The sequence below is a fragment of the Alosa alosa genome, chromosome 7 (genome assembly GCF_017589495.1).
Source record: "Alosa alosa isolate M-15738 ecotype Scorff River chromosome 7, AALO_Geno_1.1, whole genome shotgun sequence".
In the NCBI taxonomy this organism is placed as follows: Eukaryota; Metazoa; Chordata; class Actinopteri; order Clupeiformes; family Clupeidae; genus Alosa; species Alosa alosa.
The window spans coordinates 31,228,393-31,300,481 of record NC_063195.1 but is presented as its reverse complement, the minus strand read 5'-3'; the positions used below and the strand labels follow the sequence as shown (position 1 = coordinate 31,300,481).

Below are 72,089 nucleotides of genomic sequence, written 5' to 3'. Positions count from 1 at the left end.
TATGCTCTCTGTCCATGTCGGCTGACTAGATTGGGCTCTAGCCAACTGAAACAGAATTTCCAACAGACAGGTGACGCCATTTTTTTTTCATTCCTCATCTTTTTACCTTTACTGTATAGTATGTGAGCTTTGAAAATGCTCTGCCTGAAGGCTCAGAAGTGTGCTGTGGTTAGTTGTTTGTGACGCCTTTATAGAATAAGTGGCCTAGATATAGCCATAGCCAGCACTCAAAATGAGCCATAAATCTTTTTTCCATTGTGTGTGGCATCTGGTACATGTTTCATGTTTCAAGCAGGTAAATAGCAAGCTATACACACACATACACACAATTTTCTTTTGTCAAGTGTGTGTGGGTGTGTGTGTGTGTGTGTGCGTTTGTTATCACTATACAGTGTGTGTTATGTTATGCAGTGTGTGGATGTGTAAATATGTACACATACATTTATATAAATGCCCACACAGCACGTCTGTAGATTTGCTGTGCATGTGCGTGTGTGTGTGTGTGATAGTTCACCAGTCAGCCCCATCAAGCATGGAGCATGTGTGTGGAGCGTCTGCCTGGGTGTCGCTGCTCAGTGCAACTCTACTCCATCACGGGACATCTCCGTCACGCCAAGCTGTCGGCCCCCATTTCTCACTTAGAGTGTGATTACTCGTGACAGCCGCTGCTTCCTTTCCTAGCATCCCTTCCCTGCTACACACACACACACACACACACACACACACACACACACACACACACACACACACACACACACACACACACACACACACACACACACACCCTGCACCCCATAGGCTTCTACCCGCCTGAATTATCCAAAAACATATTTCTTCCACGGAGGCACACGCAGTACAGTTGTCTAAACATCTGTCTCTTTTTTTCTTCTCTTCTCCTCTTCTGTTTTTTTCTCTATCGTTTTCCGCTTTGATTTCTTCATTCGCTGCATGCCAAAGATAATATTTGGGAGCCCCATGCTGTGCTAGTTTATCAAAAAAAAGCGGCACAGCGGTATTCTGCTGGATGGGCGGCCGGTCCCTGCACCTCCGGCGGAAGAAATAAATGCCCCCCCCCCACACACACACACACACACACACACTCCCCCCTTTCCGCAGTATGTAGTATTCTCCAGGAGTCGAAGGAAGAAAACAACCGCTAAGTCCCCGTGATTGAAAGTGGCCATCAGGACGGGAATGGATCGACCAATTGCAGGGGCTCCAGGGTGAAGGTAAAGCTGCTGTTGGCCGTGATGGCTGAAAGGGATAAATGTTGCTCCGCCAGATTGCCCATTCACGCAAAGAACACTGCATTCTCATGGAAGCCCTGAAGTAACAATCCCAGAGCATCAATCTCAGAGCAGGGCCTGGTAAGCCGAGCTTATTTAACAAACGCTTTGGGCCGATCAATGAAAAGGATGATCAGATCGTGTTGGTCCGACAGCATTGTGTTTTGTTCATGTTGTGTTCTGGTAAAAAATGTCCAGATGTTGAAACTTCAGTTTCAGTACTGTAATACAAATATTTTCTTCCATCTTCAAAAAAACTCTATTACATAGTTTTAGGAGTTGCCATATTCTCTACAATGCAATCATGTTGGTAACTGAAATGGAGAGTGCTTTCTTCAAAAGTAACACACACATCAAAAGACACAAGGGTTACAATGTTCTAAATTACATGGCCATCACATGAACAAGTGTAGCCCTCTTGCAAATTAACACAACATGGTGGTTAAGTTAGTTGTGGATCCCTGACACTATTCAAAATGTTTCTCTTCACTGGCTACGGTGTAGTGAGAAACATTATTTTTTCTGACAAAATAAAAAGTTGACAGAGAGGGAGCCATGGAAAGTTTAATTTTCAAGTTATAGTATGTAGACTCTTCCCCAGTCTCTGATTGCACAATTAGTGGTAGTTCACCCCTGGACAGGATACATAGGCATATTATGCATATTCAGTTCCTGCAAATGCCAGTTCTGTTGTCTGTTGTCCCTTGTGAACCCTATGAAATCTGTTGTGTTGCAACTGTGATTAGTTGTCAGGTCATTTTCAATGTACTTGTACAGTATATACACACTTGATCCGAATTATGGGGAACAAGTAAATTTAACTGAAGAATGTCAGTCAGTATGTGTAAATGCCAGAGATATATGTGAGTCCATAGTGCACAGACATATGATTGAAACAGTTAAACTCATTGTCATATTAATAGGCTGGAATAACATAAACAAAGTGTTTAACGTTGCAAAGACCTGAGATTATTCATGCATGCATGAATGTATTTGTTGCAAGCGTCTGTTGGTAAGCAAGTGGCAACTCTGGCAAATGTGCAATCTGGAAGCGCATTGATTGTGCATTGTAGGTGGTCATGGGGCAGGGTGGTGATGGTGGAAGGGGGTTGTTGCCATGGAGAGACACTGGGGTGATTGCTTCACTGACTTTACTGTGTCCCCATCGGCCCACCCATCTCTCTGTCCATGGTTAAAGACCCATCAAACATTCAAGCTTAATGGCTGTGGTATTTCAGAGCATTTGAAGCCCTGCTGGAGAGAGGGGACAGGGCAGCGGAGCACAGCACTGAGCTAATTGAAGTCTGCTGACACCATTAGCCACCAACACTGCTCGGGCAGCTAGTCACTTAACAAGAGAGAGGAGAGAGAGAAAGAGAGAGGAAGAGAGAGAGAGAGAGAGAGTGAGATAGAGAGAGGAAGAGAAAGAGAGACAGAGGGAGAGAGAGAGGAAGAGAAAAAGAGAGAGACGGAGGGAGAGAGAGAGAGAGGAAGAGAAAGAGAGAGAGACTGAGGGAGAGAGAGAGAGAGAGAGAGAGAGAGAGAGATGGGGTAGAGGATGGCAAGTTTAGGGATTCCGGGGCCAGGAGAGTTGAAAATCACCCTCTTCTTGTCACTGCCACCATGTGGCATAAAAGACTAGTGGTGCAGAGACAAGCTGTATCTGATGATTGTGAGTTGTGGTCAAGGGACCTCATAGAAATAGATTTAAGAAAGAATAGCTCCAAAGATAAACACAACTGAACTTATTCCAGTGTATTACATGACAATGATACAACAAACAGTGTAACAGATGATGCGGACGATCTGGCAGTTAACAGTAACTTGTTGTTCAATGAAATAGATGGCTGTGGTAAGTTGCACATTTTCAGATGGTTAAATATCCCACAAAGCCGGAGGAGAACCCAGCAGTGTTGGAACATTTGCTCATTCCTTCCCAGGAGTTGGCCCAAGGGCTCGGGATGGGCCCTTCCCAAGAGCTCTCTGATGATGACGAGTGAGGTACATGTTGCGTCTGGACTAACGAGATGGGCAGATGACCCCCACAGTGAGGGGCATGACGCACAGCTCTGACCCCCGCAGTGAGGGGCTTGGCGAAACAAAGAATCTTCTTGTTTGTTCCTCTGTTAGCCCATTGGGATCAAACACAGAGAATAGTGTGCTCGGTCTTGGGGACTGTACCAAGCCATTTTTGGTAATGCTAGTTGTATCGCAGCCCTCTGGCTTTGCCCTTTCCCTCAAGCCCCGATATCTTTGTTTTTGCTATGTTCAAGCCCCGATATCTTTGTTTTTGCTATGTTTCCAGTTGTTGTCAGATGCAAGTCTGCCTATTGTACTGTAAATATAATGTAGGCTGAGTGTAAACACACCAGTGTGAGCTGTGACGAGCAGGAGAGTGAGACTGAAGTGAATCGGGCGCCTGTGTCCAGCAGTCAGGCCTCATCCTCACGCACCGGACTGTGCAGTGGCTGCAGATGAGATCACTACAGATAGAGATCAGGCCAGAGAAGATGTAATGGGTGTGGTGTCTGCCTATTCAGCGTAGGCCCTGCGACGGATCTCGAACACACACTAACATGCTACGGTGGAGTGTGAGGGAGAGAGAATTAGGAGCTCTCTCTCTGTCTGTTGGTAGCTGTACTGTACAAGTCTCTTCTGTGTTTGTTTTCCAAAGGCGGTTCCGACCCCCAGTTTAAGAACCACTGGGCTAAGCCATGGCAGAATGCGCGCAAGAGTTGTATACATAAGAAACACCCAGATTTTGGGGTTGCTCCTTCCAAAACGCGTAACTCCCTCAATCACGCGTAAATGACCGATTCAAGCGAAGCGAAATGTCCGTAGTTACACCCTTTTTGACTCATGGGAGAATTCCCCCCATGCGGCATTAATGTAAAATGCAAACTGCTACTGCTTCTTTCCATATTCCATTGCAGCCTCTGTAGTTCCTGGAAAAATACCATCAGGCATACAAAGTAGTTATAAATCAGGACCAAAGTGAGGCCATGCATAAAAAAAGGAAGTGAAAGATCTTGTGGCTTCTTTATGGCAAATTACATCATAACACCAATACTTTTTTATACAGTATTATAGGCCTATAACAGAGCTTTGTTAATTCAGCTCTGAAATAGTTGCAGTTTGCAGGATGATGATGTAATGGGTGTGGTGTCATCCCATTCAGCGTAGGCCCTGCGACACCAACATGATACGGTGGAGTGTGAGGGAGCGAGGATTAGGAGCTCTCTGTCTGTCTGTTGGTGGCTGTACAAGTCTCTTCTGTGTTTGTCCTCTAAAGGTGGCAATATTTGTTTCCCCATCAAACCTACGCCCTTGAGTGCACCGGTGCACAGGTCACCTGTTGGCTTTAAAGGTTGTATCAGCGATAGCAGGGATACATCACTTCTGTTGATTTTTTAACCCTTAGAACCCTAAGCTGTTTTAAGGGCATTTTCACTACCTTTATTCATAAGGATTTATTCTGGTCATTGTAAGTGCCACACACACATATTATATATTGTTTTTTTCAGCAGAGTCTAGGCTATCCAGATCTGCCATCATTTCATGTATTAATACTAGCATTGATTTTATTTTGATTTTTAAAGAATTAAAATATAAAAATCCTATTATAAAAATTATTATATTTTGACCTGTATCTCACCGCAGCAAGCTCATAGCTCTACATGCATTTCATGTGTGTGTAGGGCTGACTGTCCTGAAACGGGCAATATGATTGCCATGTTGGAGGGATACTCTGGGGCTGAGCAATTTACAGAAATATGTGGTGTGTGATTTACGGAAATAAATGCCATTTTTTATTTAGCGATGAAAAATGACCATTCTGCGCTCCATATCTGTGACACGAACTGATCTGACCTGACTTGACCCAAGTTTGCCTGTTAGCATGTGTTACTATGGTGTATGCACTCATGATGATTCTCAACTTTTTACTACATTGCCATGAACAAAGTAAAGGCAAAAAAGGTGTTTCTTTGTTGAACAAATTGGGATGCAATGTGAGACTTGAATTGGATGCCATGCAGGAATTTGCTAGGATCTCAAAACCGGATTATGAACATGTTTTGCCATAGAGAAACACACGATAGTGTTGGATTATAAACATGCTTTGCCACAAAAACAGACAAAAACGTGGGGTAAGTCCAGCTATATGAAGTTATTATTTTGCTGTCACTTCGTCTGTTTTATAACCCAGAAGGATGTATTTGGTATCACATGATAGCTCTGTAATTACGCGAGTAATTACTCCGAGAGTAATGGGTGTGCAGCCTTGGTTTGTGTACATGACGTTAATATTTTGCAGTCACTTCGTCTGTTTTTATAAGCCAGAAAGATCGATATCCATGGTACCAATGGATAGCCCTGTTTCCCCTCTTTCATCTGATATGCTTGCCATATATATGCGATCACGGGTTCGCGAGTAATTCAAACGAGAGTAATGTGTGCACAGGTGAACGCAGAGAAGTATAGACTGTAAATATGATGCAATTTGATTTAATTTCATGATTTTTTTTAATTTTCATACTTGCTCGTACAGACAAGTGCGTAGTATCTTTGGAAAGCCCCACTTATTCTCTGTCATGCAATAAATGTTTTATCTCGTTGCGATGAACAGTCGCGGAGCAATGTAACAGAGAAGAAAGGGTGTGTTTTTTGACGCACTTTGCGTCAATCGGGTTCTAAGGGTTAAACAAAACAGAGAGCTAGCTTGCTACTCCCTCCCCCTCCCTCCCGTGCAATTGAAACTCTCAACGCGCCTCTCGTCGGTTATTGGTTGAAACACTTTATTTTGCTTTTAAGTGATTGCCAACCCCTGTTGGTAGCTATTGTTTTTGTGTACAGATCTCGGAGCCTAGGCTGCCTACAGAGACGCGTTTTTTTGACAGCCTGCTTATGGGGCAGGCAGCTAGTGGATCGTTAGGAAAGATTAGATGGATGTGATCATTTATGTCTGCTGGCCTTTTAAAAGTTCAGCCGTGACATCAGCAGGGGCGCTCTTCCGACTTTCTTTGAGACGCCTGCCACGCCACTCCTCGCCACCTTCGGGCCCAGCCTCGGGCCAGAGTTGTTTTCAACTGCCGCTTCAGCCACTCTCGGTGAGAGAGGCCGGGAAGTGAACTGCGGCCTGTTCGGGCCTACTTTGTAGGCCTGGTGATTTTTCCGGCTTTTGCCGTATACTTTTTCGTTAACCTTAAAATGGAGCCTTAGTTTCCTAAGTTATTCTATTTTTGTTATTAATAAATAATTAATTTGATATCTTTTGTCTGCCCGTTATTGCTGTTTGTTATTCCCCTAAGCCCTAGACAAGGGACGTAACACTGTCATCAGGAAAATGAACTGTCATTAACACTTATACTGAAAATGAACTGTCATTAACACTTATACTGAAAATGAACTGTCAGTAACACTTATACTGAAAAGTTTTTATATCAAGATTGTTTTTTAGATGATAAAAATATTTTGGTTGAAATAAACATGTTGCAACATTTTTTGTTTGACATCCGCAGAACATCCGGACTTACACATAGGTCTGAAAGCAGCTTGTGTCTCTGCTTCCTTGTTCTTTTGCTCTGACAAAAAACAAAATCCAAGCCTTGGTCAGATGAAGGCAACATTTTACTGTAATGACATTGTGGTCAGCAGAATGGTTGGAGGCCACTCTGACCCCCAGTGCCACATGAATAGCAGCAGTGCCCCAGGCTCTCTGGGTGACCATGCAATATGGTGTGCCCCTCTCATTGTCAGGATGACACTGGTGCCCATTGTGATTATCTGTAACTTCTGAGAATTGTTACACTGCTGACACTAACCCTTGTTTTGAACTGGCCATGTGTTTAAGGCCATGTCCTAAGATGGGACAATGAAAAATGAGAGAATCTCACACACACATATGCGGCACGCTCGAACATCCATTTATGAACACACACAAAGAAATGAATGTGCTCTGACATACACACACACACACACACACACACACACACACACACACACACACATAAATTCATAGATGATAAGTCAGCCAATCTGATAATTATTTCTTGTTTCCGGTATGGTTCAGGATGGTACACAATTATTTGCGTTTCCATGGTTGGAACCAAAACTAATGACCCATACCATACCACTCTTTGGCACCCTCCCGTTGGGGTACCAATAATAGTGGTGCGGTACAGTATGGGTGGAGATACACCAGGCTGGATCCACTGCCGTCATGATTGGACAACAGAAAATCATAGGGGGCAGCCAAGGAAACAGTTTGTCCATAGAGAGATATCTGTGGACTGTACAGGGCTGCGGCCATTTAACTTGATGCAAATCCTATCCCCCTGGTAAAAGTTTTAATATCAAGATTTTTTTAGATGATTAAAATATTGTGGTTGAAAGAAACATGTTGCAAAATGTTTTTATCAAATGTCCCTTGCAGTGGATTTCAAGCCTTCATTTTTCACAGAATATTAATTTAATGAAATGATATTGCATTGAATTGCAATTGTCTAGGACTCATGTCCCCCACAGAGGAATGAATAGTGTTACGACCCGGCTCTAAGCCGCAACATAAAGAGGGAGTCGGGACAACAGAGATAACTTTAATCAATAAAGTATTTATTTAAAAGTAACCAAAAGCAATAAATAACCATTACCAAAAGATGTCTAGGGGAAAGTAAGAGCATGTATGCCAGTGTGTTCATGTGGATGCGTGTATGCCAAAGTCAGTATAATGTTCCAAGATAGAAAGAAAGTGCTAGTGGGAGAGAGATAACCCAGAGGTGCCTGCAACAGAATGTGCCTAACAGAAAAGTGCCCAAATCAAGAGAGAGAACAACCCCTTAAATACCCACACACCTTCACCAGGTGTGTATGATTAGCTAATTTGGGCAAGCTAGGGCTGCATTGCCCATGTCAGGCCTGAAGGGGCACAGGGGGTCGTAACAATAGTCAGGTCTTAGGGGAATATGATCACCCAACACACTACTAAAAGTTTACAGAATACTAGAAGGTTTGCCAGACATAGGTGATGGCTTTCTGTCTGCACTGTTTACTATTGCCAATTTAATGCTAACTCCTTATATGTTTATTTTTGCACTACGATTTAAATTGTTATTTTTAATATTTATATTAATTATTTCTATTTAACTTACTCTGTGAAATTGATTTGTCTCGGAGTCTAAGAATTTCCTTATTTGTATAGATTGACTGACATCTTAACTTGAATGTCAATAAACTTGACATTGAACAAAGGGTTCCTTGGGAAAAACAGTTGAGATCTCATTTCAAATTCTGCTTTTCCTATGGGTTATTTGCCCCCCAAATAAACCTCACAAATATATGCCCCCAAAAAAAAAAAAAAAAAATCACTTCACCACTATCCACTACCACTTCTACATAATTCTCTTTTCTAAAGAAGGGTGAAGATGGAGAATGCAAACTAAATTTAGGGTCACATGAAACAAATTGTGTAAGGTTTGTCAGACACTGCACTGCACTGCACTGCAAAAAAATAAAATCTAACCAACTGTTATTAATGTTATATTGAGATTAACAAATCTATTCGGTATTGTTTTTAGTATGAAGAGACCTACCCAGTGCTCTCTCGAAAGATCATTTTGACTTAATTTAAAGAGAGTTTGATTTAGATAAGCTACATTTTTGCATACGTTTTTGCAGTCTGAGGAAAACTTCCCCTGGCTCGTGTTACCCTACACCCTCATATAGGGAAATTGAAAGCAAAATATTGTCCCAGTAAGAAAACCACCTGACTTCCCGACAACCGGCCTGCAGCTGTCCTCTGTCTTCAACATGCCGCTGTCAGTGGACCCCATTCCAGGGTCACATGAAATATTTGTAGGGTAAGGAAGTGAAGTATTTGTAGAAGGTTTGCCAGACACAGGTGATGCAGTGCAAACACTGCTTATCTAATAACATCTAACCAAGTGTTATCAATCTTATATCAAGATAAAAAAAAATATTGTTAGTATTGTTTTCATTATGAAGAGACTTATCTAGCACATTCTTGTGAAATCATTTGACTTAATTTAATTGGACTTATTTTAAGAGATCTTATCATTAAAACAAGCATATTTGCCAGTGTGTTAAACTAATTTGTCTTAAGAACAAGCACATTTGGCTACCAGTGTGTTGAGAAAATTTGACTTCATAAGTCTCCTTATGTCTTCTAATAACTCTTTTTAAATCAAGTCAAAATTATCTTTCCAGAGAGTCTCTTTATCTTAAACTCAATACCAAATAGAGTTTTTGATCCTAATATAAGATTAATAACACTTAGATTTTATTTTTTGCAGTGAGGAAACTTATCCCCTGGCTTATCCTACCCTACACCCTGGTTAGGGCTATAGGAAAGGGAGAGCAAAACTGTCCCAATAGGAAAATTGCCCGATTTCCCAGCAGCTGACCTGCAGCTGTCCTCAACAACTTCAACTTGCCCCATCAACTTACTCCCAAATTTGTCTAAATCAATATATTATAAATGATAATTCAATTAATATTATTAATTGTGCTGATTTTATTGGTCTTTGTGAAGTATACATTATAACTCAACACTTCAAAGACCAAGGAGATGGTGGTGGATTTCCGCAGGTCTAAGCCCGCTCTGCTACCAGTCTCCATTGATGGGGTCAGTGTGGAGGTGGTAAGAACCTACAGTACAAGTATCTGGGTCTCCACCTGGACCATAAACTGGACTGGTCAGTCAACACTGACACACTCTACAAGAAATGGCAGAGCAGGCTGTACTTCCTGAGGAGGCTGTGGTCCTTTAATGTGTGCAGCAAGCTCCTCAGGATGTTCTACCAGGCTGTTGTTGCCAGTGTCCTCTTCTATGCAGTGGTATGCTGTGGAGGAAGCACAAAGAAGAAGGATGCTGGGCGACTTGACAGGCTGGTAAGGAAAGCTGGCTCTGTAGTGGGAGCTGAACTGGAGTGCATCACTACAATATCTGACAAAAGGACCCTGAACAAACTGATCAACATCTTGGACAATGAATGTCATCCACTCTACAGCACTATTAAAAAGCAAAAGAGCTTGATCAGCTGGAGACTTCGCTCACTGCCATGCACAACTGAAAGGCTGAAGAAGTCATTAGTCCCCAGGGCCATTGAACTGTTTAATGCTTCACTAAAGTGAAGAGGAGAGAAAGACTTCTCTGCTTAGTCTGTCTGCCTCTCCACCCTCTCCATGTTTGAGTACTGACTGCCTACTACTGCTTTACTACTGTTTTACTAATGTCCACAGCCTAATGTTTTTACTACTGTTTTACTGCTACACTGTTTTTCATGCTATATTAGCACACATATAACCCTATTACCTCAACCTGTTCTTGCACTGACATAGTTTTTTATATTACCTTGTCTACATTATACTTTACTCTCCTATTTGTCCATATTATTTATGCTGGTCTCTAGACCTTATGCTTGCACTGTTGCACTGTTGGACTACTGTTGGACTACTTTTTGCACCTTCACCATGACACTCTCTTGAGCACCTTACCATGCACACATAACTACAGGACTACTGTTGGACTACTTTTTGCACCTTCACCATGACACTCACTCTCTTGAGCACCTCACCACGCACACAGAACTACAGGCCAGTCCCGGCCCTGTCACTGCAAGCGTCTCATGCTTGAGCACCCTCAAGCACACTGTGGAAAAAAAAAAAAAAATTTAATTTATATAGTATATTTAGTATTTAGTCTTATCTTCTACTGTCTCTATTGTACAGTGGAGTTTGGTTATATGTTTATACTTATACTTATATTTACCATTTCTGCTGTAAGTGCATGTTGTGTGTGATGTGTGCTACTGAGACCTTTGAATTTCCCCTTGGGGATCAATAAAGTATCTATCTATCTATCTATCTATCTATCTATCTATCTATCTACATGTATCTATCTATCTATCTATCTATCTATCTATCTAACTGTCTATCTATCTAACTAATTTGTCTACAGTTCTAAAGTTCTTAAATGGAATGAAACTTGTATATGTAAGGAATAATGCCCGACGAGGTGTCCATTATCAGAAATAAATGGACGACGTGGAGGATTGAAACGTCCGACGCGAAGCGGAGCTTCCACGAAGTCCATTTATTTCTGATAATGGATGCATCGAAAGGCATTATCCCGTTTATACCATGGTCACTTACGAAATAAATAAATATAAAATCAATTATTAATACTAAATGAATTTTAGAGCTAAAATCGTTAGTTCTTTCAGCTGTTTACAGTTGATTCCATTGTTGCAAAGCCTGCCCCCAGGCTCAACCGTCGTCCTACTATCGTTGTTATAGTTACCATTCATAAGCATTGACATGGAACGGCGATTAAACTTTTTTTTACCAGATCTACTTCATAGGTGTAGTATATCACTTTTTAAACGACGCCTTTTCAACCTAGACCATGGTATATATATATATATATATATATAGATAGATATATATATAGATAGATATATATTAGGGCTGTCAAAATAACTGATTCATTTCGATTAATTAATTTGAGAAAAAATAACTGATTAAAAAAAATAGCGCAGATTAATCGATTCCGTATGATCATTTGACCCTGAGCCGTTGTAGTCAGTAACCATTAGACTGTAAAATGGAGAGAGAAGAAAATGTGCTGCCTAGATCATTGATTGGAACATTTACTTTTAAAAAAACGGCCTGATGGTGTTGATAAAAATAAAGTGTTGATTAAAATAAAGTCCTCTGCAATGTCTGCAGCAAGGAATTTGCATATTACCGGAGTTCGTCAACTCTGAAGTCGCACATCAATGCAAAGAAATTATGTTGACATTGAGGGGAGTGTTAATTTATTTTCATTGTGTCCACTAGGTTATATCTGTGGCCTGAAATGTCTTGTATGTGAAAAAAAACTTATTCACGAAGCACTTTTGAATTTATTTCCTCAGCATATTAAGTCATAGCATAGATTATTATGGCCATTATTTGAACAGTGAAAAAAAAAAAAAAAAAAAAATATATATATATATATATAAAAAACAAAAAGAACATCATCATGTTTAAACACCATACTTTGTGGACATTTTAAACACTAAGCTTTTCGGCAAAGATCTCATGCTAACCTTTTTAACATGTTCATCAGGTGCCCATGCCAATTTTAAGGCTAGCTATAGGCTAACTGGTCTAACCCACTTCTAGTGAATTATGCTAAGCTAGGCTAACAGTGTCAGACTGGGTGATGGCACGCAGAGAGGAGAAGGATATAACTGGTAGACAAGAAACTAATTTCCAAAAAACCTGCCATGTTCCTTTAACTTCAGCCCAGGCTTGGAATAGTGAAAGCAGGAGACCAATTTACAGTACACTGGGAGAATTCCCGGAAAGCAGTCCGCTACTGTTGCTGTTACTGTACTGTGACTACTGAGTCTGCTGGCCTCTGCTCTAGTGAATCAGTTACTATATTTAGACTGATGTGCCTGACTGTGTAATCCCCAAGAGAGGTATCCACTGTCATTGGATTTGGGGGCGCGGGAGGGGTTTGATGGTGCAGCATAGCTACCCCCTGAGACAGTTTGGAACTACTTCAAGAATCTTCAGAGTGCTACTTTACACTGGGTTTTTGAATAGTAGAATCATTCTATATTGTTTTTTTATTCTATGTTGTTTTATTTTCATTCTATGTTGTTTTAATTATTACTTTTTAAACACTATTCTGTGTTCTATGCTTTCTTCTTTTTTTTAATTATTATTATTCTTTACCTTTTAAACTATTCTTTGACTATTGCCCTTCTACGCTCTTATCAGCTATTCCTGTTTGCTTTTGTTTATGTAAAGCACATTGAATGACCTCTGTGTATGAAATGGTCTAAATAAAGGGGTAAATAAAGTTGACTTGACTTGAGATAAATCATAGCATAGCATTAGACTTTGTTTTTATTTTGAACTGATACTGCTGAGTACACCCTCGTTGAAGTCAAGCAACTCATAAATATGTCAGACCTGACTGTCATGACTCATGAGAAAGATGACGGGAATACCAAAAGGAGAAGGACCAGGACTACTTAAAGCTCAGCTTGCGCACTGCTCTAATCAAAGAGCATATCTCCCATCAGACAACATGGCTAAAGCAAAGGTTTGCAATCTCAATTTTTTTGTAACAGGAACTATTTTCGTAATTTTCGTAAGTGGTCCTATCATTCGTGAACTATTTTCGTAAGTGTTCCTGTCATTTGACTGCCTATATCCTGACAAAAAAAAATCATAATTTATGTTTTAGTGTACATTTAATTTTCATTTTCATTCAACATGTTAAAACGTAGCATCCCGTGTAAACAGCATGCTATTTTTGTCATTGAACTGTTGTATGTTGTAATTGTTGCTTTTGTGCTATTCATCTTTTCCTCTTCAGAATATGTAAAGTAGCAAAGGTCTATCTCTTCAGAATAGCGAAGATCTTCTTCCTTTTACAGTATGTCAGAATAGTTCTAAGACTATCTGCAGTGACTAATGATGATGTTTTTGAACTGTTTCTCTGAATCAATCTTTGCGTAAAACCCTGTTCAGGATTTTGCCTTGTATGGCTGAGCCCATTTACTGTAGTTCACTTCATCCACTTACTTACTTTTATTTAATTCTGTTGTGATCTTCAGATGGCACAGCAAGATACCAGCACTCTGGCCCAAGGCTGCTTTGGGAAGGTCTACAAGGTAAAGTATGGGGACCAATGGGCTTGCGTTAAGAGGGTTCCAGTGGACTGCATCAGCGAGACTGACCTAGTGAGAGAGTACAAAGTGTATCGGTGAGTTGCATGTGAGGGCAGGAGTTCATTGTGAGGTGGAGGTTGGTAGTCTGTATGTTGACAATGAGTGAATGAGTATTAATAGTGTCTATGTCTGTTCTGAGACATCTTCGCAGACCAATTGACAATACTTCCATCCATTTGAAATGGATACTGTGGTTTAGGATAATGTTTATAAATAGGCAATGACATAATTAGACTAGAAAGATCATTCGATTAGATAATTATACTTGTTTTGACATATACCACTGTAAAATTGCAGCAAAGCAAAGCATGCAAATGTGGTGAGGCTTCTGGGTGACCCCTGGGTAAAGGATTTGAAATGGAACATTCCTCTGGAGTTTATCTCAGGGGAAGAGCTGGAGACAACAATCTTCTACCCTCACAAGTCTAAAATAAAGGTTTGTATGAGTGATTGTGTGAGTGATGTTGATTTGCTATTGCCTACTGGATCTGGTAGTACATGTTCTTGTAAATTATGATCTTTTTCCATTCAAATGTGTCCTACAGTTGAACCGTTTTGTTCAAGCAAGCATTATCAGTGGCATGTGTGCAGGGCTGACTTATCTTCACAGTAAAGACATTGTGCACCAGGACATTAAACCTGACAACATTATGGTAAGAGCAATTCGGAAAAGAACGCTTGAATCAAACTCTCTTAATTGAGATGTTTGCTCCACATTATGAAGTCATGGAATCATGTTCAAAGCTTTCTTTTTGCATTGTGACCTGCTTAAATAGCTTCCTCATCTACCTAAAGTATGTTCTAGTCCCAGCTCGTAGCTGACCCTACCACTACACAAAGTGATTACAGAGTGCTGTTCTTATGCTTCTTCCTTCTGCTATTGTGTTACAGGTGGAACATGAAACACACCGCGCCATCATCATAGATCTAGGACTGGCTAAATTCTTCAGGGATGGAATATCATCTGCCCGTAACTTAGGCAATTTGGCTTACTCCGCTCCTGAAATCCTGCAGCAGCACGCTGTGCGGGACCAGCGTTCAGACGTCTGGGCGATGGGCAAGGTCATCGCTGAGCTGTGCATCGGGGAGAGACTACTAACTCACACCGTCACGCCCAGCAATATCCAAAGTATCCTATCTGGGAATCCTTACAGGAGAGCAGTGTCCAAAATGGTGGACAGCAATCCTGCTACTAGAGCCAGCATGATGACAGTGTCAGATAAAATCCTGCGAGCAATAGATGAAATCTTAAGGGAACTTCTAAAACTGATAGTTCCGGTCCTTGATTGTGATTGCCTGAATCATGTTCGATGCTGTTGTAAAATCCAGCACAAACATACACCTTGACCGCATTCAGTTCTATATTACTGCGCTACCATAACTTGATCAAAGAGTATACTCTTTGACTTGATACATTAGAGCAGCTGCGTCTCGACGTTGCTTGGCAACCATTCAGATAGAGGAAATATATTTCTTGGTGGAAGAATGACTATTTATAAATAAATCATTACATTTCTCGTTGCTTAGCCTTTACTTTATGAAACTTTGCCAGGTATTTATAGCAACAGTTTTAGAAAAGCAATAAGTCACTCGAGTCCGTAGGTTACACTGATTCTACAACAGCTAAGGGGGGTTTTAGGCACTCCACTAGCACGTCATGCCTAACAACGCCCCTTAGCTGTTGTAGAATCAGTGTAGCCTAACCTACGGCCTCTCGGGGCGTAGGCCCCTATTACTTAGATAGAGCAGGACGGCCATGACAGGCGCCGCTGATGGCAGGACGGCCAGTCCATATATGCCAAAGGTATTTTTGAAGAAAAGAAGTAGGCCTGACTGCCAATGGAAAGATAACAAAATATGAAGACTGGTTCACATGTAATAGTTGTTGCAAAGCGTGATACTGGTTTGGTAGTTTAGTTTTAAGGGTTGATTGATTAATAGTGTTGATTACTATTGATTAAATAGTAGCGTTTTTACTCTGCTCCACATTTTCATAGTCTAATTCTGTATAAAGTTAATTTAATGCTGGTCTTTGAAATGTTGCTGAATGTGGATCAAAGAGTGGCATTACAGTAGGCCTATGTTGGTAGTACCTCCCTCACATTTTATTGGCCTATTTTATAGTAATTTCAATGCTTGTCTTTGAAAACTGCAAAAACCTCTGAATTAAAACCTCATGATTAAATATTGCAGTTTTTACTGCCTCCTTCATTTTGTAGGCCTATCTGTCCTTACTAGTAATAACCAAAACCACGTGATTTACCTCTTACACACGAACAGAATAGATTTGAAATGTTGTTGCATTATATTAACAAAATATGACATGGACTTATGTATTGATTGTCATTAACCAGTTTACTTGTTACAAAATTGTTTAATTCCTCCGCTGCGTGTCGGGGTCCGGTCCGCCCTGTCGGGACCTATTTCCCGACAATGACCGGCGTTCTATACATTATCCCTTACTTATTATCCTCAGTTGGCCAGGCGAAGTAAATTGCTAGCAGCAAGCTAACAACAACAAAACCACTGAACTGCCCAAGGTAGCCTACCTACGCAACGTAACTCAACCTACACCCCGCGTACAAGTAAGCGTATTGTACCAAACTGAACCATACTGAAACGAGTCGTTAGACATAGCTCCTCTGAATTTCCATATGTTTTGAGGACACAAAAACAAAAATGGACACTGAGAGCACCAAATAATGAATGAGACAATCCACTAATTAATTCCTTATTTAGTGTAGTAGACTGATTTGAATCAATATAGTGTAAAAAAACATGCAGCCACATCTCACGCTAACAAGCCAGAGAGATCAACAGCACACAGTGGGAACGACAGAGAACTATTGAATCCTTCACCCGACAGGGAGAAACAAACGACTAATGTGCATGAAAAACACTCAAAACACTCGTTCATCTTTCTCTTTCACTTCCAAGTCAAGCTTTTTTGCTCTTTCTCTCTTTCAGGCTCACCCCTCTCTGGTTGATACTCTATCTGTCTCTCTCCACCTCCTTCTTTCTGTCTTTCTTTCTTTCTTTCTTTCTCCCTCTCTCTCTGTCTCTCCACTGAGGCAGACTGGGGCTCTGACCTGTGTCTGAGGCGGTTGGTAGTGGCGTGGGCACCAGACCTCTCCTGCTCCTAATGAGCGCCTGCGCCAGGTCCTATGTGTGGATCTGGGCAGCCTGTGTGTGAGCTAATGATGGGCTAATGGACTGGGCCACGGCACACTAATGCGCCTGCTACGAGGGCGCCCAGCACCTCTGGCTGCATGTAAATGTGGGTTTGTTTTGAGTGTGTGTGTGTGTGTGTGTGTGTGTGTGTGTGTTTTGAGTGTGTTTTGAGTGTGTGTGTGTGTGTGTGTGTGTGTGTGTGTGTGTGTGTGTGTGTGTGTGTGTGTGTGTGTGTGTGTGTGTGTGTGTGTGTGTGTGTGAAAGAGAGAAAGAGAGAACATTATCCATTACAATTCAAAAGAACACACAAATGTGTGTGTGTGTGTGTGTGTGTATGTATGTGAGTGAGAGTGTTTGTGTTCCATTAGTGAAATTGGCTGTGTGTGTGTTTGTGATGTCAGGTATAGAGTACTGTATGTTTTTCAGTACAGTGCGAGTCTTTTGTATCGACAGAAGCCTAAGACTGATGAGACCAAGCAGGCATTAAAGCTAGTGTGTGTTTGTGAGTGTGTGTGCACATGCACCGTTATGAGTGTTTCAGTATGCATGCGTGTGTGTGTGTGTGTGTGTGTATGTGTGTGTGCATGCATGCGTGTGTGTGTGTGTGTGTGTGTATGTGTGTGTGCGCGCGCGAGTGCGAGCACTTCCCTTAGCCTGTTTGCGCTGGCGTGGCGAGGGCCGAGGCTAATGAAAGCGGCAGGCAGGCATAATGAGAGATAGCCTGGGATAATGGAGAAGGTAATTACTGCGGCTCACAGCCTGCAGTGTTTAAGAATCACATCATCGATCGCCACGGCTAAGGGACGCAAGCATGCTGAGGAGCGAAGGAGCGGAGACAGAGAGAGAGAGGGAAAAAATGAATGAAATCAGCTTTGTGATAAGCACAGGACCTCATTTGAGGGAACACCTCATGGAGATGAGGTTGTGGGGGTTCAATAGCTACACATACACACACACACACACACACACACACACACACACACATACACACCTCTTCTAAAAACATTATCAGAACTTTCTAGACATATTTGTCTGGCAAGAGTTTTATCAACATCCTGTCCAACCTTTTTTAGCTCAACATGGTACAAGGACTCCACAAGGTCATGGTTTCCATTTTGGAAAAGAAAATTTTCATTTTAATCAAAGGTCTTGTAAATACTACAATCATAATAGAATACAATCAGTCTGCCCAGAGTTTTAACAAATCTGGCCAACGCTTGTCACTGTTATGGTGTGCAGCCCTGCAGAGGAAATTCCATTTCCCACCTCATGCTGTTCAATGGCCAAGACAATAGCCAAAGACAATCACTTTGCTTTAATAACAGGAAGCACACGTGTGAGGGAGTGCAGGAGACTCAGTGGGGAGCGTGTTTTCAGTTTTTCAGACTTTCACTGCCTGTGGGGGGTGAGGTGTGTGTGCGTGGAGAAGGTGTATGTGTGTGTGTGCGTGGGGAGGGGGGTGAGGTTTGTGTGCATGTTGGGGGAGGGGGGAGGTGTGTATGTGTGCACGGGGAGGGGGGTGAGGTGTATGTGTGGGGAGGAGGCTGAGGTGTGTGTGTGTGTGTGGGGAGGGGGGTTCTTCAACGCCTATGATTACATGCTTGTCTGTCCACACTGTACTGTGTTTTGACAGTGCTCATCAGGGAGGAATAGCACAACCCTCTACCCTCCTTGATACACACACACACACAACACACACGTACGCGTGCACACACACACACACACACATCATCATCTCTACAACCATTCATCATCATGATGAAGATTTACACACACACACACTCACACAAACACACACACACACACACACAGACCATCTGTACAACCATCTATCATCAGGATGAAGATTTACACACACACACTCACACACACACACACACACACAGACCATCTGTACAACCATCTATCATCATGATGAAGATTTACACACACACACACACACACACACACCCTTGATCCACCCATCTGCGGCTGTTCTCCTTGTCTTTTTCTCCTGCTGTCATGGTGGTCAGGCGGCTCCATCACCCACGGTGGCAGAGGGGGTCCGGTGAGGTGGAGTGGGGTGGGGAGACTGCTGCTGACACCAGGGGATCAATCTCCAGTCACACTGCTCCCCCTGCAGCTTTCTAACTGTCACCACCACCTCTCTCTCTCTCTCATCTTCTCTCTCTCTCATCTTCTCTCTCTCTCTCTGTCTCTCTCTCTCTGTCTCCAGGACAGGTCATTACTTATTACACATCAATGTAGTGTACATTATACATCCCAGCATGCTCTCTGGGCTTTAGCACTTGTTAGTGCTGTCTCTGTGTCCCTATCTCTCTCGTCTTCTCTCTCTCTCTCTCTCTCTCTCTCTCTCTCTCAATTCAATTCAAGAAAGCTTTATTGGCATTTGCTCTTGGCTTTTCAGAGCTAGATGGTGGAGTGAGTCGGGGTGGCTCATTTTAATGTGTTGCCAGAATTTAAGGGCTTTTTTTTTAATGTTGATTAATGGGGGGTATTGGCCTAATTCTGCCCTGCATGCGTTGTTCGGCGTCCTCCTCTGTAGTCGGAGGATACTTCTGCAGAACTCTGTACGCAGGGCTTCGGTTGGATGTTTATCCCAGCTTGAAAACTCATACCCCAACCCCCATACCTCACAGCCATATAGTGCTATTGGCTCAATTACAGTTTTAAATATTTGAATCCAGATTCTAATTGGTAGTTCCAATGTAATTGATCTTTTGATGGCATAAAATGCTTTTTTTACCTTTTCTTTTAGTTCCTTCACAGCCAAGCCAATGTCCTGTTGAAGTTAGGCTTATACCTAAATAGGTATAGTTGTTTGTACGATCAATTTTGATGTTACCTATTTTAAAGTTGTTTGCATTTCCCTGTAGCCTGGAACATTTTTGGAAGATAAGTACCTTGGTTTTTTGAGGGTTTATTTTCAGGGCCCATGTCTGGCAGAATTTTGCCAGTACATCCATGTGATGTTGGAGGCCTTCTTTCGTCGGTGACAGCAAAACCAAATCATCTGCAAAGAGCAAGCACTTGACTTCAGTGTCCTGCAGCATGAGTCCTGGACCTGCAGAGTTCTGCAATGTTTTTGCCAGCTCGTCTATATAGATGTTAAATAGTGTAGGGCTTAGGCTACAGCCCTGTCGTACTCCCCTCCTTTGATGGAAGAAATCAGTCCTGCTACATCCTATTTTAACAGCGCACTTGCTGCTTAAATACATAGATTTAATTATGTCATACAGTTTGCCTCCCACGCCTCTCTGGATGACTCTGAACAGGCTTTTCTGGGCTGTAGTTTTTGTAGCTTTTCATCAAGTTCTTTTGGAGTTATTGGGAAATCCAGTGGGTTTTGATTTTCTTTTATGACTGTCTCAAGGTTTTCTATCTGATATTTGTTGTTGGTCGGAATTTAGGGTGATATTGTTGAAAAGTTTTTTGAAGTGCTCTTTCCATATATCACCGTTCTGAATCGTTAAGTCATCATTGGGCCTTTTGTTCAGATGTTTCCATTGGTGCCAGAATTTGTTTGAATTGATTGATTCCTCTAGATCATTAAGCTGGTTTTGTGTAGAGCATGTTTCTTCAGCAATGTTCAGACTCGTGTAGTAGCATTTCAAACAGAAAAATAATTTATTTTTCCCAAACTTTCATTAGTTACAGTAACTTTCTTCCATAAACTATAACTAAATAGGAGTAGGGCTTTTATTTATTTACCTATAAACTACCACCACGACAGTCAGAAAAAGTGTTGCTCCTATCTCCATGCTCTCACCCCTCTTCTTCACATGTTCCAATTAAACCTACTCAGCCTCAGCCACACCTATTCTCCTTGCTACTGCCCCCTATAGGCCTGAGGTTATTAATACATTTTCCAAACATTAAAATGGCACTTACATTTTGTATATATTGTTTTTTTTCTTTTTTCTTACTGTATGTTTGTATATTTTAAGGCGTTCCATGTACTGGATACGTATCTCTTGGTTGTCTGGTTGGCGGTGTTTTTGATTTGATAATTTTCTCAGGTCTTTCCTTTGTTGTTTGCATTCAGAATCGATCCATTCGTCTGATTTTATTTTCTTTTGTTTGTTTTTATTTATGGGCAAATTTGAGATTTTGGCTACATGATTAAATATTTGGTTTAGGTGCTATACACCCAGATTAATGCCTTCTTTGCTGTGTGGGTAATGTGTCACTAGGAATGTGACTGAGTATCTGGGTGGGCTACTGCCCTTTGATAATTTTCAGAACTGTCTTTACCCCAATTATAGCTGGGTTTTATTTTTGACATTTTTCCAGGCTTTATAAAAGGAGACAAGGGTTTCTGTTCTATTGAAATACAGTACACAGTTATCTGACTGTGATCAGACAATGGGGTTTGTGGCTTGACTGTGAAGGCTCTCAGAAAAGTCCAATTTAAATCTGTTATGGCATAGTCCATAGTGCTACTGCCAAGAGCAGAGCTATACGTATACCGGCCAAGGGAGTCGCCCCGGAGCCTACCATTGACAATGTACAGACTCAGACTTCGACACAGTCGTAGTAGTTCCCTACCATGTGCATTTGTGTTTTTGTCATAGTTCTGTCTGGGAGAATAAACAGGGAAATGGATGTTGTCTCCTGTAATGAAACTATCACCTTGTGTGTTGATAAAGTCCCTCTCCAGTCCTAGAATTTAGGTCTCCACAGATCATAACATTCCCTAGGGATAGGATAGGGATCATAGAAAGTGTTTTCGTTGAAATAAGGAGTGTCTATTGGGGGGATGTAAATTGCGCAGACGAAGAGATTTTGAGGTGTCATTATTGTTTCTTTTTTAATTTTCAGCCACAGATTGTTTTCTCCTTTTTTGACCATTTCTATAGATTTTGGAAGTTCTGATTTATACCAGATGAGCATCCCTCCTGAGTTTCGTCCTTGTGTTACACCTTTTAGCTTACTAGATGGGACAACTAATTCTTTATAACCTGGGGGGCAGCCAGTGGGCTCATCTCCTTTACACCATGTCTCCTGTAAAATTAAGACATCAACATCTTTCATTGCTGAAATGAACTCGGGGTCTCTACTCTTTAGGCCAAAGACAGAGGATCTTAGACCCTGAATGTTCCAAAGTGAAACACAGAAAGATTTCATTTAGTTATTGTATGTGCTTCTGTTTTGTTGCATTTCAAGAAGAGAGAAGTATTTGGCTATAACAGCATTTAGCAATTTAAATTGTACTATACAGTAGAGAGAATACATTTATATGAACAAATATATAGATCTTTTTTTTCACATTTGTTGTTTTGTCCATTTCACATGTGGTTGGATATCTCTTACAACGATCCACTGCTCAACACGCATGCACAGATGAGGCCAAGCATTTGTTGTATATCTCTGAGTTCAGCTGGGCTCCCTGTTCCGCTGAGCACCTGTGCATAGGTGGGCATACCTGGCTGAAGCTGGGGTTGTTGTGGTGGCTGTGCAGGTGTAGGTCTAATTGTAGTGGGCAGTGCAGTTGGTTCAGACCTTTCCTGGCTTCTCTTTGGTCTGACTGGTTGTGGTTGGTAGTTTTGGTGTCCTCGGTTGTAGGATTGATGGTGAGGGTTCCGGTCAAATGCTGCGTCTTTCAGTGTCTTCGCAAACACAGGGACCACATGTTTATGCAAATGATCGTGAGGCCTTCTCTATTACTGCCCTCAGTGAGTCGGCCACACCATCTTGTCGAGCTCTTAGGTCATTTGTTCCAGTGTGGATCAGGATGTGACTTGGTGACCCCAGCTGACTTTCATTGAGAAGCTCTAGTGCTTTTTGGGTAGTGGGACACCAGAGCTTAGTTGCATTGTGATTTGGAAAGAGTTTTTTCATATTTATGAATTTACCAGTCGATAAGGAGAACAATGTTTGTTTGCTCTGGGATTCTTGTGTCCTGCCTCACGTCTTGTTCATTTGTAGTGGGCTCTGTGGACTGTCTGGGGTATCCTGTGTGTTGGTTGGGGCTGAGGCGTGCATCTAACTCTGCATGGTCTCTCTCTCTCTCTCATCTTCTCTCTCTCTCTCTCTCTCTGTTCCTTTAGGCCCAGTTCTGTGTGGAACCAAGCTTAGCTGAGCTCCAGAGCTGTCCTCAGTGGATGGGGGAGACAGGAGGAGCGTGTGGGGGGAGAGGAGCAACGCTGTCTCGGACGCCAGTGGATGGCGCTGGACCAGAGCCGCGGCTGGCGTAGACGAGCACCAGGTCCCCAGGGAGGCTGCGGCGCGTGGGCAGACGAGACGAGCAGATGGCTGAGGGGGGAAAAGGAGATGGTGACATAGGTGATGCTGTGCGGCTCTTCAAAGGACTCTGGCGTCCCCACCTGCCACTTGCAGCGGCTAGGTAACAGTCACTGATGGGCTGGGCTGTCTGTCAATCAGCATACACAGAGGAGACATCACTGAGCTCCTGAAGGCCAACTCTGTATCTCTCTACACCTGCCCCCCCGTCCATTCTCTGTTGCACCCCCCCCCTCTTTTTCTTCCCCTTGAAACCTCTGTTCCCCTATCTGTGTAGTCATTCATCTATGTCAAGCAACTTGAACCGGACTGGCAAGAAATAGCATTAAATAAATGGCCCTACTTCTCCACAGGAGAGGTCTGTATCATGTCCATGTGTAGAGCATCTCTAACACTCATTGTGTAAAATCTATTTGTGTTGCTATAGCAACTCCCAAGGGATCTGGGCAGTTCTGGAGGTCAAACAGGTAGGTGCTGAGTCACTTTGGATAGTGTCTGGTAGGCTACATACCAGTCAACTTTAAAACAGATTACGTGCCGGTTAAGTGACAGAATCCTTATGGAATGTTTGATCGTATATCATAGGGCATTAGAGCTGACACAAAACAGCCTGTGGTTTGTTATCAGGGCAACTGAGCAATAATCAGAGTACCGAGAGGCCTCCAACCTGACTAGACATGTTTTAACAGGGCCAAGCAAGAAGCCAAGGTGCCGGTAAAGCTGAACAATGGCAGTGGAGGTGAGCTACGGGGTTCCTTTCCCGTTATGGCGGGGGGCTTCCTTTCCCAGTATGGGAGTGTCATAGGCTGATGGGGAGGTACACTCGCTGTCCCTTCCTGACTATTTGTCTGATGTGTGTCTGCGATAAGCAGCGATACAGGAAGGAGGGCTGAGAAGGGGAAAGACAGGGCTGTGGAGAGGAGAGGAAAGGAGAGAAAAACAACTGCACTGAGAAAAAGGAGACGAGTGTGGGACCAGTTACAGGGAGGGTGAGTGTGTTTCATGAGTGTGTGGTTACTATGGTGAGACAATGAGACAATACCAACACCCTGCAACAATACACTAATCTGTTACATGTGACAGGGAGTGACAAACAATTATCGCATGATAACAATGTTAGGTAAACATTAAAGTTGTTATCATAACAATTTTGCTTTCTTGGCATTTCAAGGCGTGAATGTGATCACAGTTATCAGTAACACAGACTGATACTGAAATTTTGTTGCAATGGGTATCCTTGTAAGTGATTTAATTCTGATTCAGGACAGTGCTCAGCTGTAAAGTATGTTAGTCTGTTGTAGATTGGAACTCCACCTTTAGTTAACCCATGTCCAAAAAAGGCTGCACACAAATATGTTATTTTGTTTTGGACAAAAGGTATTTTGTGTGCTGACTGACCCAAATTCTGCTACTCACTATGCCAAACTCTGACTGTGGGAAAGTTTACAGCTTAGTGCTATTCCACAATTTGTATTCAGAAACATGCAGGCCTTCATATATAATTATCTACATGTAAAACACTGAATTCCACATTACACTGTTAGAAACATGCAGGCCTTCATATATAATTATCTACATGTAAAACACTGAATTCCACATTGTATAATTCTGGGGTATTCTTACTGTATTCTGATGTGTTCATATGTTACTTCTGTGTGTAGTATACAACGGGGAGAGGTCCATACCAGAGGTGGGACCAAGTCACTGTTTGGCAAGTCACAAGTAAGTCCCAAGTCTTAGCAGTCAAGTCCAAGTCAAGTCCCAAGTAAAGACAGAGAAGGGCAAGTCGAGTCCAAGTCCAAGTCACTTCAAAGCCAAGTCGAGTCCAAGTCCAAGTCCCAATCTTTTTCAAGTCCTGAACAAGTCATCAGGTACTCTTCACTTAATAATGCCATTATTAGACTATCGATCATAATTTTAACACATCAATCTAATCTACAGTATTTTTTTTTTATAAATACAGATTAAAATATGTTCAATGGTTTTGTCTTGAAATCTTTTACGATATATGCATGCGCATACCTGTGAAATATACGCATGAGCATACCTGAGTAATCTGAACGAAACGGATAGCTACAAGACACCCATAGCAGCAAAATTGTATTGTTTTTCCAAATTGCGGTGTCCACTGTAAGGATGAGTACTAATTTGACTGATGGCATTTCACTATGTTAGGCCACAGATTTGCCTGCAAACTATTTATTAGGCTGTCTGCCAGTGGCGACTCATAAGGGAAGCCAAGGTCATGGTTAATGATTACAATAAATGGTGGCCGAAGAATCGTCACATAGGCTACATTAGTAAATTGCTGCAGTTAAATATTTTACGTTTTTATTAGGGCTGTCAAACAATTAAAAAAAAAACTAATTTCTCATATTTTGAAATGAATTAAACTAGATTAATTGTGATTAAAGCTTCTTATGGCATATTAAATACAGCATAAAGCACAAAATTACTGAGTAACCACAAAGGTAAAAGTAAAACACTTCTATTTATTTAAAGGATAACTAGATGTACCGCATAGCGGTACAAAATATGACCGCCGCTCAGTCCTGTACATCCATTCCGCGAAAATAAATCACACTTCAATTTGTCTCCATATTTTACTCCATCCCCCACTCTTGAAACTTTTGTGTATGCTTGTTTGGCATGCCTGAGTGTGTGTGTGTGGCTGCACAAAAAGTAACCTACTGGTGCTGAAAAGGTGAATAGATTGTAGAATAGCCAAAGAAGATGTAGCATTGTTATAAAACCTTTAAAATCTCTAAACAATCACAAGTAGGGCAGTTCATCACAGTTCATCCATTGCAACTGGATTGATGAAAGGTCACTTACACCTGTAGGCTACATTGTATTTGGGAAAAGCAAAAAGGTATCAGCATAATGTTATTTATTTATTTTTATGTATTTATAAACAAAAACATCTCTGTCAGTTCCATGCCGTTTTCAACAGCTATCAAAAACAAAGGTCATTTTGGATGGATGGATTTTTGTGAATGTTTCTTCTTCTACATAAGATTTTAGTCATCTTTAGTTCATGTAATACTTTATTGTCAATGCACAAATTAAGTAACAGTAGTCTGAAACGTTATTGTTAATGCACAAATTAAGTAACAGTAGTCTGAAACGAAATGCTGTTTTACATCTAACCAGTGGTGCAAATAACTGACATGTCCAAATGGGCCTTGATGAAATGCGCCGCTAGACTGTTCATACACATTTTAACGGGCCAAAGTTGAAGAGCTTTTGTCCGTTATTGTTCGTTACCAAATATAGGCTGATTCATGTTCCCTTGCATTGTGTAACTGAGGTCCATGGCTAGTCTGGCTTTCATCAGACCAAGCTCAATCTTTTAAGAAAAAAAAAATAAATAGCGGGCAGATCAGGCTGGGTTCACCCAGCCTAGTCCATAGGCACCCGATATTGTTTAATTTTCAGATTGAGATATACACGCTCTGGCTATTCTAAATGCAAAATGCATTAGGGAGTTATGACAAAACTGTAACTAACAAACTAGATCCTAATAGAAAGCTGTTAGCTTCCCTAAGCTACAGGTAGGATTATAAGGTAGGCCTATTTACAACATAAATTGTCAATAGGCTATGCTGGCGACACAAATAAAATCTCCTTTGGAAACCAATGGCTTACGACTTACAGTATCAAGCAGACTTAAACTGCCATATCGTGGCGAAAAGTTGTAATAACATTCACGCAGCTCCATGAGTCAAGGAAAGCGCGAATGAAGTAGCCACTTCTAAACGGGACCCACTACACAGTAGCTTAAGGTGTGTTGCTAAAGCAGCCATAATGAAATGAAGATGTCATTGTTTGGATACTTCACACACACGTGCTTTTTAATTTCACAGACTACAACTACCAAGCTGGAATCAAAGCACATCGATTCCCCTCTCACACCCTGCACGCACTTAAAACAAAATAAACAGGCGTCTCAGTCTCACGCATGTATAGGCAAAACTGTATTAGACCGGTGTAACGTTGGTAAATCTTCCATTGCACAGAATGATTTTGTAGCACGTGCAATAAATGACAGTCGAAAGATACAAACAGTGCTGCTATCAATTTGCTTGGTATAACCGCATTTATACTTTTCTACAAATGCAATCAATCAAATGGGCCTCCATCACTCAACCAATGCTAACGGTAACATTACCTAGGTCCTTATTGATATTACAAGATTAATGTACCTGCAGTAAAAACCAAGCATGTCCGATAAACATCCTCAGATTTATTTCGGCTTCAAGAAGAAATGGGAATTACACTTCATGTGAACATCGTCCTGTCCTTATTAGATGTTCGCTGCGGTAAATTACAGTCCTTGTAGGAAGTGTCCATTGTTTTTCCAACCCACTTTTAACTTCCAACAAAATTACGTCTCACTGCAACGATGCGCCATCTAGTGGACAAACGACTACTTATCGCCAATACTGAAAATGAAGCCATGATGATGATGATGAATATTTATTTTGGCTTTCTTTTGATCCTACTGAATTTGTAATTATGTATCGGCCGTTCTAATACCGATAGTATGTGGGTGCCTGTGTGTGTGCATGTTTATATGTGTGCACCGCCATTTACAGGCCAATGAGTGTACAGTCACTAAATGTACACATAACCTAATTGTTTTAGACCCCCCCATGGATGAAATTCTACGACACTTGGCATACCCCCAGACCCCCAGAGAATGCCAGGTCAATCATACACATAAAATTTGGTGCAGTTCTGAACATCTTAACTGAAGATAGGGGCGATTAAAGCAGAATAATATTGCATTTTCATTTTTTTACCGGGGGGGTTGGGTGCAAATCACAAATGAGTGATTATGAGCCAGGTTGATGTGGGCCCTTGAGACCAACATACCATAAAAGATTCACAGAGAACTGTGTCTGCCCTACCCTCCTTTCGTGGGGTCCAGTCCAGCAGGGGGCTGCAGATCAAAACGAAAAATGACGGTTCCATGCTATCCATGTGGGGGTACATGCCCACCAAGTTTTGTGTACCCCGGTCTTTCAGTGTCCCGGGAATCCTTGTTGGTGTACGTCACTAAATGTACACATAAATTATTTTATTGTAAGGCCCCCCATGACCGAAAGTACACAAAACTTGGCATGCATTCGAAGGGTGTCATAATGATCCTACACTTTTAATTTCGTGCAGTTTTGACCTTGTCAGCCAGAGATATTGTGATGAAAACACCTAATTGTTTGCTTTTTAATTTTTAACTAGGTGGCGCTATACATGAAATAAGTGGTAATGGGATGGGTTGACATGCCCCCTTAAGACCAACATACAAAAAAAAGGTGGACCTCCTAGGCCCTACGGTTCTCGAGATATTCACAGAAAACTGTCTCCGGCCACCTACAGGCCAGTTGGTGTATAGTAACATAAATTAATTTATTGTGTGGCCCCCCATGAACGGAATTCCACAAAACTTAGCGTGCATACAGAGGGTGTCATAATGATCCTACACTTCCAATTTCGTGCAGTTTTGACTATGTTAGGTCACAGATACCTTCAATTACACCACCTTATTTTACTTTTTTGTGTTTAACTAGGTGGCGCTATACATGAAATGAGTAGTTATGGAATGGGTTGACATGGCCCCTTGAGATCAACATACAAAAAAAAAATGGTCCTCCTAAACCCTACGGTTTTCGAGATATTCACAGAAAACTGTGTCTGCCCTACCCTCCTTTCGCGGGGTCCAATTCAGCTGGGGGCTACAGATCAAAACGAAAAACGATGGTTCCATGCTATCCATGTGGGGTTACATGTCCACCAAGTTTCGTGTACCCCGGTCTTTCAGTGTCCCGGGAATCATTGACGGAAATTTGGGCATCTAAAAGAAAAAAAAAAAAAAAAAATCTGACTAAACCTATATGACCGCCGCTTCGCTGCGCGGCGGTCATAATAATGACAAAGTTTGTAAAAGGTGCACTGTCACTTTAAGCCCATTGTGTGCCACTGTCCACACGTTCTCCTAATGATGTTTTTTTACCAGCTCCATTCAAATATAGCTATGGCTAGCCTAGTCCACAAACTCTAACATTGTTTGTGCCACATGTATAGCACAATACTACAACGATACGCATGATATTAAGTTGGCACAAACAGCTTTCATTCTTTTGGAAATAAAAGCATGTAATGACATGATGCTTGCTAGACATTTTCTGTTTGCAATTAAAAGTGAATTATGAGCCTGGTATAGCCAGTAGCCACCTAGCTACGTGGAATGCGTTTCAATCGGCATAATATCATGTGCTTCATGTAAACGAATTATTGAAGACTTCAAGACTCACCAGTTCCATTACACAAAAGCAAAGACAACTCTTCATATTCTTGTCCATTTGCAGCCTATGTCAAAGTGCCCTGGCTCTCACAGTTTATAACAGTAGTGAGTACCGGATAAATCCGCAATTTCCTCTAATCTCTCTTTGTTTCCTTCATGATTTCCCTTCATAGGCCCACGTTTCTCTCCCTTTCGTGCGCGCTCAATTAAATGGAGTAGGCCGCTAGCATACGTTCAAGTTGGATCCTCCTTATGTAACATGCTGTTGATACATTTTGACATTGTAAACGTTCTCTAACAAAAATGCAAATCAGTTTGCAGTAAAGCTAATATTTATTTATTATTGGTCCTTCCTCTGTCTCTTGGTGCCCTACACACAGTGCGTGATGCGTGGTGGTAACAGCAGCACTGATCACTGTGCTCTGCCTGTTTGTGTCCACTATGTGTATTTTGTTTTTTTCGTTGCAAGGTGAAAGCATCTCTGGGGTGACTGGTCTACGATCAGGAAATTCATTTTTTGACTCGAGACCTGTCAAGTCATTACAAGTTAAAGAGGCAAAGTCCGAGTCAAGTCTCGAGTGAATAGTCTTCAAGTCCAAGTCGAGTTGCAAGTCATGCCGAATTTGATCAAGTCGAGTATGAAGTCATTAAAATCATGACTCGAGTCTGACTCGAGTCCAAGTCATGTGACTCGAGTCCACATGTCTGGTCCATACTATTGTACATAACATAACTGTGCCTTAGGCCTGTGCACCAGCAGGAAGGTCAGACAGGCCGATGTTTGGGAACATCCGAGGAACATCAGACATGGGCCATTCGGGCTGGTATCCATCCGGCCAGAGCCGGGTTTTGTACACTGGTTGGCACCTGCCACGTTGGCATGATTGTCGTTTGTATGTTTTAGTATAACAGGCTTTGTCTCTGACTCCGAGGCTTTGTTTTGACTCTGAGACGGATCGAGGAAGCGACCAAGGAGCATCTTCTGTCGGAAGGCTCAGCCGCCGCTTCTAACAACAACCACAACTGTTAGACTCTGCACAGTTTTACTGTTCGAGACTTAGCCTGTTTTCTGTTATTCATTATTGTACCATCTACAATAAATCATCATCTAATCGCCGATCCTGATCCCGCCATCAAGCTTTATTGACCATCTTCAATACAACCATTAGAACTAAAACACAACGCAACAACCAGAGAATCCTACAACATTAACACTGTCAGAAACATGCAGGCCTTCATATATAATTATCTACATGTAAAACACTGAATTCCACATTACACTGTTAGAAACATGCAGGCCTTCATATATAATTATCTACATGTAAAACACTGAATTCCACATTAACACTGTAAGAAACACTAATAACTATGATCATTTATATGTTAAGAATTATGTAAGATTTGAATATATGCTTTTTTCCTTCAGCTGTGGTCTACTTCACAAGTTGTCAGATGCAAGTCTGCCTAGTGTTCTGTAAACATAATGTAGGCTGAGTGTAAACACACCACATGAGCTGTGACGAGCAGGAGAGTGAAACTGAAGTGAATCGGGCGCCTGTGTCCAGCAGTCAGGCCTCCTCATCCTCACGCACCGGACTGTGCAGTGGCTGCAGATGAGATCACTACAGATAGCCTCAGGCCAGAGAAGATGAAGAACAGTGTTAGTTCTCCTTCCTTTGCACACCCGCTATCCTACTTACCCCCAACCCCTACCTCCACCACATACACACATCTACTCCTTCTACTACCCCTGGGGCAGAACAAATTGTGATCTCCCCTGCTGTGAAGTACACCTGTAGGCCATAGGGTAGATCTCCACTGTCGAGCAAAAAAGTTTTTTTATCAAATTTCTCAGACACAGCTGTTCCTCTGATATGAGTGCAGGGATGGCTTGTTCAGTGGATTTGTTATAAAGAAGAAACAAGGGTGCTGTAGGCTCTCAATGTGCTACAATCAGCACAAGTTAAGAAGCTACAGTATATATATACATATACATATACATATACATACAGTCATGTTATTTAATGATTATTTCAGATAATTTCAATACAATTGCAGTTGTGTTGTTTGATTGAGTAAAGATAAATCAAATAACAATAACCAATTACAGTTCCACTATTTGGAAAAAATGATTTGATAATGATTGATAAAATGGAGGATATAGTATTTTGTATACCAACAAAGGCAGGTGTGTAGCCTATGCTTGCACAAGATAAGCTAATGTGAATAACTCATTGCCGAAGTTATTACTCACTAACACATCTAACTTTAATTACCTCCCCCGCTCGGTGTCAAACAAACACACACACACACACACACACACACACACACACACACACACACACACTTAAGCAAGCAATCTTTTACATGCAAACTAAATGAAATGGCACCTGTGTGCACTAGCCCATCATAACTGATGAGGTTGCAGACACAGTGCATACATGCATCCCGTACATCCCTGGTATTTCCCTCCAGGCCAGTAAGATCAAACACCAAACCATTCCTTCCAGGACACTTGGACTCTTGACCGCTCTCTAATTGCAATGAGCTCAAAACCATATGTTGTCTTCCAGTAAATGTCATGGCTGCTGGTGGGGATTGCCCATACTTGTTGATCTCTTGGCCGTCTGTCAAAGGGCTTTGGGAAGGATAAGAGGACGCTTGTTCCCACAGACTGCCTCTCTTTCATTGGGAACGGGGTTCTATAAACTCAATTGTGCACTGGGCCCTTAGACCTCATGCCAGAGAGAGAGAGAGAAAGAGAGAGAAAGAGAGAAAAAGAGAGAGAGAGAGAGAGAGAGAACCCCTCATCTGAGCAACAACAGGAAGAGGGAAGCACATGTTTATACACGCCCCCAGTCATCCACTCATTAATGCACATTTGTTCGTCTCCTTCCCTCACTTCTCTCACTCTTCTCTCTCTCGCTCTCTCTGTCTGTCTGTCTGTCTGTCTATCTGTATGTCTGTCTGAACCAGTGGATATTCCTTTCCTTGTAGATGGCGCTCTCGTCTGGACCAGCAGTTCTCTCATCTGACAGAGATGGCGTGAGACGGAGGTAGCAGTTCCCAGGCTTTCAACACTCATCCTCCATTTCTACTGTGAGTACAAACGTCTCTGTCCATCTTTCTTCTCCTCCTCCTCCTCCTCCGCTGCCTTCACCTCTCAATCACTGAGCATCATTTCTTCTTGTTGCCTCATGCTTCTCTCGGTGGTTTATTGTTTGTTTGTCTGATAGTGCATGTGTCATGTGGAGTAAGTAGGAAGTTTGGGTTTGTGAGGAGGGGTGGAGGAGAGGAGAGCGGTTGCCAGAGGGTCCGACATCAGTGCCTGGATTCCCCACACTCCTCTCGTCCTTGCACACACATGCGGATACAGGCGCATGCACACACACACACAGACACACACACACACACACACACACACTCTAAAACTTTCTCTCAGTTTCTCTCTTACACAGACACATGCACGCATACACACACACACACACACAGAGAGAGAGAGAGAGAGAGAGAGACACACGCACACACACACACACACACACACACACACACACACACACAGGCAGACGGAGGCTGTATATGGCAGCCACCCTGGCAGAGCCACTGACAAGCCTGTGAGGTCTGTGCCTGTGTGCCTGTCAGTGGAGGCCTCTCTCTCTCTCCCACTATCTCTCTCTCCAAACTCTCTCGCTCTCTCTGTCCCCTCTCTCTCTCTTTTCCCAACTCTCTCTCTTTTTTCTCCCTCCCTCCCTCCTGGGCAAACATCACGCTGACAGGCATCCAGCGCCCACTGGCCACAATGGTGGCGGAGGTGCCAGCCGGGTAGAGACAAGAGAGACGCGTTGGCCCACACCGCGGCCCCATACATCCAGCCAGCTAAAAATATTGTAATTAATAATGTTATTTTTGAGCAGACGCCTTTCCTGCAGTGGAAGTTATATATAATATAATATAATATAATATAATATAATATAATATAATATAAAACATAATATAACATAACATAATATAATATAACATAACATAACATAACATAATATTATATTATATTATATTATATTATATTATATTATATTATATTATATTATATTATAATATAATATTATTATTATTATTATTATTATTATAATATGTTTGGCTGCATACTTTAAACTTTAAAAAGACTACCACTCTGATTCACAAGGAAGTTTGAGGTCTTGATTTTACATTTAGCTTTATCCTTGATATGAGGAAGTGGTTTCAACCATATTGAAACCGTGTTTATACAGCTGTGCTTAGTAGCGCTAGTGATTTCTCCTTGATCCATAAGACCTGTCAGCACTTGTACTAAAAAGCCACAGCAAACACCAGCTTCATGGCAGAGACCCTGGTGACATTTACAGTAAGGACATGCTGCTACTAACATAGTGACATTTTTATGTTTCCGCTGCCATCCAGCCAAATTGGTGGGGACAAACACTATCTTAACCATCATAGCCACAGTATGTGTGGACATACTGCATGTCCACACCTTCTGAGACAGGGCATTATTAGCCGTGTTCAGGGGCACTTGAAAGCTTTGACAAACTTTCTATTTTTGTCAGTCAGTGACGAGTGTTTCTTTCTCTGAAGGGTTTTGCAGCCTCTCGAAGTAGCTAATGACTGACACTTCTGTGCAATTTTCGCATTGAGAGACTTGAGAGAGAAAGAGAGAGAGGGAGAGAGAGAGAGAGAGAGAAAGAGAGGGGCAGCCCTGAACCGCAAAGGTGAGGAGAGAGAGCATTGATGGAGGAGGCCATTTTCTTATTGCCGTACCCGTAGAACGGGAGTCGCTGTAATGAGCTCTCCTAATGGACAGGGCCATCAATTTCGAGGGCTAATGCTTTTATTAGAGCCATCAGAAGAGGCTAATGATTCTGGCCAGAGCTTTTGTTGAGAGCAATCCAGAGGCTCGATGACATTTCCCTGTTAACGAGCTACACAGTGTTCTCACAGTTTGGAAAAGACTCAAAATAAAGCCCGAAAGCTGTGAGAGTCGTCTGCGGATATGTGCTAATCATCCACCCCTCCTTCCCAGGAGGTGTGAAAAATATGTTAACGGAGTAGTAAACCTTGTTGCAAGGACGGACTGTTTTGAACATCCTCCTGTTAAAACACATTAATGGGTTATTGTGAACCATGGCATTCAAAAGTCACACTCTTCATATTAACTCTCTCTTTATAAGTACTTACATAAGTAGTGAAAAATAGTATGTACTTTCTCTATATATAAATACTTACATAAGTAGTGAATAATAGTATGTACTTTCTTTGCAAGTATTATGTTGTGACATGTGACAAAAACTGACCTCAACTGTAATTACACAGTTTAACAACATAGACATACCATACCACATAGACATAAAAAAAGGACAATGTTAATAACTAAATAGTTAATTAAGTGTACATATAAACTATGATTAGCCAGTAGGTGAGTATGAAAATAAGAAATAGAGTCTGCTTGAAAGAGTCAGAGAAGGACAGTAAATGCAGCAGCTGTGTCAGTATAAGTGGACAATGCATGCTGAGGCTTTACTCGATGAAACCTCGATGGATTTACTCTTCAGATTTGCAAAGACTACAGTTCCTGCTAATCGAAAACATTGAGAAAACACAATGGGAACTATATGTGCTTGCTCTAAGGGATGTAGTCTTAAGCTTAGTAAAGAACCTTGAGACTACTGTATGTGAAATACAAATGTTGTTATGTGAATGCATAAGTGATGAATGAATTCCATAGCTCCTTCGAGAGACATGCCGGAGACGGTGTTGATAGAAGCCTTTAACTGTGGTGCACACCTAGTGGTAGTTATGTATGTGGTCTCACAGACACACACACACACACACACACACACACACACACACACACACACCACCATCTCCCCTTCTCAGGGATTAAGATGCAGACCCCTTTGGCTCAGATAAATAAAGGGATAAATCATGCAGGAGTGTCTTTTGATGCCTGAGTGGGTTTTCATGGTGCTGCGCTCCAACCAAAAAAAAAAAAAAATCAATGTTGATGAGTGGGAGGGGGGCATGCATTGTCCCCTAACTGCAACCATGGCTCAGAGGCCCATCCAAACGTTTCTTCTCCCTCTCTCTCTCTCTCTCTCTCTCTCTCTCTCAGAGTCTTGCTCTCTGTTTAAATCATTCATTCTCTCTTTCTCTGTCAGTCTCTCTTGTTCTCATTCTCTCTCTCTCTCTCCTTTGCATTCTCTCTCCCTCGCTCTCTTTCTCTGATGAGCTGAGAGGGATGACCCAGGGCACTGTTGCCATGGCGGCACAGTGGTATTTCCTGATGCCCCTGAGGGCAACGTTTGCGCTCTCTCATCGTCCACTTTCGCCAACATGTGCTGCGTGGCCAAGCTAGCGGATATCCTGCGCACACTTCAGTATGCTCAGATTTCTGTCAAATAAGTCCAGACAGAGGATCAACATGTGAAAAAGGCTTTTATAGAATTATTTGAATGGATGGATGCAGGAAGCTTTTCATGCTGAAATATGTCTTGTCTCTCTGCTGGTGTCTATTTATGACATCCGAGTTACCTTGTGAAATCAGCTGTCACTGTTTCTTTTCCACTGGGTTTCAATTAAGCCTATTTTGCCATGCAGCTCTGGGTGTCGTTTTTGACTTTTGACTCGTGCGTGGTGCGGAAGCTTTCCCATGCAGTTGTTTTTGACTCAATGAGTTTCTACCCCAGAGGCAGTCAGAGTGATCTATTTGCTTGTGTTCGACGCTATCCTCACATATCCCATTTCCCCCTCTGCTTAAACATTTGCAACAGGTGACAGACTACCTGCCAGGCCACTAACCACTTTGTTTAAATTCAGCTGCATGAGCAACAGTCATGTGGCCATATCTAGCAGTGCTTGTCTAGTCCAGCAGAACTCTCTTGAGTGATTCAGTGTGCACTTGAACTGTCAGAAGGGTAACAGCACCAGACTGCTTCCAAGGGGTTTAGTCTTCCTAAGCAAAGCAGAAGGCATCCCAAATTAATTCAGCTTGATTTTATTTGTTTTGCAACAACGCAACTACACTACGCTTCACAGCAGTGAAATCTTTCATGTGCTGACAGCTTTTAGCCCAATTGTGTGCACTGGTCTGCCCATTAGATGACGCTAACTAGATGTACCGCAGAGCGGTACAAAATATGACCGCCGCCCAGTCCAGCACATGTTTTCCACAAAAAGAAATCACGCTGAAAGGCCTATATGATTCTGTCTCACTAAATTGCATTATCCACACTCAATTCTCACTGGTATCTGCTAGACAACAAGTACCAAAACATGATTAGTTCATAGATTTCACATGTAAAATTCATTTTATACAACCCCACCTCCATCTTGCCTGTTCAGAATTCTGAGAAATTCTTGATTGTTTGTGTTATGTTTATGTTATGTGTGTGTGAGTGTGTGTGTGTGTGTGTGTGTGTGTGTGTGTGTGTGTGTGTGTGTGTGCGTGCTTGTGTGTGTACCTGCGTATGTGCCTGTGCATGCAAGCGTACATATGTATACTGTGTGAGGATGTGTCATACGTATGATTACTTTGAATGTATGTGTGTGTGTGTGTGTGTCTGTTTGTGCACATGTGTGCACATGAAATGGGTTAACATGACCCCTGGAGGCAAACATACGGAAAAAAATTGTCATCCTAGGCCCTACAGTTCTCAACATATTCACAGAGAACTGTGTCTGCCCTACCCTCCTTTCGGGGGGTCCAGTCCAGCGGGGGGGCTACAGATAAAAACGAAAAATGACGGTTCCATGCTATCCATGTGGGGGTACATGCCCACCAAGTTTGTGTACCCCCGGTCTTTCAGTGTCCGGGAATCCTTGTTGGTGTACGTCACTAAATGTACACATAAATTATTTTATTGTAAGGCCCCCCATGAACGAAAGTACACAAAACTTGGCATGCATTCGGAGGGTGTCATAATGATCCTACACTTTTAATTTCGTGCAGTTTTGACCTTGTCAGCCAGAGATATTGTGATGAAAACACCTAATTTTTTGCTTTTTAATTTTTTAACTAGGTGGCTATACATGAAATAAGTGGTAATGGGATGGGTTGACATGCCCCCTTAAGACCAACATACATAAAAAAGGTGGACCTCCTAGGCCCTACGGTTCTCGAGATATTCACAGAAAACTGTCTCCGGCCACCTACAGGCCAGTTGGTGTATAGTAACATTCCACAAAAGTTCCACAAAACTTGGCGTGCATACAGAGGGTGTCATAATGATCCTACACTTCCAATTTCGTGCAGTTTTGACTATGTTAGGTCACAGATACCTTCAATTACAACACCTCATTTTTACTTTTTTGTGTTTAACTAGGTGGTGCTATACATGAAATGAGTGGTTATGGAATGGGTTGACATGGCCCCTTGAGATCAACATACAAAAAAATGGGCCTCCTAAACCCTATGGTTTTCGAGATTTTCACAGAAAACTGTGTCTGCCCTACCCTCCTTTCGGGGGGTCCAGTCCAGCGGGGGGGCTACAGATCAAAACGAAAAACGATGGTTCCATGCTATCCATGTGGGGTTACATGCCCACCAAGTTTCGTGTACCCCGGTCTTTCAGTGTCCCCGGAATCATTGACGGAAATTTGGGCATGCGAAAAAAAAAAAAAATTTAAAAAAAAATCTCCGCTGTGCGGCGGTCATAATAAGTGCATCAAGATGACCCAATCCTGAAGCTATTGCAAGTTGAGTTCTGAATAGAGTAAGCTTCATTTTGGGTTTCTGAAGGTATTCAGGTTTGTAATTCAGCAGATGCCTTCGTCCAAAGACGGTGCTGTTTAGACCACAGCAACACTAGCGCCACTTTGCCACCAACACTATTGTTTGTGTCGTCTGCCAAAATACCATACTATCTTGTCTTTCATAACCACAGAGAGGTGACAACAATGTCAAATCGAACCACATACAGTTCAGTCAGCGGGGCAAGTAAAGGGTGACGCCAGTGAGAGGACTCTGACAAGAAAGTATGTAGAAAAAGGCAGAGAGAAGCATGTTGGCTGGGTCAGTGTTGTTTCACCTGTCAAGGTGGCTGACTGGTGCTTTTTCATAAACGCCATTTATTAATACTACGCCTCATTAAAGTGTCAGTTAGATGCCACAGGAGGAGTGATTGCACATCAAACGAGAAGAAAACAAATTTCCAAGAACATCCCCAACATGCAGAGGGACCTACTCATGAGTCTCACTCATAGCATAATTCAAAAAACAAGCAAAAAAATCCCGTCAGCGGCAAGGCGGTGTGTTCCATTTGCCTTACAAAGCCGACGTGTCCTCTACAATAAACACGTCCCCGCAGCACTGAAAAGGAGACAATAAAACCTTGGCGGATAATAAAGATGAGAAGGGACAGTGAAAATATCACCAGACGGCAGATATTCAGACACAGACACAGAGAAACGTTGGTGTCGGCAGCACGGCAAGTAAATCTCATTTCAGCACTCTAAACAGAAGCTAACAGCGCAGAGCTTCAGTTGGAGGTATCCTCTCTCCCTGATTTCGTTGCCATCCAAGTGCGGATGATTACACCCTGCATTGTGTGAACGAACAGGATCAATGCTTTTTGTGTGAACGCCTCCTGGAAAAAAAAAAGTGCTCAATCACAGAGCAGATGTAGAATAGCTAACTTAAGTGCGAGAACATGAACCCATTTTCAGTACCCATTGCATTTTGTCAGTCAAAAAAAAAAAAAAAAAGAAAAGCCTTTCAGCGTAATTATCTCTGCAGGTGTAACACCGCAGGAGGACTGAGAGCATGAGGAGATGGGACACGAGACAACCCAACCTGAGCGCTCGCTCACTACCAGGTTCATCTCTGGTTCAGCAAGGAATAAACAACACCCGTGGGCTAGCTAGCACCTGCACCTGCAGTGAATAGATGGCTCTTGAGCTCCAAATGACCCTCCACGGAGGATTTGCGTTTCATCCAGATGGCGATGTTTAGCGTGAGCGACATGGTCAATGGACTGGCGCGGAGTGTCCACAAACACAATCAGCTAATTCCTCCCTTGAGAACATCATCCATGCTAGATTTTGCCCGACTGTGCATACATTTAGCAGGTATATTTGTTCTGTGGGAGAGTGGGAGAGAAAGAGAGAGAGGGAAAGAGAGAGATTTACTCTTCAGATTTGCCAAGTGTGTCCTGATCTGCCTCGAGCTTATTATAACGACGGGGGCTAACCCCCCACGTTAAACAGTTAAGTTGCGCTCACATCAAAGCGGCGCGCGCCTCCCGCCCCTGGGATTAGGCCGCTTCCCGCCGGCGAAACATCAAATGCGTTTACAGGCGAGACAAAGGGAAACAAGGATCCGCCAGAGGTCCGTTTCCCCCGGTGATTAGCGAGGATTACAAGTGGGATGACCGGAATTATTGCACGCGGTGGTGACGGCGCTTTCAAATCCATAGCTCCCACAGCCTTACGTTTCAGCTGTCAGCGTGGCGCTGAGGACACTTAATCCACATGTGCTGCTCTTATTTAAATCCCCTCGATGTGACAACACCATGACTATCACACACAGAGACCAGTGTGGAGTTCAGATGTGGTGAGAGTGAATGTGCAGGCTGCAAGGCACCATCTTTCTATGAAGTTATTCGCCTTATTCACGCGGCGGCCATTGTGTAAACCAAAGAAAAACGAGGCTACAGGGTACATTGACTATATCATTAATGCATTTTCACCACCTACTTGTGAGTGCGTAGAACACAACAATCCTATGGTTTGTGTACCCTGTAGACTCATTTTGGTTTATAATGGCCGCCGCCTGAATAACGTGAATTGAGTCTTCAACCTGCATTGGACACAACATCTCCATTGTGCCCATGAGGTGGGGGTGCAAGTAGCATGGCTAAAACCCTTTGAGTGCTAGCACGTGTCAGGAAGCAAGCTTTTTCCTCATAGGGCATCAGGAAGAAAGCTTTTTCCTCATAGGAAGTTCTGTGCCCACTTGTCAACACAACACAAACATTCTAATGATCCCAGATATGCATCAACATAGAACTTACCTCTGTTTGCTTAGCACATACTAAGTGAGACATTTCCCCTTGTTACTTACCTACTTTTTTACTCAGGAAGTTCAAAGTTCTTTTCTATAAATATTCTTGCTACACTAGCTTTGTGCCCCAGATATGGTTGGCTTTGCACAGCTTTGAGAGATGAATGCTATTGTAGCTTCCTTGTCTCCTGCTCCTTTATTTGCATAGTGCTTGTTGTCTGACAAGTGGAAGATGCACAAGTGGAGATCAAAGGGTCTCACCTGAGGAAAGGAAGGGGGGGCAGTAGGAGTCGAGCGGGGAGACTGCTTTTGCCTTTGGCAACACTGAATCAGCAAACAGCCAGTGTGTGTGTGTGTGTGTGTGTGTGTGTGTGTAGTACGAGAGAGAGAGAGAGAGATGTGTGTGGTGTGTGTGCGCACATATGAAGGAACTTTGTTATGTAGTTGTCTGGATATAGATATGTAGTTCTTTATTTGCTATGACTTCCTGGATCTTTGGTGATACTGCCAGAATGCATATTATTTCCCTGGAGACCAAGGCTCTGATGTAAAGACATATGATATAATACAGAACCCAGATGTCTAAGTAATTCTTGTCACAAAAATGTGTTTGTTTGTGTGTGTGTGTGTGTGTGTGTGTGTGTGTCATGATTACTGCCAACTGTCATCCCAGGGGCAAACATAGAGAGAAAAAGCATTTGGCCTGATGCACAGTGTGGTGACACAGTCACTGGCCCTTCCTTTCATAATGGCCATCTGCCAAACCACTGGCCTGCAAACACAATGACAGGAAGCCGGAGTTTATACTGCACACTTGATATTCTACTCTTCTCTCATTTACCCAGACACACAGACACACACACACACACACACACACACACACACACACACACACACACACACACACACACACACACACACACACACACACACACACACGCACATTTCCCACATGCACAGCGGGTGCTGTGCAGCCTGACTGCTCCCATCAGTAGTCTTTGTGTGTGTTCCCCCTCGTAAAAACCGCCCACCTTTTCTATACAAAGCGAGCAGGTCGGCCTCAGAGCTTTTTAACGATGAGCGCCGCAAAGCAGAGGTGACCCAGAACTGGATGGCGGACACCGGGTCTCCCTGGATGGTCACCACTTGGCCAGCCTGCAGGGCTAGTCCCCCCAGACATGGCTGTGCGGGTACCAGTCATTTCACCAGCAATGTCTGAGTGCTAAGGGAGGAAGGCAGAGCTTGTACATTATGGACCCTTTCAAGAGAGTTCCATTATCAGCATCATAGTTGGCCCCACAAGACTTCCGTTTTAACATTCCATATGTTATCTTAATGCAGAGGAAGTAGATTGGGGCCCAAATAGAACGTTCAAAGCATTGTTTTTGTTTTTATTGTTGAAAGGGCCCATAGTGCTGCAGAGCTCTCACAATCAGGCCCGATGGAGCACAGGCAGCCCAGCGGAGGTGGTGCAGTCAGATTGGTGGTGCAATAATGACACTTAGTGGAAGATGTGGGTACAGAAAGCCTAGGATGTGTCTCCATATGTCTGCCTTTTCTATAGAGGCTATAGAAGCCTTCATTCTTTTTGTGCAGCTCTGATCATTCTGAACTGACCTAGGGAGGCCATAACTGATCAGAGTTTGTTTTCATTATGCTTTATGACATCTTTTTTCAGTGTATATTTTGTATTATATTATAAATTGCCCCTACTCCCTACAAATGCAAATGAGACATTTTAGTGTTTAACTTTGCTTTGCACTTGAATTTCTAGGGAAGCCCAGTGTGATCTGAAGGTGTTGTTTTTGAGATATTGTGGAAATATTTAGTTTTATTTTTTTCTCTTCTTGGGGTGTCAGGCCTCAGCAGGTAATTGTACAGTATCTCACACAGTTTCAATGCATGTGTTGAGTTCTTCAACCACAATGTTCTGTCACCATTAGACAGTGAAATGATTGTGTACTAGCGGGCCCGAGCTAACTAGCCCCATGCAGAGAGACAGATGCCCCTAGGGCAGAGAGACAGATGAAGTATCACCATGGTTCACTTGGTCTCTTTTGCCTAACATGCTCTGAGTTTCATATCTGACAGGAGAAGGTGCACAAGCGCAGATCAAAGTATCTCGTCTGCAAGAGGAAGTGCTGGACCTACTTCATTAACCTCACAGTAGGAGGGGCAGTTCCAGCTACACTGAATTAGCTAGAAACTAGGCAAGGTTTTAGCCTGTGTGTGTGTGTGTGTGTGTGTGTGTGTGTGTGTGTGTGAGAGAGAGAGGAGAGAGTACACGCTCTAAAAGTTGAATAATGGAAATGCATGCAATGCTCAGGTTGTCTAATTAATAAACTTTCACTTCAGGATCTAGATGATGTCAACACTGTTTCCTTGCCAACTAAAACAGCCATGGCTATGCAGGAAATCCTGTGCCTGATACAAGTCTCAAGAAGTCTTAAGGAAAGTCCCCCAAGGACTTCCTGATTAATCATTACAGTAACACTCCCCCAGATTACAGTAATACATTCCATGCAGGTCCACAAAGGTCCCAACAAAGTGCAAACACAAAGAGACAGACACAATAAAATAGGGAAAGGAAAACTGAATGTTAGAGCTTGTTTTAGTGTTGTTAGCTAGTTAGCACTTTAGAAATATATTGGTCTATATTACATTTATTGTAATGATGCATTTTGTGCAAAAACATTTTCACAGCTTGACACTCTGAACAGGAAGTCGTGCTTCTACACTCACTCCTACTCCATCTCCAGACATGTCTGGCGCCCTACAGGGAGCCGGGCAGTGCTAGTGGGGCTCAGGATGTGGGCTGATTGCCTGGTTGCCCTTTGCTTAATGGACAAAGCCTTCAGAGACTGTCACCCCCACCCTGCACTAACTGCCCTCAGTGTGGAAGCTGGAGTGGAGGATGGACCTGTCTCTTTACACTAGCCCGGGCAGCAGGCCTGTCGCGCAAGTGGAGACATAGAACAGCAAAGGTTGAGGAAAGCTGTTATCACATCAAGAGCTGAGCCGTGTCAAGGTGTGGGATGTGGGTCTTGGGTCTGCCGAAGGGGAAAAGAAAAGCCATTTGAATCACTGGTCTCACTAAAAAAAAAACCACGGCCATGGTGCCATGGTCAAAAGGAATGGTATTTTGGGGAAAGGGTTGTGTCCTGCTTGTCAGCTTTCTTCCCCCTTAACGCAGTCTATTTAAGGGCGTTTCTCCTTTTTTGATTGTTTGCCCTTATGATGGTCTGAATGGGACCAAAAAACATTTTGCACTTTGGTAGCACTCTGCACTTTTCATCACTGATTAGATTAAAATTTGCATCGGCAACATTGGTGTGCGAGTTCTTTCTTGACTGAAGGCACTTAACAAGCCCATCACAAATGAAGCTCAGCTTTATGTAATGTTTAGTCCACTGGTCAGTATAGACAAATGAATAACAGTAAGAAAAGGGCTCGGATGCACAGTGAAGTGCCGTGTCATTCAATACCCTTTTCATATCGGACATCTGAATATTGGGATGGCCAAATCAATTCAGTTTAACTCTTTGCAGCATTCTGATAGCTCAGTTTAGCTCAGTGACAGTGAAAGTCGACAGTCTCTCTGTTATTAAAGTTTTTAAAGTTGACAGTCCCTTCGATGAATATGACTGAACTGAGGACAAAGAGATAATGGTGTAATGGTTGACAGCTATGTGGATGTGAAACAGATAACTGACAAAACTGTAGCTGAGAAAAATGAGGTTTTACAGCCCTAATAAAACATTTTTGAGAGTATGGAGCATGGAGGTTTCCTGATAAAGAGTCATGATAAAGGGGCTCTATTCAAAACCTAGAGCCCAGTTGGCCTACTACAAACAGATATATATATATATATATATAGAGAGAGAGAGAGAGAGAGAGAGAGGGAGAAAGAGAGCGGTGGGTGAGTGGTAAGATGTAAGGGGAGGTGCTGAGCCATGGTGCAGTGCAGCCGACCCCTAGAGGGATGGATTATAACGAGGCAGAAACACGTTGGCAACTCCAGCAGACTAATCCCTCGTCTCCACAAGGCCTCAAGCTGCTTCTGTCAACAGTGGCACTGGCTCCAAACGTATGTGCTCTCTGACAGCGAACTTTCCCTAAATTCCCTGAACCACCCACACTAAGTCATCCGAGTCATGGGATTAGCTTCAGATTACTCCAAGAAAAAGTAAACGCACAACGCTTAAACTTGGACCATAAACCAGCACAGCTAAAAGTGGTTACTCAGCACTAACCAGGCTAATTTACACTAATTTGCACTAGCCTGTTTTGCCTTACCCAACACCGCCTGCAGACGAATTAGGACTGCACTACATTACCCAACACCGCCTGCAGACGAATTTAGACTGCACTACATTACCCAACACCAGTTAGCCTGCAAGCTAATTATGATTGCACTACATTACCCAACACCAGTTAGCCTGTAAGCTAACTATGACTGTACTTCATTACCCAACACCAGTTAGCCTGCAGACTGTATTACCTTACCCAACACTAGTTACCCTCTAACCTCATTTAGACGGCATTAGCTAGCATCATATATAAAATGTTGAAATAGAGGCCAAGTTATTGATAGGGACACTGTTTTTGAGCCCTCTGGAGGTGTTCTGGCCTAATTGATGAAACACAGAGGGAAGTGTCTCCTCAATAACCCAAGTGAAATGCTCAAAAACGCTGTTCTGTTAGTGAGGCTGCTTTTTGCTTTGTTGGTGTTTTTTTTTTTTTTTTTTGCATTGGTTCTTTGGTTGGGCATTCAGGTTACTGGCAGTGTATGTGCAATGCACAGTCAACTGTGTTTTGTGGTATCCAGTGCCATGTTGTGTAATGTAAAATAGAGGTGATTTGCCACTGTGAGAATCCCCTACCGACAGCAGACGGAATATATCGGACAAAAGAAAGACTTCATTCGTTCCTATGCCTGTGACTGGAATGGGGAAGTCTGTGATGGTTAATCTGTCACTCATTTTATTGAACTGTGGACTTTGCTCTTTGCTGTGCGGCTCTGTGACCCAATGTGCTATTGTTTATTGTCTATTGTCAAACAGTAATAGCTAGTAAAAGCTTAGAAGGACAATAATTAAAGAATAGTTTTAAAAGTAAATAATAAAAAAGAAAACATAAAACATACAAGATAATATATGATAAAAGCATAAAAGGGCAATAGTTTAAAAGTGTTTGAAAAGTAATAATTAAAAGACATAAAACAGCATAGAATATTTACTTAGTGATAGTGAGCAGGACACTTTCAGTGAGTATATGACTCACACACTTCCTTATAGCAGCCTGATAAAGCCACCTTAGAAAACAAACTATGAACGTGAGTTCTAGATAACTAAACTTAATTGTCTGATTAAATTGTCTGATTGTGAGTTTGTGTGTGTGTGTGTGTTATTCATCTGAACCTGTTCATATGGATTTTGCAGATGGAGACCATCCAAAAGTGTACCTCCCTGCTCTGGGTTTTTATGTTTGCTTTAGCAAGATCGGAGAATGGTAAGTCGCCTTTAACTGAATTCCTTTCCACGTTAAATTAATTTGTCAGAATAAGTAAGTATTTATACAAGCTATAAGAAAAACATATTTCTCTCCCAATAAATATATAATCTATAAATGAATAAACCAGAGCCTTTGACTCTAGTGAGTCTCTAAATGTCTAGAAAGTTATAAACAATAGAAGCCATGTGGTCCAGGACCATTTTGGAAACAGCCTGTAAAACATGTTTTTGTCTCACACTTGAGCTTACGCTCATTTAGGTGCATTTTACATGCTGAAGTCAACATACAATGATGGTTAATTTACTGACTTGCATGCAAGGCCGTAGCCATGATTTCAACATTGGGGGGGACCAAATCTGTGGTGCGGTGTGAATTTCAATAACAAAATTTCAATACATTTCCTGCCATGCAAAAATATTATTAAAATCACAAACAAGTCATTAGTTAAGTCAGTCAATTAGGATATACCAAACTTTTGACAGACATAGGCACGGATGGATTATGAACCCCTGGGCATACAGTACCCAGATAGCACATTCATTTTGGCCCAAATTTGGCCCAAAACTGGCTTGGCATTTTGGCAGAGTTTTGGAGGGATGTACGGCCCATATATGGCCCAAATTAGGCAAGCCAGAATCAAAACGAAAGGAGGCCAAAACTCACCCAAAACCAATTGTGGCATTCCAAAATATGGCCATAACCATCCCAAAGAGAGCCCAAAATCCCCAAAATCCAGCCAAAAAGTAGCCAAAACTGACCCAAAGTGAGGCCATAGTATGCCAAATGATTGCATCTACATTGAAACTCCACTTGAAAATCTTTAAATTGATTTAATTTTGCATTTTGCAATATGTCTACATTAGTTTTATACATTAATTGCTATGTTCAAGTGCACTAGGCTCATACTGTTAAATTAGCCTATATGTCAATAGATATTTTTACAACAAAAAAAAACACAAAGATGAAATGCATTTCATTGTGATTTGTATTTATTAAGTCATATCAGCATACTTATTACTGTAAACTGTTGGCTGTTTGGACCTATAGCCAAATCATATTTTGTATTTTGATTTTATTATTCTGGCGGCTAATCACACAATTTTAAGGTAGCCTAGTTTGAAAGGGATGGGATTCAAGATAGGCTACTAAGACAGGTCCCTCTTCTGTCTGACTCACCTCAAGTTACCCTATGCATTATAGGCTGGTTTCTGACCGAAATGTTTTGTGTTAACATGTAGAAACACAGCCTTTATTTGGTGAATGGAGGTGGAAATTCCTTTCTTTGGTTATTGTCCGCGATTCACATTAACTGTAGGCTATCACCGCCATTGTAAAAGTTTTTTTCAACTTTTGTGCCGTCGCCACAATTGAGTGGTACGTTTTGCTGCATGGATGCACGATTGAGTGCGCATCTAAATGTAAAATGCAAGATGCAACAACCATTTCTAAGAGGCTTATAAACCGGTTCATTTCTGACATTACTACTAGCATATGAATGCATTATTTATGTTGTAAGACATCTGAAAGAAATGAATGACAGACACACACAAATTCAAATAAAAGGACACTATGTTTCACTTTCGCTATCATTGCGAGAAAATAGGCTACAATATGGAAAATGCTTCAAAGTTCCCTTTGAGTCTGATCAGCTTCAAAAATGAATGGGGTGTCCTTAGATAGTGCTACACCTTTCCAACAAGTTTTGTGAGAATTGTACCGGTATCTTTTGCGATATTGTTGACAGGCCGCACCGCAGTAGGGTACGTGCAGGAAGCTTTTGATAGCGCACGCCTCAAACGATAAACGCAAAACCTCCAGGAAAAACCACTCACAGTGTAGGCTACTCTCTCTGAAACCATCAATAGGTCACTAATTTTTGCGTTATTTACGTTTGATTGCATTTCAGATGGTTTCCTGTAGTAGCCTATAGCGTTTTTTTCTTTATTTATGTCCGAATATTGGGGGGGACATTTTGGTCACATCTGAATATTGGGGGGGACACATCCCCCCCAAAGTCTACGGCCCTGCTTGCATGAGAGTATGTAACAGTGACGTTCAGTTAGATAGCTTTGTTGTACATTTACCTAGACTTCCCCTGTCCAGTGCCTGGACGTTAACTAACTGTAGCAACTGGTCTCTTGCTTTAACATATATTTTTTAAATAGTTGTTATTACAGAGATAATGACACTCAGAAGTACAGAGTCAGTGAGCCCCCACTGCGATCAGCACACCTCCTTGTCCTGCAACATCACCTCCCAGGATGAGCCCACCATCTTCCTGTTTGCCTGGTCTGCTCCCAATAAGACAGCTCTGTGTGAGCTAAAGGATGGGCACCTCAGCACCCATAACGGAGTGAACTGTGTCTTCAAAGGCCAACAACTGGTCCTGACCATTCGTCACACAAAACCAATCCACCAGGGGCAGTATGTCTGCAAGCTGCGCTCCAATTTAGGAATAAAGAGTGCATTCACACACTTGAAATTACAAGGTTGGTATAAAATGCATACATTAAATACATTGAGCATTACCAAGGTGTTTCTGTGAAATTAGTCATTAAAAAAAAAACATGGTGAATTTTGCATGTCAGATGTTAATCAATAGAAAGGGATACTGATGTTTAAACTAGTTTCTGTAGAGCACTTCAGACAAAGTCAATTGTTCTGGGGCTAAATTAAAAAGAAATTAATATGTAATTGTAATTGATTTTAATTCAATGAAACGCTTGTCCGCTCTTTGGTGAGTGTAACTCCTCTACTTCTGTACCTGTCAGAGTGCCACCACAGTCTCCATGTCCACAGCCGTGATGGAAACTTGACGTGCCGCGCCAGAGGCATCTACCCAGAGGCCCACATCCACTGGTTCCAGGGGTCCAAGAACCTGACCGACTCCTCAGTGGCCCACCCCAGCGTACGGCACGAGGACGGCACCTATGAGATCGCCAGCACGCTTCTCCACCGGCCCCACTCCACTCTGAACTGCTCCCTGTGGAGCCCGAGCTCTGGGAGATACCTCAGCAGCACAAGGGCCAGCGTGAAGAGATGGCCTCAGAGGGGAGTCAGAGGGCGCTCCAGCACTTATGGAGGAACCAGGACGACTGTGGCCCTTTTTGCAGCAGCACTAATTCTGTTGTGAAAACTGTATGCACTGTGCAAGTTCTGAATTGTCTGTGCAGTTGGCAAGATTTTTTTTGATCATATTCACAGAAACCAACACTATGTTCCGACAGAACAACATAAATCAGCCGGTTTTAGAAAACAACCTGCACTTCTACCTCCACCTAGAGCCTGTTATTTGTTTTGCAAAAATCCACAGCTCCCGGTTCTTCTGTTCCAATCAGAGCAGGGCTGTGTGAGATCTGACTGTCAATCACAGTCTGGGGCAGTCTGATGTGCACTGACGAGCACAAACTCGATGAGAGGGTGCTCGTTGGTAGTGGGGGAGGGGCATGAGAGTTGTAAATTTTGACTAAGTCCCCTCAATCTGTCAGACTTGCCAACTGCAGCTTTAAACTAGATGTACCGCATAGCGGTACAAAATATGACCGCCGCTCAGTCCTGTACATCCATTCCGCGAAAATAAATCACACTTCAATTTGTCTCCATCTTTTACTCCATCCCCCACTCTTGAAACTTTTGTGTATGCTTGTTTGGCATGCCTGAGTGTGTATGTGCGGCTGCACAGAAAGTAGCCTACTGGTGCTGAAAAGGTGAATAGATTGTAGAATAGCCAAAGAAGATGTAGCATTGTTATAAAACCTTTAAAATCTCTAAACAATCACAAGTAGGGCAGTTCATCACAGTTCATCCATTGCAACTGGATCGATGAAAGGTCACTTACACCTGTAGGCTACATTGTATTTGGGAAAAGCAAAAGGTATCAGCATAATGTTATTTATTTATTTACTTATTTTTTATGTATTTATAAACAAAAACATCTCTGTCAGTTCCATGCCGTTTTCAACAGCTATCAAAAACAAAGGTCATTTTTGGATGGATGGATTTTTTGTGAATGTTTCTTCTTCTACATAAGATTTTAGTCATCTTTAGTTCATGTAATACTTTATTGTCAATGCACAAATTAAGTAACAGTAGTCTGAAACGTTATTGTTAATGCACAAATTAAGTAACAGTAGTCTGAAACGAAATGCTGTTTTACATCTAACCAGTGGTGCAAATAACTGACATGTCCAAATGGGCCTTGATGAAATGCGTCGCTAGACTGTTCATACACATTTTAGCGGGCCAAAGTTGAAGAGCTTTTGTCCGTTATTGTTAGGTGCAAATATAGGCTGATTCATGTTCCCTTGCATTGTGTAACTGAGGTCCATGGCTAGTCTGGCTTTCATCAGACCAAGCTCAATATTTTAAGAAATCAAAAAATAAATAGCGGGCAGATCAGGCTGGGTTCACCCAGCCTAGTCCATAGGCACCCGATATTGTTTAATTTTCAGATTGAGATATACACGCTCTGGCTATTCTAAATGCAAAAATGCATTAGGGAGTTATGACAAAACTGTAACTAACAAACTAGACCCTAATAGAAAGCTGTTAGCTTCCCTAAGCTACAGGTAGGATTATAAGGTAGGCCTATTTACAACATAAATTGTCAATAGGCTATGCTGGCGACACAAATAAAATCTCCTTTGGAAACCAATGGCTTACGACTTACAGTATCAAGCGGACTTAAACTGCCATACCGTGGCGAAAAGTTGTAATAACATTCACGCAGCTCCATGAGTCAAGGAAAGCGCGAATGAAGTAGCCACTTCTAAACGGGACCCACTACACAGTAGCTTAAGGTGTGTTGCTAAAGCAGCCATAATGAAATGAAGGTGTCATTGTTTGGATACTTCACACACCGCGTGCTTTTAATTTGACAGACTACAACTACCAAGCTGGAATCAAAGCACATCGATTCCCCTCTCACACCCTGCGAACTTAAAACAAAATAAACAGGCGTCTCAGTCTCGCATGTATAGGCAAAACTGTATCAGACCCGGTTGTAGCGTTGGTAAATCTTCCATTGCACAGAATGATTTTTGTATACGTACAATAAATGATAGTCGAAAGATACAAACAGTGCTGCTATACATTTGCTTGGTATAACCGCATTTATAGTTTTCTACAAATGCAATCAATCAAGTGCCTCCATCACTCAACCAACGCTAACGGTAACATTACCTAGGTCCTTATTGATATTACAAGATTAACGTACCTGCAGTAAAACCAAGCATGTCCGATAAACATCCTCAGATTTATTTAGGCTTCAAGAAGAAATGGGAATTACACTTCATGTGAACATCGTCCTATCCTTATTAGATGTTGGCTGTGGTAAATTACAGTCCTTGTAGGAAGCGTCCATTGTTTTTCCAACCCACTTTTAACTTCCAACAAAATTACGTCTCACTGCAACGATCGCCATCTAGTGGACAAACGACTACTTCGCCAATACTGAAAATGCAGCCATGATGAGGGATGATAAATATTTATTTTGGCTTTCTTTTTTAATCCTACTGAATTTGTAATTATGTATCGGCCGTTCTAATACCGATAGTATGTGGGTGCCTGTGTGTGTGCATGTGTATATGTGTGCACCGCCATTTACAGGCCAATGAGTGTACAGTCACTAAATGTACACATAACCTGACCCCCCCCATGGATGAAATTCTACGAAACTTGGCATACCCCCAGAAAATGCCAGGTCAATCATATACACATCACATAAAATTTGGTGCAGTTCTGAACATCTTAACTGAAGATAGGGGCGATTAAAGCAGAATAATATTGCATTTTCATTTTTTACCGGGGGGTGGGGGTGCAAATCACAAATGAACGAAATGAAATTTTTCCGTAAAAGTCTAGTGGGGCTACATACCCACCAAATTTCATGTACCCCGGTGGTTCGGTGTCCCGGGTATCAATGACCAAAAATTCAGGGAGTAGATGATGGGAAAAATTCTTGAATTGTGTGCATGTGTGCGTGTACAAATTTATGTTTATGTGTGTGGGTGTGTGTGTGTGTGTGTGTATGTGCGTGCTTGTGTGTTTGCCTGCGTATGTGTGTTTGTGCATGTGCATGCATGCGTACATATGTCTACTGTGTGAGTATGTGTCATGCATTATGATTACTGTAAATGTATGTGTGTGCGTGTGTATCTGTTTATGCACATGTGTGCACATGGAATGGGTTAACATGACCCTGGAGGCAAACATACGGAAAAATTGGTCATCCTAGGCCCTACAGTTCTCAAGATATTCACAGAGAACTGTGTCGCCCTACCCTCCCTTCGGGGGTCCAGTCCAGCGAGGGGGCTACAGATCAAAACGAAGAATGACGGTTCCATGCTATCCATGTGGGTACATGCCCACCAAGTTTTGTGTACCCGGTCTTTCAGTGTCGGGAATCCTTGTTGGTGTCGTCACTAAATGTACACATAAATTATTTTATTGTAAGGCCCCCATGAACGAAAGTACACAAAACTTGGCATGCATTCGGAGGGTGTCATAATGATCCTACACTTTTAATTTCGTGCAGTTTGACCTTGTCAGCCAGAGATATTGTGATGAAAACACCTCATTTTTGCTTTTTAATTTTTAACTAGGTGGCGCTATACATGAAATAAGCGGTAATGGGATGGGTTGACATGCCCCTTAAGACCAACATACATAAAAGGTGGACCTCCTAGGCCCTACGGTTCTCGAGATATTCACAGAAAACTGTCTCCGGCCACCTACAGGCCAGTTGGTGTATAGTAACATAAATTAATTTATTGTGTGGCCCCCATGAACGGAATTCCACAAAACTTAGCGTGCATACAGAGGGTGTCATAATGATCCTACACTTCCAATTTCGTGCAGTTTTGACTATGTTAGGTCACAGATACCTTCAATTACAACACCTCATTTTTACTTTTTGTGTTTAACTAGGTGGCTATACATGAAATGAGTGGTTATGGAATGGGTTGACATGGCCCCTTGAGATCAACATACAAAAAAATGGTCCTCCTAAACCCTACGGTTTTTGAGATATTCACAGAAAACTGTGTCTGCCCTACCCTCCTTTTGGGGGTCCAGTCCAGCGGGGGCTACAGATCAAAACGAAAAGAATGATGGTTCCATGCTATCCATGTGGGGTTACATGCCCACCAAGTTTTGTGTACCCCGGTCTTTCAGTGTCAGGAATCATTGTTGGTGTCGTCACTAAATGTACACATAAATTATTTTATTGTAAGGCCCCCCATGAACGAAAGTACACAAAACTTGGCATGCATTCGGAGGGTGTCATAATGATCCTACACTTTTAATTTCGTGCAGTTTTGACCTTGTCAGCCAGAGATATTGTGATGAAAACACCTCATTTTTTGCTTTTTAATTTTTAACTAGGTGGCGCTATACATGAAATAAGCGGTAATGGGATGGGTTGACATGCCCCCTTAAGACCAACATACATAAAAAAGGTGGACCTCCTAGGCCCTACGGTTCTCGAGATATTCACAGAAAACTGTCTCCGGCCACCTACAGGCCAGTTGGTGTATAGTAACATAAATTAATTTATTGTGTGGCCCCCATGAACGGAATTCCACAAAACTTAGCGTGCATACAGAGGGTGTCATAATGATCCTACACTTCCAATTTCGTGCAGTTTTGACTATGTTAGGTCACAGATACCTTCAATTACAACACCTCATTTTTACTTTTTTGTGTTTAACTAGGTGGCGCTATACATGAAATGAGTGGTTATGGAATGGGTTGACATGGCCCCTTGAGATCAACATACAAAAAAAATGGTCCTCCTAAACCCTACGGTTTTGAGATATTCACAGAAAACTGTGTCTGCCCTACCCTCCTTCGGGGTCCAGTCCAGCTGGGGCTACAGATCAAAACGAAAAACGATGGTTCCATGCTATCCATGTGGGGTTACATGCCCACCAAGTTTCGCGGTACCCGGTCTTTCAGTGTCAGGAATCATTGACGGAAATTTGGGCATGCGAAAAAAAAAGAAAAAAAAAAAAAAAATCTGACTAAACCTATATGATCCGCTTACGCTGCAAGGGCGGTCATAATAACTAGGGTTCTGATGTGTAGACAAGTAAGTAGCGTGACATTATGAACTGCTACCAAGTCTGTTCTCATACTGTCTCAAGAGACCAAGAACCGCTCTCAGCTCTTATCTGTATGCTGTATGCAGTATCACAAGGGAAGTAAGAGATTACTGGAGTGGGTCCTGGAGATTTGAAGTTGAAGTTTTCTTTTTTACTGTACAACACTGACCCCTGCTGTTCATAAAGTGTACATGTATTTTGATGAAAAACATAATAATTTGTGATTTATATTGTATTTCTAATAAAAAAAGACAAAACCCTGTTCCCACCTGATTACATAAGTAGTCTACAGTAGAAATCACAATGATGCCTTTAGATTGTAAATTTAGTTATTGGTTAATAAGGCACCCAAAAAAGTTTTTTGACCTTAACATAACATTTCCAAAATAATTTTGATGCCAGATAACCTTCTGACATGACAGATGGCACTTCTGACATTGTCTGAGTGGCCATCTGTAGGCGATTATTGACCTACTTTATAGTTTCGGGTAGAAAACTGCAGAAGACATCCAGTCCTGAGTGACAACACATACCGAATTTAAATGAGTGCCTTTCCTAACTTTCACTTTTGGTCCATCAAAGAACACAGTGCTTAGCTCAGCAAAGTGGGCCCTCAGAACAGTCCCTCCAATGCTTCTGGTCCTAACACTCATAACAAAAAAACTGCCATGGCTCAGAAGCCAGAAGTACAAAAGAAATGAGATGGAGAGAGAGGGGGAAAAGGCAAACATAAAGTAACAAAGAGTTGGTAAAATCAGAGTGCTTCTTGATTTGGGTCAACTCAGGTTTAAGTAATATAGTGGACTTATTATGTCCAACCTCAGAAAGCCTGGACAGGCTTAAATCTATCCAAGCAGGTCAATGGTATTATAAGTAATACCTTTATAAATATGTTACTTACGGTATTAAAGTAATTCCTAGCAGAAACAGTTTGTTAGACCAAACGCCAGACAAATAATCTCATCCGTAATAAGCTATAAAACTCTCAGTGTACTCATCACACACAGTTAAACCCACATAAGCTGTTTTTTTCTTGTAAACAAAGATGTACATGTTATGGTAAATGATTAATTGTATTCCAGAGAAAATGCAATGAAATCTCCATCGTGGTAAATTATCCTACAGCACAATTTGTATGCGGTTTATGTGACTTGTCCTGATATTGATGTTTGAGTTTCTCGTCCCATTGGTGTGCTACTCTCCACAGCACGAGGGGTCGTACATGGGGGCCCATCAGGACTGCCTATGCAGGGGCCCAGAATCTTGTGCTACGCCCCTGATCATATGTATAATGTTCTTGCCGACGGTGCATTCATTTAAGTCATGCTAAATGAAAAGCAGGGATTTTTTGGAAGAAAAAAGTATGGTGTTCGGTGCCTGTTTAAACCTCTGTTCTCTGGAGATCTGACAAGCTGTCCAGGAGAACGTCCAGTCATTGTATTTGTTGTGTTGCCCAGGTGACAGTGGGCTAAGGCTGCCTGTCTCATACGCTCTGCTTCTGACGGGCTCAGAGCTGACCTGAAGAAGATCAGTGCACTGTCTTTAGCACAAGCTCACCTCACAACAGGGTTACCTACAACACACACACACATGAGATAGTAAGATACCTTTGTCAAAACAAAAACAATGAAGTGTGAACATGTGGTTGCGTCCCTATGTGTCTAGGTGTGCTTGTGAGTGTCTCTTGTATCCCACAACACAACATTGGCACCTTGTTCACAAACTACGCCATTTTGCTGTGCCCTCAGTTTCTGCCTAAAGGTGCAAATAAATCAGATAAACCATAAGATAACTAAATAACCGAGAACAAGTTAGATGCCAAATAAATCAGATGAACTATGAATGTATCAACGGTAAAGAAATCAAAACAAACCCAAGAAGGTTAGGTTAGATTAGGTTAGGTTCTTTAACACATCAGAGGCTTCAAGCAGCATAAGAGCTAAAACATGAGGAGAGGTCCTCTTACATATAAATAACAGATAACAATAACCCTCTCTCCACAAACCCACTCACCACAGAAAAACATCTAGACAGAAACAGCATGACAATCAGCAGACATACAGTACTTTCCACATACTGTATGACAAATAACAAAGACCCTGTTCCCACACCCCTCCCTACATAAACATGTAGACAGAGACAACATTACAGGGGTGAAAAAATGTTACATCAATGTTACAAAAAGAAAGTAGAGAGAGAGGACCAGGAGAAGAAACCCAGAAGAAAGAGCAAGAGAGAAGAGAGGTCAAAGGTGAACCTACATTTCTAAGGTTTTCCTTGTGTAGTCCTACATTGTGTAACAATTCAAGTCAAGACTCTTTTCTTCTGTGATTCCTTGTTGACTCCTCATCAGTGTTCTTCATTATAGCAATAGTTTTGGGACTCATCTATTTATCTTATAACTAACTAATGAATTCTCCTCACAGAGTCACGGTATATGTTGTATGTTTATGATGTATTGTTCAGGACCATGGACAGCGCTCCGTGTGAAGATTTTTTGTTCACAGTTAATTGCATGAGAACCAGACAAGCCAAGATAATTTCAAGGGAAATATAAGTTCAAAGCAAATCTTAGCTGGCAGTTGTCACAAATGTAGTCACCTAGCAGAACACTCACACTGGAATGAATATAGTCTGAAGAGTCTTTTGCTGCAGTTCAAGGTTCAGGTATCAAGAAGTAGAAATAAAAGTTCCTGTGATGGATGGTATTGGCTGACTGAAAGCGTGCAGCCAAGGATTCTATAAGTCAATCAATAAGAGAGAAATAATCAGTGACCACAGCCTACACATAGAAATAGGCAGACATAAACAAACATGGGTGCCTAGACATATGAGAAACTGCAGTTGCTGCATAAACAATGTAGAAAATGAGAAACATTTTCTGCTTAATTGTGTTAGATATGGTTATGTTTATGGTTATGAGATTTTGCAGATGCTTTTGTCCAAAGAGGCATACAAATAACAACAATACAATAGTTAAATTTAACATAAACAATTTAAAAAAGTTGGTAAGACTAAGGAGAATAGCAGTCAATAGCCTAATGAAAATAAACAAATACTATAATAAACAAACTTTAACGCATAAGAAACGCTTAAAGGTGCCATGTGTAATGTCTGCCAAAAAATCAATTCATACGCCACATTCCTTAAAAGATGGGGGCAGTATACCTCTAGAAAGTGAGTTGGTCTACCCTAGAGTAACAACAGAGACACGTGTATTGCAGTTTGGCTGGTGGTTATGTTGCCCGCATACCGCCTCCCATGGCCGAATCTGGTATTATGACACCTATCGGGCTGTGGCTAGTAATTTAGCATGCTAATTCAGGTTGATATCTCTGCAGCACTATACCTTGTCATTTTTTTAATGACATCATCGCCCTTATTTCTTCTCATTCTTTTGATGCATGTACAGTAGCTCATTTTTTGTATATTTTTACCTCAATTCTTACACATGGCACCTTTAATAAACAAAGTGCATGTTGAACAGATATGCCTTTACACCCCACTTGAAAGATCCAAAACTATCACAGGAACGGAGAGCACTGGGCAATTCATTCCACCAACACGGAACCACTGAGGAAAAGAGTCTTGAATTTGACCTAGCGTTTATGGCTGGTCGACACAACGAACACTCATCAGAAGACCGCAGTGGGTGGTTGGGGATGTACAGCTTGATCATTAAAGATAGCAGGGAGCCGATCCAGTCAGTATCCCATACCAAATAGGGAGCCAGTGGAGAGTAGAGGAGTTCCATGTGTACATGCAGCGTGTTGTGCCTAACAACGCCCCTTAGCTGTTCTAGAATCAGTGGAACCTACGGCCTCTCAGGGCTTATTGCTAAACAGCTTTATGTAGATCTAGGCCTATCTGTAAGAGTAGGCATACAGTAATATGAGTTTACATAAGTTTCTTTTTTTTTCTTTTCTTCAGTATAGCACTATTGCTGAAGCTATTACTGCCCCTTTAGCGTTTACGATTTAACATTTTATCTTTATTTTTATCCCCTTTCATTATTTCATATTTTCCTCTTTATAACACTATTAATGTAAAGTTGATTGTTAACATGTTATACGATGATACGGATTTCCATTGCAGTCTGATGGGGATGAGCACAGCAAGGCAGACAATGAGCAGATTGATGGCACTGCTGAGCGGATGGGAAGTAGTCTGGTGGGATCGTGCAGCTGATGGATGAGTGTTGTGTTGAACTGAAACGTGTAATGCACTGAATCATGATCTTGGCTTGGTCAGTTGTTCAGAGGTAATATGGAAACTGTAATCTGTGCTGGTTAGACAGACTAATCCACATTGGTCTGCCACTTTCTTTCCAGTTCACTCCTGATCAGTCCCCCATAAAATGGCTTTGCAAAGCAACATCTAAAATGCGTATTTTGTGAAATGACATTCAATTGAACATTCCTCAGCCTAACAATGTATAACTGGGGGTTGTGGGGGAAATCCTCTTGCAATAGCGCACTGCGCACCTGAAACATCCATTTCACGAGACATGTACGACCCCTAGTGCTGTGGAGAGTAGAACACCAATGGGACCAGAAACTCAAACATCAATATCAGGACAAGTCACATGAACTACATGAAAATTGTGCTGTAGGATAATTTACCACGATGGAGATTTCATTACATTTTTTCTGGTATAATTAAGAATTTACCATAACATGTACACATCTTTGTTTACAATAATAAAAAAAAGCTTGTCCGTTAAAATACTAGGAGCCATTTCCATTCTAATGGAATTACTTCAATACCGTAAGTAACATATTTATAAAGGTATTTATGATAATACCATTGACCTGCTTGGACAGATTCAAGCCTGTCCAGGCTTTCTGAGGTTGGACATAGTAAGTCCATTATATTACTTGAACCTGAGTTGACCCAAATCAAGAAGCACTCTGATTTTACAGGCTCTTTGTTACTTTATGTTTGCTCCTTTCCCCCTCTCTCTTCATCTCACTTCTTTTGTACTTCTGGTTTCTGAGCCATGGCAGTTTTTTTGTTATGGGTGTTAAGACCAGGAGCATTGGAGGGGACTGTTCTGAGGGCCCACTTTGCTGAACTAAGCACTGTGTTCTTTGATGGACCAAAAGTGAAAGTTAGGAAAGGCACTTATTTAAATTCTGTATGTGTTGTCATGTGGCACTCAGGACTGGATGTCTTCTGCCTCTTTAGTGTGCAACTTGGTTCCACTTGTTAGTTCACATGCGCTTAAAGGCGCCTTAACAAGATTTGCTCTTGAGGTCCCCTCTGGTTGAGAAGCACAATAATAATAATAAACAAATTAAATATGCATCTTTTACAACAAAGTATGAACATAAACTGATATAATATAGAGGGAATGCACCAACAGCAGTCTGTAGCAAAAGATCTCCAAATTTCTGTAGCATAGCAGCTCTTTTGCGTTTCGATTTCAGAGGGGGTGGGGCAGTTTCCTACCCGAAACTAGGTCGATAATCGTCTACAGAGGGCCACTCAGACAATGTCAGAAGTGCCGTCTGTCATGTTATAAGGTTATGTGTCATCAAAAATATTTTGGAAATGTTATGTTAAGGTCAAAAAACTTTTTTGGGTGCCTTATTAACCAATAACTAAATGTACAATCTAAAGGCATCATTGTGATTTCTACTGTAGACTACTTATGTAATCAGGTGGGAACAGGGTTTTGTCTTTTTTTTTAAATTAGAAATACAATATAAATCAGAAATTATGTTTTATCAAAATACATGTACACTTTATGAACAGCAGGTGTTGTCAGTGTTGTACAGTAAAAAAGAAAACTTCAACTTCAAATCCCCAGGACCAACTCCAGTAATCTCTTACTTCCCTTGAGATACTGCGTACAGCATACAGATAAGAGCTGAGAGCGGTTCTTGGTCTCTTGAGACAGTATGAGAACAGACTTGGTAGCAGTTCATAATGTCACATGCTACTTACTTTCCTAGACATCAGAACCCTAAGTCATTTAAAGCTGCAGTTGGCAAGTCTAACAGATTGAGGGTACAGCCAAAATTTTGAATGTTTACAACTCTCATGCCCCTCCCCCACTACCGAGCACCCTCTCATAAAATTTGTACTTGTCAGTGCGCACCAGACTGTGATTGAGTGTGGATTTTTGCAAAACAAATAACAGGCTCTAGGTGGAGGTAGAAGTGCAGGTTTTTTTTTCTAAAACTGGCTGATTTATGTTGTTCTGTCGGAGCATAGTGTTGGTTTCTGTGAATATGATCAAAAAAAATCTTGCCAACTGCCGCTTTAATGCACAGTGCATACAGTTTTCACAACAGAATTAGTGCTGCTGCAAAAAGGGCCACAGTCGTCCTGGTTCCTCCATAAGTGCTGGAGCTCCCTCTGACTCCCTCTGGAGGCGTCATCTCTTCACGCGTCCTTGTGCTGCTGAGGTATCTCCCAGAGCTTGGGCTCCACAGGGAGCAGTTCAGAGTGGAGTGGGGTCGGTGGAGAAGCGTGCTGGCAATCTCATAGGTGCCGTCCTCGTCCCGTACGCTGGGGTGGGCCACTGATGAGTCGGTCAGGTTCTTGGACCCCTGGAACCAGTGGATGTGGGCCTCTGGGTAGACGCCTCTGGCGCGGCACGTCGAGTTTCCATCACGGCTGTGGACATGGAGACTGTGGTGGCACTCTGACAGGTACAGAAGTGGAGGAGTTACACTCACCAGAGAGCAGACAAGCGTTTCATTGAATTCAAATCAATTTCAATTACATATTAATTTCTTTTTAATTTAGCCCCAGAACAATTGATTTTGACGTCTCAAGTTGCTCTACAGAAACAGTATCCTTTTCTATTGATTAACAGCCGTTTCTATTTATGGGCAGCCGTGGCCCACTGGTTAGCACTCTGGACATGTAACCGGAGGGTTGCCGGTTCGAGCCCCAACCAGTGGGCCGCGGCTGAAGTGACCCCTCACTGCTCCCCGAGCGCCGCCGTTGTAGCAGGCAGCTCACTGCGCCGGGATTAGTGTGTGCATCACCTCACTGTGTGTTCACTGTGTGCTGTTTGTGTTTCACTAATTCACTGATTGGGTTAAATGCAGAGACCAAATTTTCCTCACAGGATCAAAAAAGTATATATACTTATACTTATACATCTGACATGCAAAATTCACCATGCTTTGTTTTTTTAATGACTCTATTTTGGTTCCATGGAAACACCTTGGTAATGCTGTAATGTATTTACTGTAATGTATGCATTTTATACCAACCTTGTAATTTCAAGTGTGTGAATGCACTCTTTACTCCTAAATTGGAGCGCAGCTTGCAGACATACTGCCCCTGGTGGATTGGTTTTGTGTGACGAATGGTCAGGACCAGTTGTTGACCTTTGACGACACAGTTCACTCCGTTATGGGTGCTGAGGTGCCCCTCCTTTAGCTCACACAGAGCTGTCTTATTGGGAGCAAACCAGGCAAACAGGAAGATGGTGGGCTCATCCTGGGAGGTGATGTTGCAGGACAAGGAGGTGTGCTCATGGCACTGAGGGCTCACTGACTCTGTACTTCTGAGTGTCATTATCTCTGTAATAATAATTCATTATTAAAACAAATATGTTTAAGCAAGAGACAGTTAACTGTAGCGTACAGGCACTGCACAGGGGAAGTCTATGTAAATGTACAACAAAGCTATCTAACTGAACGTCACTGTTACATACTCTCATGCAAGTCAGTAAATTGGACCATTATTGTATGTTGACTTCAGCATGTAAAATGGTGCATTTTGCCCATGTTCAGGGTGGAAAGTGAAAAAGAAAGATTAGCATAAGACATAAGTCAAATTGGTGTTTTTAAAAAGAAAAGATCATGGAGAATAAAGAAAAGAATATTTAAAAAATCTTTGTATATTCCCACAAGGTGTTTGGGTGCTCTGAAAATGAGAACCACAATGATTTTTTAGACGTGTAAGGTTTGCTGTTCAGACCCTGAAGGGATTTATTTTCTGTTCATTGTTTTTTGTGAGAGTGTTTCTACTTATCTCAGTAAGGAACATAAATCAAATCAAGAGCCTATGTTGAGTACAAATATGTCTTCTGAAGGCTTAAACAGAGCCCAACCAAAAACTTCAATAAAAGTTGTATCAACTTTGAGAGACAGCTTTGACCATGCAGGATTATCCAGACCAAACGTGACGATTTTGCTACATACTATTCCTATTTATGTACCAGCATGCAAAATGTGAGCCTCCTACATGTCGACACCCCCCTCCCCCTGTAAAACTGTCTGCATCTTGGAAAGTATTGATCTTACATAAGAGTAATTTTACAGTGTGTCTCCTGGGTAACATAGGTACACCTGGTAATTTCAGAATTTTTTGAGACCTAAGTGCGTGGGCCCTGGTTGAATTGACGTGGAATGACCCTTTTCTAAAACTGTTACTATAAATACCTGTCAAAGTTTCATAAAGTTAAGGCATAGTAACTAGAAATGGAACTGATTTATTCATAGATAATCACTCTTCCGCCAAGAAATATATTTCCTCTATCTGCCAAGCAACATCGAGACACAGCTACTTTAACTTTTATATCAAGTTATGGTAGCGCAGTAATATAGAACGAAATGCAGTCAAGGTGTATATGCTGCATTTTACAACGACATCAAACGTGATTCAGCCAATCACAATCAAGGACCGGCACTATTAGTTTTAGAAAACTTTCTAGACATTTAGAGACTCACTAGAGGTGAGGCTCTGGTTTATTTGTTTATAAATTATATATTTAAGAAACAAATACATTGTTCTTATAGCTTGTATGAACACTTACTCATTCTGACAAATGTATTTAACGTGGAAAGAGATTCTGAGAAAGGTGACTTACCATTCTCCGATCTTGCTAAAGCAAACATAAGGACCCAGAGCAGGAAGGCACACTTTTGGATGGTCTCCATCTGCAAAATCCATATGAACAGGTTTAGATGAATAACACACACACACACACACACACACACACACACACACACACAATCAGACAATTGATCAAGTTTAGTTATCTAGATCTCTCACGTTCATAGCCGAAAAGCACACAGCCACCATTCCTTGTTTTACCACGCTACAGGTGGCACCACCCTTTCTCTTATCTCCCCTGGAGACCGGAGCTGAAAAAAGTGTACCGCCTCTAAAAGCACTGGACAAAATGTCATGCTTTAGCCTAGTCATAAAATGCACAGTAGCCTACCTTTTATACCTAAGCGTATCTGCTCCACTATTCCCCGATTCCTGAAACACGTTTGGTGAAACGTACACTACTATCCACTTTAGTATCATACGGTCACTGCTCCTTGGCCACACCACCGTGCTAGTCTGGGAGTAGCCTAGCAGGAGGCTATCATCTTCGCCACTCGACTGACCGTCGGAATGTTGGGGAATTTTCTTGTTTGAGCTTCCGAACAGTCATTAGTCATAGCTGCAGGCAGCGATAGCCCTGCTACAGCATGATTTCCGCGAAGCGCGGTATCCACGGTAAAACCGTCACCGTCCATCGGCCAGGACTAGCAGCAGTGAAGCAGGAACATCGGAGTGAACCGGACGTGTTATGCTAAGGTTTTCACGAAAGAAATGGACAGATAAATATGATATAGGCTAACCATCAACATATTTAAGTCATCTTGCTCGAAAAAAGCATAATTGTCACACATGATTATGATATCACAGCATGACCTGTGTAATTTGACTGAGGGCCCTTATTCATATATTAGGGGTGAATAACAGCCCATGGTATATGATTGAGGGGCCCAATAAAGACATATCACATAATATGTGTGAGATACCCCATATCTCAGTCCTCCTTGTTATTAATATTACCATTTCACTGAACTCCCTTGTGCTATAGCCTATTTATTTTAAAATCTTAAATCTTAGACTTTACTGATATTGCACTATTCCTTCCCGCTTGTTATTGTACATTTCTATTTTGTATTTAAGTATAGTATAAGTATACTCTTTTGATCCCATGAGGGAAATTTGGTCTTTACATTTATCCTAATCCGTGAATTAGTGAAACACACTCAGCACACAGTGAACACACACAATGAGGTGAAGCACACACTAACCTGGAGCAGTGAGCTGCCTGCTACAGCAGGGCACTTCAGCCGTGGATGTGGGCATGGGAGAGCAGTGCTCAACCACTTCCCCCACCCACATTTTTCCTACTGGGTCAGGGATCGAGTCGGCAACCCTTCGGTCACAAGCCCGAAGCCCTCACCAGTAGGCCACGGCTGCCCCTATATTGTACCTTGCCTGTGTCTGTTGAGATGTACATGACCATGGGACAACAAGTACATCTCTTACTGACCTTTCTGTTTTTAGTCTTTGTATATTAAGTGAGTTTTGTACTTTTGAGAGCAAAGATTAAGTGGAGTCAAATTCCTTGTTTGTTTATGCAAACTTGTAGCCTGGAGATCCAGACCCTGGAAATCTAGAAAGATTAAGGGTCTGGCCACGAATAATGAAAGTGGCCCAACTCAAAGGGCGGCACCAAGCATGCATTTGAAAATCTCACTGCACGCAATTGGATAACACTACGATCAGTGTTTACTGACTGATTCGTTGCAGCGCTGTCATCATCTGTTTAGCTTGCCTCTGGCCCACCTATATCAGACACACCGATGTGATTGGTTACTCGCAAGGGGTAAAAGTAACGTGCATTATAACGTATATTATTATATACTCATTGCCAGAGTCTCTTGCAGAGACAAATTGTGCTCTTCCGAGAATTCTGGATTTCCAGGGTAGCAAACCTATCCTATTCTGATTCTGATTCTGATTTCTGGTTATATTTCAGCCAGTGCATTCAGAACTTTTATAATGATCGTTTATTTGAGTTTGATTGCATATCAGTTTTCATTGGCTCAACTGATTGGTCATGGTGATAAGTACAGACACATATTGGATCATTACACATACAGTATTAGTCATAAATAGTATTAGTATGTGCTTATGCACTATAATAAATGCAAAAAACAATAACCCAAACAAAACCATAACCCCAACCAAAAAGACTGAAAAAGAAAATGATCTTTGTAATGATGGTCAAAGGACAAACCAGACCGCAGCCTCTTTCCGTCTTTCTATATGTCTTAAGCTATATACTTTTTCAACTCTTAGTTTTTTTTACAATGTATTTTTTGTCCTCTCTTTGGTTTGACCTCCCAATGACGATCCCCCTCTTTTGATCACAACAAAGCAAACCAAATGTACCTGCTGACATACCACCGCATGCTACTACAACCTCACTTTCGTCTGACGTCGCCTGTCGTATCAGCCACCCGAACTCCCTGGGGTGACCTATTGCCTTTTGTTGTCCCTGGGTCGTTGTCACCTGTCCTTGGTGGGCAGCCGTGGACTACTGGTTAGCGTTTCGGACTTGTAACCGGAGGGTTGCCGGTTTGAACCCCGACCAGTAGGAACGGCTGAAGTGCCCTTGAGCAAGGCATCCTAACCTGCAAACAGGTGGCACCTAACAGCTGCCACCTGTTTGAGTCACACAATCACTAACCCCATGTGAATACTATGCCCCCATAGTTCATAAAGGGCACTCGTTAAGATATATTCTTCAAACTTATAATTTGAAGTGGCACTACAGACAGCTCTACAGTCACCAACAATAGCTAAACCTGAGTAGTGGACCTAACTGTGAACCCAAAATCTCCACACGCAGCACTGTCCATGGTCCTGAAACGTATAGCTAACTCAGACATTACTGCAGGACCTGAGGGATTAATGGCTCTCTCAACATCTGTTATCAATCAAATATGCTGGTTCCAATTTGAGATTTGCAAGGGTCTCAGAGACCTGGAAGACGGCAGACGGAGACCAAAGACGTGGCCTATGTCAAACACTATCGCTTTGTTGCTTTGCAAATCCTTTGATGGATTAAAATATCTGTCACCTCAAATTCAAATTTATTTGTCACATACAATTATACAAAGTATATATATATATATATATATATATGCAGTGAAATGCTTTGTCCACTGACTCCATGTGCAATGTGTGTATCAATAAGGAAACAAACAGAAAAGAAGAGAAGTAGAAAGAAATGTCCACAGTGCATGAGATGTTTTCAGCATGTGCTTGTGCTCCAGCTACAGTCCTCATTCAGAATCCGGAGAGCTGGGCATAAAAACGTTTCCGCATTCTCTCAGTGTTGGCTTTCAGCCAGCGGTAACGTTTCCGAGAGTGGGGAACAGAGAAGAGACAGTTGTTGGGGTGATTGGGATGTCGAGTTGATTTTCTTTAGTCTGAACTGACATCTCCTGATGTAAGTTTCCTGAAGGTTGGGTAGTGCACACCTGGAGGTACGTGATCTCACTACTCTCTTTAGGGGTTTACGGTTGGATTTCTGTGAACTCTCATCAGTATTTACACATGTCCAGTGTTGTGTACAGTAACGTAACTACTTTTTCGGGTAGTGTGCTACTATTGAAAATTGGGTCATGAAACGTAGGTTTTTTTTCAATTCAGTTCAGTTACTTTTCCAAGGGACAGATTTGACAGCGACACTGCCTTCTCAGTTCAGTTCAGTTAACTTTATTGTCCGAAAGGGAAACTGGTCTCGCAGTCAGGTACACATAAATAGCACAAGATACACAAAGACACAAGATGGGGTAAAAGACATGGGTTAATATAAGTTAAGAAGGTTAAGAAAGAAAGAAAGAAACTGTCTTATCAATCTATGTTTCTGACAGATGCTCATCAGAATCGTTTATGTGCAATAAAGCAAAATTGTGCAAATTTAGCAGGCGTATTGCACTAGGAATAAAATAGTTTTTTGTCCTATTGGACAAAATGGGACTCTTAGTCTCCGGCCTGAGGGACGAGCTTCAAATGAACAGTGAAGGGGATGATTTTTACAGTCCAGTATAGACCTTGCCTTCTGGATGACCTGCTTCTTATAAATGGTCAGCAAGGACATTACAGACACGTGCAGAGAAGGGGGGCTACAGGGGCTCTAGCACCTGCCCTTTTGCCCCTTTGATGTCCAAGTGCCCTTTTGACAAGACCCGTTTTTTACTTTTTAAAAACTTTTTCTATTCCAACGTGAATATTCACTAAAATGTCTCATTAATGTTTGTGAAATTAGAAATTTACAAAAATGCTTTTGGGTCTGTGCCGCATAGTCTGTTGTGGGAGGCCTTTGATTATTTCAGAATCCCAGGTAGCATTAAAAGCCTAGTAAAAGCATACTTTCTGGATATTCAATTATGTTTTACTACAGCTGATTAAACCACAGGGTGGCAACAACTTGAGATAGGAATCATGGCAGGATGTACCATCTCCCCACTTGCTTTTACAATGGCAATGGAGGTCATCATTAGGGCCTCAAAATGGGTAGTGGGTGGGGAGAAGTTGCAGGGAGGGCCACGCCTCCCCCCGATTCGGGCTTTCATGGACGACATGACAACCTTGACGACAACCGTTCCATGCACCAACAGGTTGCTGGGTAAGTTAAATAGTAATCTGCAATGGGCCAGAATGAAGGTGAAACCAAGTAAGTCGAGGAGTCTCTCAATTGTTAAAGGGAAGGTAACAGATAAGAAGTTTGCTATAAATGAGGAGGTGATTCCCACAGTTCTGGAGAAACCAGTGAAGAGTCTGGGAAGGTGGTATGATGCAAGCCTTAGTGATAAATCACAGGTTGAAGACTTGAGACAGGTCACTAGGCAAGGTATTGCAAAAATTGACAAGTCGGGGCTGCCAGGTAAGCTCAAGCTGTGGTGTTTGCAGTTTGGTTTGTTGCCTCGGCTAATGTGGCCATTGACAGTTTATGAAGTTCCTCTGTCAAAGAGGTTGGAAAAAATGATCAACTCCTTTGTCAGAAAATGGCTCGGAGTCCCACGCTGCTTAAGCAGTGTAGCCTTGTATGGGAAGGGTATTGTAGAGTTGCCAATATCTAGTCTGACAGAGGAATTTAAGTGTGCTAAGGCTAGATTGGAATTGACTCTTACTCAGTCCAAGGACCCAGTGGTGAGGAAAGTTGCACCCACAGTTAATGCAGGGAGGAAGTGGAACCCAGAGCAGGCAGTTAAGCAAGCTCAATCAGCATTGAAGCATAGGGATATAATGGGCCATGTGCAGCACGGGCGGGAGGGTCTAGGGGTGGGTGCAAGTAAACCCTTGTGGAGTAAGGCTTCTGCAGGAGAAAAGAGGAAAATGGTAGTGGAGGAAATGCATAGACAGGAGGAGGCTATAAGATGTACTAAGGCAGTGTCGCGAGGCAAAACAAGGGCAGTGGGTGAACTGGGAAGGGGTGGAAAAAGACGGATTAAATGGAAAGATCTATGGGGCATGGAAGCTGGTAAGATCAAATTTATGTTAGGTGCTACATATGATGTGCTCCCATCTCCCAAGAATTTAAGTCAATGGTTTGGTGAGGATGATAAATGCATACTTTGCTCGTGTGTGGGCAGTCTCCACCATATCCTATCAGGATGCAAGGTAAGTCTCACCCAGGGGTATACGTCACGTGGCGCCATAACCAGGTATTGAAATGTGTGGCAGCGCAATAGAGGATAAAAGGAGAGAAGTCAATTCATTAGCAGCTAGTAAAGGGGTAAGGCAAATTAACTTTGTACGTCAGGGGGATAAACCTTGTTCTGCGAAGGCCAGGTGTAAAACCGGCCAGTTGAAAAATGGGGTGGGCTGGGAAATGAAGGTTGATCTTGGCCAGCAGATGGCGGTACCTCCACATATAGTGAGTACTAAGCTACGACCCGACGTGATTCTATGGTCGGATTCAGAGAAGATAGTTTACTTCATTGAACTCACTGTTCCTTGGGAAGACAGAGTGGAAGTGGCCAATGAGCTGAAGAGAGCTAAATACACTGAGATAGCAGAGGAGGCAACTAAGCGAGGTTGGAGTGCACGCGATTAAGGCCTATTGAAATCGGTGCACGGGTTTGTGGCCAGATCTGCTATTGGCTTGCTGTCTGAATTGGGCATTTGTGGTCAAGTCTAAGGCAGGTGGTTAGTAACATGTCTTTAGCAGCAGAGCGGGCAAGCGAATGGTTGTGGGTAAGGAGAAGTTACCCTTCCACAGAGCAAGCTAAGGTAAGCTAACTGGCTCATTTGACTTGGTTGCGGGTAAGGAGAAGTTACCCTTCCTGGGGAAGCAAGCTAAGGTAAGCTAACTGTTTAACCTTTAACTTAACGAAACAGGTTTTGGCAGCATGGGGCGTAAGCTAACTGGCTAATTTGTTTTGTGTTTGGGATGGGGCCTAAGCTAACGGGCCAAGCTAACTGGCTAATTTGTTTTGTGTTTGTGATGGGCTGTGCCTAGGTTGATGGTTGGTTGGCCAAGGTTTTTTATGGTTATGGTTCAGTCCACATCAACGGGACGGACCAACCTAGCCAACCTTGACCATGCCTGGGCTGGTTAAGAGTATTTTGGGTATTGGATATTTCAATGTGGTAATATGGTGGCAGCATGGAGGGAGTGTCTCCAGGACGCTGGTTTCACTGTTAAGCCTTCATGAGGTGTCGTGGGCCTAACTTAACGTAAACATCGGTGAATGAGGGTGCCCACTTGATAACCCCAATGACATGCCGCGATACTATATAGGCTACTGCTGTTGGATGGGCCATTTGTATTGTGCTTGTGACCATTTGTTGGCGGATTTGTGGGTAGTGTGCTGTTTAAAGTTAAACTTGAGCAGGGGCTTCTGATGTGTTTTTACCTTGGATTTTGGCACAAGGGATTTTAACATCTAATCCTGTGTATTAATGTAATGCTGAAGCTAGCATAGGCTAGTGACTGCTGTGAATAGGGCAGCTGGCAACTAGGGAAAGACCTTGTGACAGCACGGAAAGACGGCTGACAGGAGGGAATAGACCCCGCCGGGGCTACAATGGGTTAGCAGCTCATTGTGGCAGTAGCCCAGGCTTCACTAAGCAATGGGCTGCACCCTACTAAGCTACAGTACGACATAATGAGAAAATACCCCTAGAGTCAGCGAGAGCAGGGACGGAAGATGACTCACTTGTGATAGACATGGTTACTGACCCTGGAACGAATTTGATTACGAGTAAGGAAAACATGTTTGTGGAAGCCACTAGTTCAGAGAAAACTGAGAAAAAGCTGCAGATGTGTGTGTGTGGTTGGCAGAAGGTTACAAGTCTAAAGGGCCTGAAAATTCATCAAGGAAAAAAGAAGTGCTTGGTAGAGGGAACACAGGGTCCCCCGCGATTGATAGCTATTTCTTAAGAAGTGCATCAAGTCAGTCGGTTGAAGTTCAGCGACAGGAAGAAACCCACAGTTCGCAGGACATCAGTACCCCTGTTGTTGAGGAAAGTTCTAGCACTGAGGCAGAAAGAGCGGCCAGTCAGCCAAGGAGGGAGAAGATTAATGGTCATAGGCCTGGGGTTAGATGGCCAGGCGCAGCAGAATGTAGAATGTGGGAAGATGTTAATAGTGATTTGGTCAGTATCCTGGGTCAGCTCAAGGGGCGGCTGAAAGCAAATTAGAGAAAATGGGAGACATTATTTATAGCTATGGTAAGGAAAGATTTGGGACTATTGAGAGAAGGACAAAACGGCAACATGAGGTAGTTAAATCTAGGCGCCAGCAGGAGATAGATAAACTTATCAAGGAGAGGAGGCAGCTTAAGAAGCAGTGGAGAAAAGCTACAGATGATGAGAAGGAAGGTATTGACTGTCTACAGGCAGATGTGAGGGAGCGGGTTGGTAGTGCTAAGAAGAGCTGAAAATATTAGGAAAAAAATAGGAAGAAGAAATCACGAGCTCGACTAGCATTCTATAAAGACCCATTTAAGTTTGTTAAGTCTTTATTCGTAATGCAGAAGAGTGGTAGTCTTTTGGAACCTAAGCAGAAGCTTGAGGAGTATTTAGAGGGAGTGCACAAAGATGGGGAGAGGTTCAGAGAGATGGTACTTCCTGCTGATATCCCACCTATTGGTGAATTAAGTAGCCAATGCGACGATGGTCCACCAAGGTGGAAAGAGGTGCAAGAAGTAATAAAACGTGCAAGGGCCTCTTCAGCCCCGGGACCTAATGGAGTGCCCTACCGGTTGTATAAGAATGCACCAGATGTTTTATGATTTTTATGGCAATTAATGAAGATAGTTTGGAAAAAGCAGAGTATTCCCAAGGCTTGGCGGAGGGCTGGGGGAATATTTATTCCCAAAGAAAAGGACGCAGTGGAGATTAATCAATTTAGGCCAATTAGTCTACTGAATGTTGAAGGGAAGGTTTTCTTAAGTGTGGTGGCACGGAGACTGACAAATTACCTTGAGAGGAATAAACTAATTGATACCCACGGTGCAAAAGCTGGAATTCCTGGCTTCTCCGGTGCTTAGAGCATACCAGCATGATTTGGCACCAAATTCAATTAGCAAAGCGTGAGAAGAGAGACCTGCACGTTGTGTTCTTGGATTTGGCTAATGCTTTTGGGTCTGTGCCGCATAGTCTGTTGTGGGAGGCCTTTGACTATTTCAGAATCCCAGGTAGCATTAAAAGCCTAGTAAAAGCATACTTTCTGGATATTCAATTATGTTTTACTACAGCTGATTACACCACAGGGTGGCAACAACTTGAGATAGGAATCATGGCAGGATGTACCATCTCCCCACTTGCTTTTACAATGGCAATGGAGGTCATCATTAGGGCCTCAAAATGGGTAGTGGGTGGGGAGAAGTTGCAGGGAGGGCCACG

At 42.2% G+C, this 72,089-nt stretch overlaps 3 protein-coding genes across 4 annotated transcripts; 2 read left to right on the top strand and 1 right to left on the bottom strand.

The window, feature by feature from the left end:
* The first annotated feature begins 13,378 nt into the window (after nucleotides 1-13,378).
* LOC125298392 (mitogen-activated protein kinase HOG1-like) lies at nucleotides 13,379-15,503 on the top strand. Its single transcript, XM_048249094.1, has 5 exons — nucleotides 13,379-13,404; nucleotides 13,922-14,070; nucleotides 14,333-14,471; nucleotides 14,581-14,688; nucleotides 14,927-15,503. Exons 1-5 carry the CDS (start codon nucleotides 13,390-13,392, stop codon nucleotides 15,380-15,382), a joined length of 867 nt encoding a protein of 288 aa, XP_048105051.1. The 5' UTR covers nucleotides 13,379-13,389; the 3' UTR covers nucleotides 15,383-15,503.
* Nucleotides 15,504-24,346: 8,843 nt separating this feature from the next.
* On the top strand, nucleotides 24,347-49,435 carry LOC125298355. The gene is made up of 6 exons (XM_048249058.1): nucleotides 24,347-24,438; nucleotides 25,111-25,171; nucleotides 32,733-32,855; nucleotides 46,230-46,299; nucleotides 48,468-48,791; nucleotides 49,074-49,435. Exons 4-6 carry the CDS (start codon nucleotides 46,230-46,232, stop codon nucleotides 49,433-49,435), a joined length of 756 nt encoding a protein of 251 aa, XP_048105015.1. The 5' UTR covers nucleotides 24,347-24,438; nucleotides 25,111-25,171; nucleotides 32,733-32,855.
* An 11,158-nt stretch (nucleotides 49,436-60,593) lies between these two features.
* On the bottom strand, nucleotides 60,594-63,958 carry LOC125298077. Of its 2 annotated transcripts, none has more exons than XM_048248735.1 (4): nucleotides 63,598-63,958; nucleotides 63,241-63,310; nucleotides 61,637-61,948; nucleotides 60,594-61,056 (listed from the first exon to the last, which is right to left on the bottom strand). In XM_048248735.1, exons 2-4 carry the CDS (start codon nucleotides 63,308-63,310, stop codon nucleotides 60,695-60,697), a joined length of 744 nt encoding a protein of 247 aa, XP_048104692.1. In that variant the 5' UTR covers nucleotides 63,598-63,958; the 3' UTR covers nucleotides 60,594-60,694. The 2 variants fall into 2 exon arrangements, with proteins under 2 accessions (XP_048104692.1, XP_048104691.1); XM_048248734.1 differs by lacking the exon at nucleotides 63,598-63,958 and adding an exon at nucleotides 63,426-63,516.
* Nucleotides 63,959-72,089: the final 8,131 nt, after the last annotated feature.

Bases quoted from the DNA above. Each gene is read 5' to 3' on its own strand.
- LOC125298392 (XM_048249094.1), top strand. The intron at 14,472-14,580 runs GTTTGTATGAGT...TGTGTCCTACAG, and splicing joins CTCACAAGTCTAAAATAAAG to TTGAACCGTTTTGTTCAAGC. The intron at 14,689-14,926 runs GTAAGAGCAATT...ATTGTGTTACAG, and splicing joins TTAAACCTGACAACATTATG to GTGGAACATGAAACACACCG.
- LOC125298355 (XM_048249058.1), top strand. From the start codon at position 46,230: ATGGAGACCATCCAAAAGTGTACCTCCCTGCTCTGGGTTTTTATGTTT. The intron at 46,300-48,467 runs GTAAGTCGCCTT...TTTTTTAAATAG, and splicing joins TTTAGCAAGATCGGAGAATG to TTGTTATTACAGAGATAATG. The intron at 48,792-49,073 runs GTTGGTATAAAA...TGTACCTGTCAG, and splicing joins CACACACTTGAAATTACAAG to AGTGCCACCACAGTCTCCAT.
- LOC125298077 (XM_048248734.1), bottom strand. From the start codon at position 63,455: ATGGTGGCTGTGTGCTTTTCGGCTATGAAC. The intron at 63,311-63,425 runs GTGAGAGATCTA...TGGATTTTGCAG, and splicing joins TGTGCTTTTCGGCTATGAAC to ATGGAGACCATCCAAAAGTG. The intron at 61,057-61,636 runs GTTGGTATAAAA...TGTACCTGTCAG, and splicing joins CACACACTTGAAATTACAAG to AGTGCCACCACAGTCTCCAT.